Source organism: Excalfactoria chinensis, chromosome 9 (assembly GCF_039878825.1).
Source record: "Excalfactoria chinensis isolate bCotChi1 chromosome 9, bCotChi1.hap2, whole genome shotgun sequence".
Classification (NCBI taxonomy): domain Eukaryota; kingdom Metazoa; phylum Chordata; class Aves; order Galliformes; family Phasianidae; genus Excalfactoria; species Excalfactoria chinensis.
Genome location: NC_092833.1, coordinates 17,532,804 through 17,604,892, shown reverse-complemented (window position 1 = coordinate 17,604,892; position 72,089 = coordinate 17,532,804). Strand labels below are relative to the sequence as shown.

At 38.4% G+C, this 72,089-nt stretch overlaps 2 long non-coding RNA genes across 2 annotated transcripts; both read left to right on the top strand.

Annotated features, from left to right (window-relative positions):
• The first annotated feature begins 18,398 nt into the window (after positions 1-18,398).
• LOC140256354 (uncharacterized) lies at positions 18,399-23,412 on the top strand. The gene is made up of 5 exons (XR_011904683.1): positions 18,399-18,514; positions 20,493-20,586; positions 21,197-21,258; positions 21,989-22,054; positions 23,370-23,412. It is a non-coding gene; the product is annotated as an uncharacterized lncRNA (long non-coding RNA).
• A 7,667-nt stretch (positions 23,413-31,079) lies between these two features.
• LOC140256376 (uncharacterized) lies at positions 31,080-36,445 on the top strand. Its single transcript, XR_011904694.1, has 3 exons — positions 31,080-31,397; positions 34,901-35,299; positions 36,033-36,445. It is a non-coding gene; the product is annotated as an uncharacterized lncRNA (long non-coding RNA).
• The last annotated feature ends 35,644 nt before the right edge of the window (positions 36,446-72,089 follow it).

Genomic DNA, 72,089 nt, shown 5'->3' with positions numbered 1-72,089 from the left:
AAAGAAGAATAGAAATTTCTCATGCTTGCTATGTTTTATAATTCAGGAGTTGTGAGAGACCCAATCTGAACAGCAGCAAGAGTAAGATCAATTAAAGGATATTTTTTGCAATGACAGTGGGAGATGTAGCAGATTTAGGTCAGAGGCAGATTCATAATCCTACTGTCTGAAACCTGCTCTCATATCTAGGACAGGCAATCATTCTCAGGAGCACATGCAACATCACAGATGGTCAGTGAAAGGTTCTTTCCCTTTTGTAGACTCTGCCATCTCTTCCAGGTGTTGTCATGACCTCCATCCTTCAGCATATTTCTTCCTCCTGCACACCAGGTTCTTCTGGAATCTAGTCACAGAAGATGTTAGTTGGCTTCATCTTCTCAATGAAGATGTGAGATTATATGCTATTGTGAGTGTCCCTATTTCTTACAAGCATTGGTTTTAGACTTCCCCTAAAAAAGATATATTTTTTTTGTTTTGATGACAATATAATAATACCATGTTTCTTCAGCTGCAACAGATGCTCCTATTCTTTTGTCTTGTGATGGTAATACATACTGTGGTAAAATTGCTCCTCCAGTGAGCTGGTGAAAATAAAAAGAGGTAAAAAAATGTTGAGATTTCCGAAAACTTAGTAACAGCTATTGGGGTGAGTTTTGCTTTATGATCTTGCTCACCAGGCCCTTAGACTTAATAATCAATAAGAATCACGGCTCATGTCTTAGTATTTCTTGACTTTCTAGTATTTCACAACTGTAATTTCTCATGCTGCATCTAAATTTTATTTTTAAATTTGTGTATGGAATTGTTGGGGTGAACGTGGCTGTTTGAGATCACCCCTTGAAAAAACTGGGTTTAAATTCCATGTGAAAAAGGTTTTCCTGTGTCCAGCAACTTGAGCTCATCTAATATGTTCAGCTGCTATTTTCAGACTCTTCTCAAAGACTTTAGGATTCATCCTTGAACATCCAAAGAGATTTATAAAGCAAATAGACAAAATTCCAGTATATACTTTATAAACACAAAGTAGAAGAGTCCTTCAAACCAAAGAGTTAATCTGTCATTATCAGAACAAACTACATTTGATACGCTTGGGATAGCATTTTCATCCACAACTCTTGATCATTACTTACCTTTGCTATTAATTTTGATTGGGTTAATCTTTAGTTTTGGAAAAAGCTCTGTATGGCTTCATACACTTCCTAGCACTGTTCCTAAAGGGCCAGTCTTTCAAAATGTATTTGTCTGATTTGTTTTGTTGTGTCTTTCCCCCCATTCAGAGACATTCTGTGTTTCAGGAAGACTGTAAAGTTGCAGAATCAATTTTATTCCAATCTTTCTTGCCCGTTATTATTATTTGTAGCTAAGTCATCTCACCTCACTGTATTTAAGAGAATGCCATGCTTCTGAAATGGTAAAACAAATTTGTCTGGACTTTCACCAGTGCTCAGTAATGATGAAAAGAGTTGCCTTGAATGCACTGTTTTTTCTTTTCTACAGTACATTCTGTCTTTATAATCTCATGAAAGTTTCTATAAGTACAATTATACACAACATAATACAACTAGAGGAAAGCATAAAGTGTTTACATGTATTTTACAGTCATACACACATTGTTTTTAAAAACAAAGCAACATATTTAGAAATGTGGATTACCCATTGCATTTGTGTAAAATTCAAAAGGCAGAGAAGCAGAGACTACAAGAGACTGTCATTTAGATCCGGACTGTCACCAGTCTGAGACGAACCTAAAGGATGAAGACAAATATGCAGCTGCATAAAAATAAGTGTTTTGACCCCTTCATGTGTCAGTCATTCATCCTGTCTACAGTACAGCAGCACACCTGACAGAATGCTGAGTTCTGTTGTTCCATGAGGTTACTTTGAGGTGCTCCTAAATAACCCCTGTTGCTGAAGATGCCAAGTCTCACCTGATGGAATGTACTTGGACTCAGTTACATACCCCTTTCACAGGGGGTGTAAAAGGAAGGCAGCAGTTCATCTTCATGGAAAGATAGATAACAGAATGAAAATCCTCAGAGTTAGTTGTGTTCTATTACTGAAGGAACTGTGCCTTGCCTAATTCATATAAAATCTGAAATCAGTGAAGACAGGTCAAGTATTCTGGAATATCTACTAAACTATGCAGTCCTAGATCTACTCTGGAAATAAAAAATACATTCAAAATGGGATATGTGGGAAAATAGTCCTCTAGATATTCAGCCCTGTATTTTGACATTCTCATCTGTTAAAGTTAAGGAGTGCTTCATGCCTCCTGTGGGCAAAACTGTCTTGAAATCATAATAGAATAAAGGCATCTTGAATAGCTAAGTTTGGGCGCACAAATTAGAAATGTAAACAGAAGCTAATTATTTTTACTAGTATTATTTTTCCCTGTCTCCATCAAAGTTCCCTTTTGAGAGTTGTCCCCATTTAAAAAGTTTGTGTCCTGGTCTGTGTAACCGCGTTTGCCCTTTGAGGCCATTTCTCCTTGGCGGTTTTGATGTTTCAGGAATTTGACCTTTCTGAGTATAAGAACGCATCATCTGAATTAGATAAGGTTTTTTTAATCCTCTCAGGGAGGTTGCAGAAGCCTCTTCAATTGGCAGAAGAGATCAGAATGGACAAATTTTAGCTGGGGGTACTGGTGCAATTTCTGTAATGGTGATGAAGGGGGAAATAAATGACATCCTTGATTGTCCTCTGGCAACATCAACAAATGATGTTTGCATTTCCTATATCACAGAAGACTCAGAAGAAGAATTTTGATTAAGTAAGAACTGCTTATCACGTGAGACTCCTCATAGTTCTATAGAAACTTGTTTGAAACCTCTCAGGTTCTTTAGTCACTGAATTACATCTTCTCATAGGGAGGGAGTGTTTTTTTCCTAAATAGTACAAATATTATTTATTATTGCTTTTAAATTGTGCGCATTACTATTGCCACATATTTCTTTCAAGATCAGCTTGATTTTTTGCTTACACTTTTTTTTTATTTTTATTTTTATTTTTATTTTTATTTTTATTTTTATTTTTTTTGGGGGGGGGTGCAGTTTCACTGAAAAGATTCCCCAAACAATCATTTTGTAGGTAGGTAATGACAGTCAGAACTCCTGATTGAAAGCAGACCGGTTCTTTAGTTCCCACAGTTCTGAACACATTGGATGGCTGCCACCAGCCATAATGTCCCTGTTCAGATGTTCACTTTCAGTGTATGAACCTGCCATGTTTTCTCAAAACGTGCAACCTACAAACTCATTTCTTGTCTGTAGATTTCAAGGGATGTACAATACAAAAGGGTGTGAGTTATTTATGTGCATTTACCCTTATGTGATGGAGACCTGAGATTATAAACTCTTCTGAACAGCAGTTTAATTTTGTATTACTGCCAAAAAAACTTTTTCCATTCTTTAAAGTGTCCAGAAGAATGTAATGAAATCTTACAAGTGGCCTTGCAAGAGACAGCATTGTGCTGGAAAGAAATGAGGAAAAAAACCATTGGCCAACGACAGAATGGTGCCTCAAGGGCCTGTGCTGGGCTAGTTGTCATTTGCAATGATGTTTCCATACTTTTCTCAGTGTGAAAGGGAGCACTGAGAGTATTTTCATCCTTTCCTTTTCTGATCCCTGAGCACAAAGAAAGATATTACTACAATCCTTTAAAAGGCAGTGTTTTTCCTTGTGCTTTTGTGTGTTTACTGTTTACTCCCATGTAAAAAGCTTTTATATATTTTACAATAGATCTGAACAGTGCAGAAACAGAGCATTTAATTTGTTTCATTGAGCTGTTTTAAAGAACTGATGCTTTTATAGGACTTCTAGATGAGATGTACAAGCATAAATTAGAATACTTACCTGAAAGAATAAGGTATTGTCTATAAACTGTCTGTCTATTGGTTAGAGTTATATATTTGCATATATGGAGCATGAAAAATGACTGTTTAGCTGTTTTCCTCTCCACCTACTTGAATCAAAAAACCAGACTGAATTGCAACGTGTACCTGAATTTAAAAATTAAGATAATTAGAGCCATTGTTTTGAATGGATGGATAAACTGTTGTGACTATTGCATGGGTGTTCATACATAACAATATTAAAGTAATGATAGCCTGCTTTCTTATATAACGTTCTGTTTGTTGTTCCGGATCTGCCGCTATAAATCATGCAGGATCAGGATCTTCCTTCAGCTGAGCTTAGATACTCCGAAGTAACTTTTGCTAGGCTGCAAGTTTAGGAATTTGCTTTGCCAAAAAACAGCTGGTTTTTACTTGCTGACATTCACCAAGTCATTTGAGCTTGCAGAAACTTGTTGAAATGCGCGAAGCTCTCTTCTCAGGACGTTCATTGCAAAGTTTTACTATCTTTAGTTTACATCGTGAGCCATTCTTCGGAAAGCCATAAGAATGGCTACACTGCAACAAAACAGAAGAGCACTCAATTACCATAAATGGTCCTTTTGTCTCCTTTATGCTCCATAACAATGGCAAGCTTCCCTTTCTGGGATGGCATTAGGGTGATAGAAGATGTAACAGACTAGTTACAAAAGCATACACACTGAGAAAAAGGGCTGCAAAACTTAACGGGTGCTCCTCTTAGACCAAAAACTAGATTTTAGGCCAATTCACAAAGATTACCGCATACAATGGGTACATGGTCAACCGCAGAAAGAACAACCTTTACATGATGCATAAAGGGATTTTGCAATTAAGAAGATAAAAGGCTGAAATAATGGAACCAGGCAGATGTTAGTCATTGCTAAAATCCCTGGTTGTTGGGTGCTCCAGTGATGAGGATATAAAATATCAAAATACTGAAGCACTTAATAAAATGATTTCTAAGAAGAACTTTTAAATATAATCCTAAATCTGGACGCATGAGGGTTTAGAGGGAGCACAGAAGGAAAGGAGCCAGGAAGCTTCTTAAGCTGTTTGTTCCCATGTGAGTGATGAGCCGTTTTGAAAAGATCTTTCCAAAACAAAGCAGTGCTGCCTTGTGAATTTAGAATACAGCAAAGGTTTTGGAGTTCCTTCCTTCCTTTCCTTCCTTTCCTTCCTTTCCTTCCTTTCCTTCCTTTCCTTCCTTTCCTTCCTTTCCTTCCTTTCCTTCCTTTCCTTCCTTTCCTTCCTTTCCTTCCTTTCCTTCCTTTCCTTCTTTTCCTTCTTTTCCTTCTTTTCCTTCTTTTCCTTCTTTTCCTTCTTTTCCTTCTTTTCCTTCTTTTCCTTCTTTTCCTTCTTTTCCTTCTTTTCCTTCTTTTCCTTCTTCTCCTTCTTCTCCTTCTTTTCCTTCTTCTCCTTCCTCTCCTTCCTCTCCTTCCTCTCCTTCCTCTCCTTCCTCTCCTTCCTCTCCTTCCTCTCCTTCCTCTCCTTCCTCTCCTTCCTCTCCTTCCTCTCCTTCCTCTCCTTCCTCTCCTTCCTCTCCTTCCTCTCCTTCCTCTCCTTCCTTTCCTTCCTCCCTTTCTCTCTCTTTCTTTTTTTCTTTTTTTCTTTTTTTCTTTTTTTTTTTTTCTTTTTGTTCCCAGAGATTTCAACTCAAGCAAAATATCAGGGACAAAAATGTACCACTGAGGACTTCAGGTACAATGCACAATAAGAATTAACTTTCTTTATTGGAAATAATATGAGTAATGCATCACTGCTGACTAACACAGCCGAAGTTTATAGTGGTTTCATTTTCAGCCGTTAATAAGCTAGCTACTTATTAACAGTCATTACTGAGAAATGTATTGGATATTATATTATTGAGTTATTATTGCCTTATATTATTGAGTTGTTACTCTGAATACACAGCATGCTAAATGTGGTATTTAACTCTAAATTACTGCTTCATTCCTCCATGTTCTAAAGATGCAGTACAATATCTCATAGCTTGATTTTTGTTTTAATAGTTTATGCTTCAAGTTTTCCACAACATATTTCTGATAACTCTTTTTCCAGTGGGCCTGTGTTAACTGTTTCACTCCAAATTCCTGTTTTGAAGGCAAGTGTAAGAACTAAAAATGGGAAGGTGACAACTTGATGTTTCTCAAAATTATGAACCATGTTTTGTTCCTGTGCTGGGAACCATCATGAATGTGTCCAAAACAGTTAAAGATTTTAATATCTGTTTCTCTTCTGGGAGATGAGTGATATTAATGCACATTAGCTTTTTGTGGAATGACAACCTGATTACCTGTTCACTTGTAATAGCATGATTATAAGTCGTTACAAAATTTGCAGTTAATATTTTATTATTTGTATAAATATAGATCAACCAGTAATTATGTTATTTCCATTTCAGATTAAGTTAATGAAAAATTCTGGTTCACAGTCAGTGGGGTACTAAAAGTCATTAGGTTTCAGATTTTGGTTCAATTTGGGTGTAAGTAATCCTCAGTAAAGTGGGTCACAGAATGAATGCTTGGAACACAGGCTGCAAATTTCATCCATGCATTCTTTGCAACACAGGAAATTTACTCCAGCGTGGGGAGATATTAAAGTTTTGAGCTTATAAATTGATTACATATCTGCATGAGGGAATATTAAATTCAGTATACCATCTGAAGGCCAAGGCTCTCAGCAGATGTGAAACTCATTATAATATGACTGTTGTTCAGTTGCTTGTGTTAAATGCATTTATGGTCTTGGTCCAGTTCTTACGCTCTTGATGGGAGCATGGGTCACTAAACCAAATGTCATATCTGCAACTTTTATCTTGTTGTTCATTTCAGCAAAGAGGAATGGGTATGGAAAATGAGTTAAGGTGCTAACATAGGAAGCTGGTGTGATGAGCAACAAATCTGATACGCATCTGTTGTGATGTGTGGTTTAAATTGCCTTCCCTGGGGAGTCAAGTGGAGCGACTAATCTCACCCTAGTACACATGGAGAGTTTTCAAAGTCTAGGAAGCTAAGAGTTGACAGATAGATTTCATCTAAAAGTACTCTTAGACTGGCGATCCAAGCAGGAAGTGTTCTGGGGGCAGTGAGAGAATGGAGGTGGAGTTTGTGGAGCTCAGACCTCAGTAATCTTCATACTTCTGCTCCATTCTTATGTGACTACAAAGACGAAGTCACTGAACGAGAAGAAAGCAGTAAAAAGAAGGTGAAAAAGGAGATGTCTCTTGTCATAAAAGTTGCAGGAGAGAGATGACTTCTTTTGCTGATGTAAAATTCCCTGGGTGCCTGAGTGACTTCACTTCTTAGACAGAGAAATTTCAGGGATATTTGAAAGGGATATTTTAAAATAAGGCACCAAACTGTGAGATGCTAAAACTATGTTTCCTTTCCAGTTCCTTCTTTAAAATCAAGATTTATGGCTTTGCCTTTGGTAAATTAACTATGCTTGAGGTATTCTGTCTGGTCTTCTGCACCACCCCTGTGGGAGGTCTATTTCTTAAAAATATGAGAGATTCTGAGAACAAGAAAGATTTTGGTTGGCTTCTCTTTTTTTGCATGAGTGTATTTCTGCACTCCTGCAGCATTTCAGGGTCTGCTTCCCTTGCATACCAAGAACATGGATAGGGCAGTATGCTACGTATCTCTGCAAGGGAACTGGACTCTTATCATTGTAAAGCCTCTGGAGTTGTCACCCTGTTTACTGTACAGCCACAGTGGCAATCTGGGACAATTTGTGTCAAACCCTACAAAGGCCTGTCCCCAGGTGGTAAAGCCTAGCCCGAAGACAGGAAAGAAAACAGAATACCCCAAAGATGTTCAGGAATGTCTCAGCAATTTTTTGCCTTTCTCCAACCCCCTTTATGCTTTAGTATGCACTTCAATACATAAGCCAACACTGCTTTTCCCCTCCAGACAAACTGAGCTTCTTTTTTCCAAGGTAGGTTCTTAGAAGTTGCCTTGTTTTGATATTCTCGACATAATAAATATCCCTATATGCTAATAGCATAACACTTCAACGGAAATGAACTGCTGGTGCATGAAAGGCTGCTACTGGCAGTGTATTGCCACTCGCAGAAGCTCCTTTTCTTTTGAGAAGGCTCAATTACCTTCCTGAAACCACTGGGACATCACAGGCATAATACTCCCTTTCAGAAATCTCTCTCTTCAAGCCTCCTGCTGATGGAAGCCCTGTGTTGCTGAAAGGTGGCAATTAATCCTTAAACAAAGATATCTTGCTTGTCATAAGTTCCTGCTGGTCTCCAGTTACACAAGACACATTTCTATCTGCTCAAATCTGACTTTCTTATGTTATTGTCTACTCCTGTCTCAGAAACATCTGACATACATTTTCTTCCAAATAGGATTTTTTATTTTTTTTTCATTTTACCATTAAGGCAGCTGTAGGAGGTGTTTTTCATTTTATAACCACATCCCTGGAGATAAAGAGCTAATAGTGAGGCTAAATTCCCAAAGCAATTTTCTTTGATATCCACACCCTTTCCATGTTCTATTGGTATGATCAGAAGTAAGAGATGAGTGAAAGCTATTCACTGACAAGTTCATCTTATGTCAGTGCAAAAGTTGTTCTCTATAGCTTATTTCCAGTGTTTTGACCACTGTGTTATATCAAATTTTATTGTAGCTGTCTGTTAAGAGATTTTTTCTGCTGTTCTTCAGCCTAAATTTTTTTTGTCCTTTTTCTGTTTTATTGTTATTATTATTATATTATTAATATTTTTATTCTCACTCTATTTCCACTTTCCTGAAGCTTGAAAGTAGAGAATCAAGTGCCATTAATACAGAAATAAGATTTCCTGGACAGAAGATAACTAGCTGTGGAAGTCTCATGTAGCTAGTATGAAGTTTGAAAAATTTCATTTCTAAATCTTAAGACAAAACATTTTTTTTCCTAGATATGAAATGAAGACTGCTAGAACTGTAGACCTATGATCCTGCTGTGACTTGTGGAATCAAACTCTAAAGCAGGTATGTTTATTCCAGTGTTGCACAGCGCCGGGTGCAAGGGGGATAGCTCCTCCAAACTTGCACACCGACTTGTAAAATCGTGACACAGATATAGGTACATCTAATACATAGTGATTTCTCGGAATTCTGATACATATTCAATAGTTCTTTAGCATGCAGACCCCCCTCTTGTTATTGTCCATCTTATCAGGGAGATGCAACTCCTCTTCCGGTATTTACAACATCTAATCTCCTCCTCGCCTGATGTCTTCAGGGAGGTCTCACTCCTTATCTGCATCCTTCCTGCTCTCCCAGACCCATTGTTTCCATTACTTGTTATTCTAACTAACTAGATCATTCCTCTACAAACTACATTTAACTATCCCCTTTAGCCCCCCTTTATTCTAAATTCCAACAGAGCCTCTGCTTCTTGCTTCACTGTTCAGCTGGTCCTTAATCTAAGATAAGAAATGTGAGACAAATTAATTGGTTGAATGTTGTCTTCTTCATGGGTTTTGTGGAGTTTACTTTCTGTTTGTGGGTGATTATCGTTTGTGCTCCTCTCCTAGTTGGTACAAAAGTAGTATTACACTATAAAAATGAGAAGCGAAGGAGAAATTTAGGCTATTCTTTCCCCTTTCACTGGCATCTGTAAGATAAGTAGATCTTTATCCCATGTGTAAGACAGGATAGGTCCTTATCATGCTGAAAGCTTGTTGATGCTTTTGGAAAATAAAGTTGTGGAATAGAACCTCGGCCATGAGCCCTCCAGATGAGTCCTTCTGAGAAGGAGTAGAGCTTCCTTCAAGGATGAAGGGAAGAGGAGAAGTACTTTCAGGAAGCTGAAAGCCAAACCTTGTCTGTGGATAGAAATGTGGGTGAAATGAGAGGTGAAGAGGTTAATAAGGAATGAGAGATGAATGAATAAGACACCACAGCGTGAGGAAAAAAGTCTGTCTGTGCTTTTCAGTCCTTTGGTTCAGATTTGTTAGCTCTGGTTGGTCTACCGCTTATTATTTTATTTTATTTTATTTTTTGCAAATCTATTCATAGCAATTTACTTAACACTTCTGTTTGCTTTAAAAAATGAAAGTACATCAAGGCTAAATATAAGCATATCTCCGGGTCTTTTGTTCTCCTTTTCAAAGGCTGTAGCTAAGTTTGTTCACTACCTTACACGTTGAGATACTAATTACACATGTCTGATGAGGTGTGGATTGCCACCACCACCATCAGAGAAGAGCTTTGTTTGAAGCCTTACACCCTCCCTCTGCAGGCTGGAAAAACAATAGAGGTGCAAGACCCACCTATCTGCTGGTACATTTGAGAGCTTTCTAATTAAAACATGAGAGTGAAAAAATGCACTGGGAATGCTCTCTTTGCTTTTGATGTGGTGCTTTCATAAAGCTGGTCAACTCAATTAACGGCTCCTGTTCCAATCCACCCCCATGGAGTGAGGTGAGGTCAAGTACTCATACAGCATTCACTCAAGACATGTGCAGGCTCACCCCAATAACAGTTGTGATGCTCCTTTTTACCCTATCACAGGGTGTGGTAGAATGATGCTGGCCCACGCGTTCCTTTGCAAGGACCTTGTTTTTGAGAACTCTTTATGTCTTGCACTTCAGCATAAATAATAAATTATAACAACGATGATCCTGTATAAGTGCTCCCTTTGAACATAACTTGCAGCACTACAGAAGCAGAGAATAGCAAAAGTACACCATTGTACATAGAGAAAAGGAGCAAAATTTTGAGTCTTGAGAAAATACTGGGGCCATTTGTGTATGAATCCTTTACCAGGGATTGGGTTTAAGCCTTTGGGAAACGTGTTATAGTAAACAGGTTCAGTGGTGACGGTAGTTACAGAGCTGCAATGATTTCATCTTTGAGCAATGAATATTGTAAATTCAAATTGCCATTATAAGATGCAGTAATTGTGATTTCCAGGAGTTATTCATTCTTGTTTTGTCCCATTGTTTATACCCAACCAAGAACTGTAACAGTGTAAAAAATACACAGATCTTTCTTCTCCAGCACTCGGTAATACACTCAGTAATTCAAATTGTTTTTAAGTAGCTTTGTAAATTCAGTTTCATTTTGTTGTTTTTGGATTTATTGCTGCTTTAGTTCATAAAACTGCTGGATTCCAAAATCTGAATTGCGGTCCCTCTATTTTTCTTTACTACAATAAGTTGTACACAAGTATTCTTGATTACTTTCCTTAAGGACCTTGTGAAATAATAAAGTAATGGCTTTTTATGCTCTATTTAAATGTTGAGTGCCAGCCAAGATCCTTCTCTCCCTGTTTTAGCATCAATTTAAAGTGAGTTTTCTAATCAGCTCTGCCCTCCACATCATAAAGCCTCTCTTCACTATCTTTGCTGATAACTCCAGAGATTTTCAGGCTGGGAAATTATTGGTCATGCTTCCCTAGTTATGCTTCCCCCAAGAATCTAGCCCTTAGGAAATTCATGCTCTGAGTTCCTGCTCCCTCATCTCAAGAAATACTATAGATTTCCTGAGCAGATGGTTACATGTAATTTCAAAGGTCAGCATTTAAGAAGGTTAGAGAACTTTCTCTGCATACTTCGATATTCTACAACTTAAGTCACCTCTGTTTTTGGTGAATTTGTTTCTGAAACTCTTTGAATGTTGTCCCTTGATTTACAGAAAAAAGCCTGCAAGGACAGCATTCCATTTTAAATGCAAATGTTAGTTTGAAACAAGACTTCCAAGGGTTTTGGGTAAGCAGCCAACCTATGTGTTCAATATACAACAAGAAAGGTTTTATGCTTATGATGAGACTGCAGTCAGCAGATGTATTTTTGTATGCATGTGCACGTAGAAGCCTGTGCACATATATGTAGCCTGTGAACTTTTCCAGATGAATTTTTGCTCGTAACCAAGAGTGCTTCTACCCACAGCTCTGCAAAGCCCTTTTCACCCCTCCTGGGGCTCCTTGTGATCCCAGTGTTTGCTCCTCCGGCTGTACTCAATGGAAGCTATGCAGCGCAGCATCTCCAGTTCAAGTCATACGAGGTTAAAACAAGGCAGTGTGACTACGGAAGTCAGAACATGAGTGTGGTGGCTCAAAGGAAGGGGAAAGTAATGCAGAACTCAGAGTAACCCCTCTCGAAAGTGCGGTAAGTTGGGAAAATAGATTCACCCTCGAAAGCGTTTTCTCAAGATGAATTTCTGAGAAATTTAAATCAAGTAAATTGAAAGCTAAAATGCCCCTCCGTGCTGCATGTTTTTTATTATATTCCCTAGTGGGAACATAATCAGCAATGGACTGATGTTACAAATGAAAAATTTGGATTATAACTGCGAAAACACTCTGCAGAGAAAACATCGAGCTGCATTCAGAACCTGAAAATGGTGCTTAACTCCAGCTGTAAAATGAAAAGGCAGCGAACAGCTCAGAGAGCGCGTTGTTATGGGCTGCATTATTATGCTCATATCCGAACTTATCCAGTGTTCCAATTTAGATGCAATTTTTAAACGTATCCATAAGCCTGTGTTATCAGAGCTGGATTTACTGTTAGAAAACACTAAGACGGGTATGTGCCCACAGCAATTTGCTGGGTCTTCTTGATCATTTATCGTATATCCTGTGATTGTGCTTAAATACCATCAAGACCCTTATTCATAAGATTTATTTTTGTTTTGTTTTCTGAGATATGACAGAGATGTTTCTACGTTAAGTGTGGTATCAGCTGTAGTATTGGGGTTGGTATTTGTAGTTTATCATCTTTCTGAGAATCTCTGTTTCTTTCATAGAATGGCTAAAAGCTGTAATTGGAATTAGTCTGGTGATGCTATGGATGTGATTTTTCTCCAGCAGCACTTTAAGCAATCTTCTTTGATTCTTCACCTTTCAAGGTCAGTTTGTCCTGGGTTTAGAGAAGCAAACTTTGTGAAAACTCTCCTAACAGACCAGCAACTGTGTTTGTTTTGCTCCTTGTAGAGCTAATATCTTTATTTCAGCCCACTTTTGCTTGGACTTTGTAATACTTGAGTGTAAGCAATCTTTCTAACCTACAACAAGGAGAATGCTCTTCTCATTTCTGTTGCAGAGATGGGGTTAAAATGCTTTTTGTGCAGCGCATTTTGCTGTAACTTGCAGTTTCCACCGATACTCAGTCCTTGTGGCCTTTCGCTCTCCTTTGCTGTCTTGTACAACCGTTACTCTCACTTCAGCTGGTTTCATCCCTTCCCTTTTGTCTTTTGCGTTTGAAGGCAAGGTCAGCGAGCTGCCGGGCTCCCAGCAGAGCAGGAGGTGGCTTACAGGAAAGCCACCGTGCGGGGCACAGGGACATCTGAAAGCAAAGTTCTAACAGGAAGGAAGAAAGCTGGAAGGACCCAGAGGTTTCAGGCATAGCCCTTTGAAACAAGAGGTCAGGTAAAGGTTTGAAATTGTATATAGTTTTCTTCTGGCTTTGATGGAAAGTTCCTTTGGAGCCTGGCTGGAAGAAAGGATGCAAAGTGATGGGAGGGTTTGCCAGAGTTCTCGTTTTTCTGCCTTATCATCAGTATTGCACACTTTGCAGTAGCCCAAGTCTTTCCCTTTGCTGTTTGAGAGTCTGTGGAGAGAAGAGTAAATTATACTCTTCAATGACAAATTGACTGTGTGAGTAAAGTGCACACACAGAAAATTAATTATAGCAACATTAACTCTGAAGCAACTCTTCTTCCTTCTCTTTCACAGAGAAGACAGAGGCAGTGCTGCCTGCAGCAGCTGGTGGCACTACTCCTTCTCACTTGATGGAGCTACATGTTGGGCTTTGAACGCAGGTCATACAGTATGGAGAAGTGACTGAGCTGGGGATCAGGGAGGACTCCACAAGAGCCCAGGGGGCACTTTGCTGAATATTTAAGTAAAAAACTATGTAGTCATGTGAAACACATCAAGCAGTTCATTAACAAGTCAGAACTACAGCCTCTTTGCACCACAGAGTCTGCTTTGGCAACTTCTTTTCTGATTTTTTTTTTTTGTGTTTTTTTTTGTTTTTTTCTTTCTCTCTTTGTTTTTTCTCTTTTTTGCAACAGTGCTGCCAAGTAAAAGCAATGCTCTGACATTTTACAAAGGAATATAATCTGGTTTTCTAGTCCAAAATGAATTTTAGTTTCAAATATGACCCAACAAAGATAAAAAAAAATCTTAAACTTGTCAGATCCCAGGAAAAATATTTTGTTTTATACACGCTGACATTTTTAACCAAGATGTTTGATTTGTGGAAGTGTTCTTGATTTCCAGCCTTTTCTAATGGACCGCAAATACAAAGCTTTAGATATGCTATTGTCATAGAATCATAGAATGGCCTGGGTTGAAAAGGCCCACAGTGCTCATACAGTTCCAACCACCTGGTGTGTGCAGGGTCACCAACCACCAGACCAGGCTTCCTAGAGCCACATCCAGCCTGGCCTTGAATGCCTGCAGGGATGTGGGATCCACAGCCACCTTAGGCAACCAGTTCCAGTGCATCACCACCATCTGAGTGAAAAAGTACCTCCTTATATCTAACCTAAACCACCCCTGTCTCAGTTTATAACCATTCCCCCTTGTCCTACCCCTATCTAAGTAAACAAACATCACTTTACATGTGCAATATGTGACTTAATTAGATCATGTTGTTTTAACTGTTCATATTTTTTGAGGGTCAGACAAGATATTAATTACTGAAATTATACAAGCAGTGCAGACCACGTGAACAAATTCAGGCTGTGTACAGAGAAACCCCAAATAAGTGAAATCTGTGTGGTTGTGATCTATCCCATTTCCTGTTCACTTTATAAGTGAAATGCTATGGTCTGCTATGCTTATATCCACTGTGAGACTCTGTCACCATCTGTAATGCCTGACACGTTTTGCTGATAACTGTCAGCCAGTTTTTTCTTTGTTTGTTTTGTGTTGCTTTTGTGAGAATTGCCAATTAATAAGTTAGGTAGAAGTTTCTGGGATTCTCTTCTGAAGCGTTTTTTGAGAATGATGCATTTTTGTTTTTGGCTTCTCCACCAAAATATCTTACAGGATTTCAATCAATTGCAGGGAGGAAAAATTTAATGCATCCAAGCAGACAGCTTGATATACAATGCAACAAATTATTCCAACCCACTGCAAATGTTTGTAATAAAAATGACAACTGAACCTTAACTACACTGGAGCAATACAGGATGTGGAGGTTCCAATACAGTCTGATAGATCATATCTTATGAAAACAACGTGTATACAGGGCATAATTGTAATCATAGAATCATAGAATCACAAGGTTGGAAAGGACCTACAAGATCATATACTCCAACCATCCTTCCTTTACCATACCTACAGAAAAGCCACTAAACCATATCTCCTAGCTCCCTATCCAGACGCCATTTCACTTCCATGGGCAGTAATGTGATTGCTCCCAGACTACTTCAGAATGGCGATGTGAGGCAGGGAGCCCTCTGATTTCCCTTGGGCTGCAGGAGATAAGTGCAAGACAGCAGGGCTGTGTCTGTGTCATGCTCATGCCTATGCACAAAGTCAGTAAGTTAAGCTACTGTTAGTAGAGTGTTAATCTTGGTGCTTTCAGATAGTACTACTCAAATTGTTCTTGATAAATAAATTATTAGACAGATTGAACCTTAAATTTACATGTCATGTCCTATCTGAAGTTATGCATTCATTATTCACAAGAGTTTGATGAACTGTTTATGAAAAAACACCCAAACATTAACTATGCATTTTGTGGGATGACTGATTTACCATTGGTGAAAAAATTGCTGTTTTTTTTTTTTGTGTGATTGAATAGCTAACATAGCTAACATATTTAAACACAGTGGTGTTGAACCTTGTTATGCATAAGTGCTTTTGCTCAGATGACTGTAGATATTTATCCTAAGAAAAAGCCAGTTATCTAAGACTAGTTAAACAAATAGCTGTCATAATCAAATCTGTTGAATTTGGGATCTATGTGGCCATGTTCATGCTGAAGAGCAGCTTGGCAGTGAAATATGAGATTGGAGCCCGTCAAACCCTGTAAGTGAGCTGAGAAACTGCAAATAATCACAGCAAACTGGTTATGAACAACAGGGAGACCAAGCAGTGTTTGCTTTTGAAATGTGTTTCCATGGTGTGTCTTCATGCCCTGACGTCACAGGGTCCTCCAGCGCTGCTTGGTGTCCCTGTGGGTGTCCTTCTGGTGACAGGGTCCTCTGCATCACCTTTGGTCTCCTGTGTAGATAGAAAAGCTCTGTCTTGTGCTCATTTGGCAAGAGCTGAAAAAAACACTGCAGGTTGAAAGCAGAGATATGACTCTTGCCAGCATTCATCTTCTCGATTATCCCCTGAAATCCTGGAATTTGCTACACACTGCAGCTTTCTGGTGTTTTATCCAATCATATATTAAGTTATCTAAATTATAGGGTTGACACTTCTTCCCTTGAGAGACTCTCCTACAATCTAATATGTCTCACTGACAGGGAGATTTCTTCACATTACTTTAACCTATACCCCCTTAGGTTACCCTACATATTTTTTCCTACTTCAGCTCATTCATCTAGTATTACATTTATTTTGTGTACTTTCTAACTCATTACACAGCCAAATTTTGCATACTTAGCCCATCTTCCAGCCTTTGAGTATTTTTCCTGGGGGTTTATTTTAGCTCAGAATATGAGTTGATTGCTTTTGCAGGATTTTTTTCAGATTGATATTATCCTAAATTTGACAGGGCAATATCTGTACTTATTTATACCTTATGCGGTGTCAGTAAATTCAGGAGCATTAGATAATTACAGAAATTCGTCTGTAGGGCTTGTATTGCCATTTGAACTGTGCTTTGTAATATGAAGTGACATCCAGCTGAAAAATAGCAAAATGGCAGTGAGACATGTTTCCTTCTGTAGAGGTAGAAAAGTAAGGCTTGTCTGTGGTTGGCTGGGATAGAGTTAATTTTCTTCCTGGTGGCTGGTGTGGTGCTCTGATTCGAAGATAGGATGAGAATAATGTTGACAGCACCCTGATGTTGAGCCGTGCTGCACAGAGCCATGGATGCTTTAGGTCCTCATGCTGCCCTGCCAGACAGGGGTGGAGGGGGCACAGCCAGGATGGCTGTTCCCAGCTGAATAAGGGGATGTCCCATACCATACAGCATATTGCTGAGTGATGAAACTGGAGGAAGTTGTGTTGTCAACAGAATGAAGCGCACATGTTTGTATAGATGTATCTCTGTTCACAGTCATGGACACAGGGATGATACTGAGCAGTGGAGCTGCTTGCTGAGAGAGTGGGTCGAGCACAAAGCAGTGATTAGTAATAAGTGATCTTTTGCACACCTTTCCTTTAATGTATTTGCATTCCTTTTGCTGCAAATAGAAAGAGAAATGCATGCATTCTGCATTGTTTTCTTGTTTTCTAGTGATTAAAATGTGGTGTTGATACCAGTCCCGCTGACCTTTCTGTGCTCAGAGCATGGCAGCCTGGTTGCTGTGCTCCAGCCTATTCAGAACCTATTAGAGAAAATCTTTCTTATTGACTCCATTGGCATGTGAGCTGCATGCAGTGCTGTGCTGAGCAGTGCAAACTGCTGAAATGATGTCCTCAATCTGATGGGACCAAGTGTGGCTCTTTGGTGAAGGGGGTATGTATAGTTCTCAGGTCTAGAAGTCTTTTCTTTCATTAGAAAAATCAAGATAATATTCCTCTGGAATTCTGCAAATCTTAATTATTAGCTTTGAAACGAAGCCTTTTAATGAAATGGTGTGTAGATAATGTGCCTGGAGCAGAATGTGTGAGGGAAGCCAGGCCTGGGTGTCTTGGGATGAAGGGAATAAACTTCTGTCAGTTTCTCCTGATTCTAAATCAATTATTTCTTCAGACATACAGTAGTTTTAATATTTCTCCAAAAAATATCTTGTAGAAAGAACTGGAAAGCTCAGTTTTGGAGGCAAAACATCTTAATTTACCCAGCAAGGGGAGTTACCTCAAAGTTCGACTCTTTGCTGGGTCTCAGTGATGCTGTTTTCTTCTCCATCTTTGATCTCTCACATTTGGTTTCTTTTTCCCACAGCAGCAGCTATGTTGCCAAGTCTGTAGGTAATATCTTCACTTGACAGAATCAGTAAATAAAAATGAGAAAATGTTGGCAGTGTTGTCACTCCTGATCCATGTAAATTTTCTCTCTATGTCTAAAGAAAAATAAAGCAAACAAAGGAGCTACTGACCTTTAAGCTCACGATGGGGCCAGTGCTTCAGGGAGAGCTCTCTCCCTTGCACTTAACTGGAGATAGCAGTGGGTGCAGGGGCAGCCAGCACCCCAACCCATCAGCTTACCCTTATGTGTTGTGTTTTATGCTGAGTGTCATGTGCTTGGATAGCTCCATGAAAATATATATGTATGCAGTGCTATGATTATTATCTAGTGTTATATTTTCACCAATGGTTATGCATATTGATACCCAAGGTAAGAATTAGAATATGCTAATATAGGTGTAAGAACTGATGCAAATATAATTTCACATCATTTGTGTTGTTTTTTTTTCCTATTCCCCACAGAACGAATGATCAAGGAGAAGGGTGTGGGAAGGGAATAGGCTTCAGAAGAAACAGATGAAACAGGCTGTAGGATGTGGGCAAGAAACTGTTTTCTATCACCTTCTAAACAAATGAACAAAACACTACCAAGCTTTCAAAAGGTAGGTGAGAACAAATGGTAGCTATATTTTATTAATAAAAGAAAAAAAAAAGGGAAAAAAAAAAAAGGAGAAAAAAAAGAAAGAAATCCTTGACTTCATCTTCGTTTAGGGGAGACCACACAAGAAATAAATATAAATAAGTATGTTAACTCCTAAGGTTGTCATGGCAAATTGGTTCAAAGATTCCAAGACGACTGAGGTACTTTTCTATGCACGTACTTTTAATTCAGCTTTTTCTTATGTCTGAGTTGAAATAATCTTAAAGTATTTTCTCTAGTTACAAAGACTTTCATGCATCTTTAGATCAGTTCACCACCTTTTGAGGTGTTGATCGCCTGTAAAATATCAGCTATAAATGAAAAAATAGAGCCCTTTCAATTTTGGACTGGGTAGGCAACGTTTAAAATGCAACATAAAGCTTTTGAGAATGGTATTTCTAAAAAAAGAAAGATAAATAAAAGAGTTTGGGGGAAAATAAAAGAGTGAAGAGTTTTTAATGTCGGACTGCAGGAAAGCTGAACATATTCAATTTAGGGAAAAGGAATGACAAAAAAACCAACAGGCTGCAAATCCATAAAGTGATTTCATGGGGAGGAGAGGGACTAATTGCTCTCGTCAGTCTCCAATGTTAAACAAAGGTGTTGTGGGGCTAGGAGAGAGAGCACAAGATGGAATTCTGATGGTGTGCCAGCTCTCAGCAAAGCATGTGGGGAGCTGAGCTTCATGGAAAGGAGCTGCGGAAATGACACAGTGAGGTTCTCCAAAACGGGGCGATGCCAACAAGAGGCACTGGTGCTTCCTGCTGTCAGGCTGAGTTTTCAGTTATTAAGAGCTTTGCTGCATATTTGCACCGTGCTTTACATTATTTTCTGATAGTCTTGTATGGCTCAGGCCATTTAAAAAGCAAGTTTTGCTTGAAATAGCCCATTTTCAGTAATGATTGGGTAAAAAGTTAATGGAAAAAGAAACCATTTTTTACCAGCAGTGTTATGTTAAAATGTGGTGGATGCATGCCTTCAAATTAATTCTTGATATACTTGCTGTTTAATTAAGAAAGACCAAAAAAGAAAAGAAAAAGGCAGTTCTTCAGGGAAAAGCAAGAAGATAACTTTGCACGTTCTGAAAGTGCTCAGAAAGTTAGGAAGCAGGAATAAAGCAGAAAAAATAAATTCCCTCTTTCCCCCTTTCTCTTCTTTATCTTTCTCAATTTTTGGATCCTTCAAAGCTTCCAGGGCAACACATTGACAGTAAACATGCTTTTCTTCGTTACCTCCAGTGCCTCAGTGGTAATCCGTGGCCCCCTGGGGATCTGCAAATCGTGGATTGAAAGCAGCTATCTAGCTAATAAAAGCTGCAGGATAACTCATTTAAAAGTTACGCTGCAGAAATTATGATTACTGGGTCTTGCAGAAATATACATATGAATTGTCTCTCGACTTCGATGGAGTCAATTAAAGCCACTTAATTAGTGCTGTTAGTAATCATCTTCTAAAATTACAGACTTTCGTTTCTGTTATGATTAGTCTATTTTAATATAATTTTTTAAATGACCCTGTGTAGGCAAATTTAGTTAAGCATTTTCTTTACTTTGCAGCTTGGTTATGCACAGAATTACCATTTTAAGCATTCAGCAGCTCTCCTATTACTTAGATTTCTTACGGCAACATCACTTCTTGTGCAAGTCTCAATTTTTCCATTTGCTTATGCTTCCTGCTTTTATCCCTTGTTGTCACTCACACTTCAACCTTTTAAACAGCGAGACATGCATCCTCAGCTCCTTTTTTTTTTTCTTTTCTTTTTTTTTTTCTGATAAATTAATTAATCACGAAAGGCTAGAAGTCTTCCTCTATGCGGGGCTGTCCTTGGATGTGCCTGATTTAGACCCTAAGATGGCACTTAGAATGGTTTTATTCCAAAATCAGCCTTTCAAACAGATTTGGTGCAGGCATAATCTGCTATTTAATATATATGTATGCAGGGAGGAAAAGTGTGGTGGAAGAAGCAGACCCTGTAAATCCCCTCTCCCATCTCTGTGCTGGAAATGGGCCCACTTCTGCAAGGGGCAGCATGAGGTAGGTAGGGGGGCACTCTTGCTATGCTGGGAAAGAGAACTGTAGTTATGATGCTTCTGGATATTGATTCCTCTCCACTTTTATAGGCAGAGAGAATGTTTTCACACTTAGCAGGGATGCTGTTATTATACCCAATCTGAATGCTTATGTCTAATGTGTCACCTGTAGCATCCCCAAATGGGCAATTTTTCCCTGACTAGAAAATGGTTCTCCAGCGCACAGAGTGCTCCTGTCAGACTTGGCTTGTGTTCAGCTTCTGGGGTTGATTTTGTGATGACAAATCCCTTTAATTTTGACTTGTTCTGATTTGTCAAACAAGTGGGAATCCAAAATATTGCAAGAATTATTTTCAAGCAAAGCGTTTGTTTTGACAGTATTAAAAAAAAAGAAAAAGAAAAAAGATATTATCCTGTGACAATATATCGTTTTGTGCCTGAGAGGGACTGATTCACAGCAGAGGCATTTGCAGCTCTTCGCATGCAGTGTATGCCTCAAAGACTGTTCAGGAGAGCAACATGGACACTGAGAATGGATTGGGTTGGACTTAGTGATCTTAGAGGTCTTTTCCAACTGTTCTGATTCTGTGTTTCATTTTTTTTGTCTCTGTCAGTGCATGGCCCCCGTGGGAAATGCACCCAAATTTGGGCTCCATAAGTAATCACAACAAAACAGGTAATCTTTCACTATATCCATGTGATGGGACTGAATGGTAGGAATGGTTGCAATATAAATAATGTGTGGGAATGCTATTATCACATATAGCACTGCCTCAGTAAGTGAAAACCAGCATCAACTTTCTGTGATCCAGTGTTTTTAGAAGGAGATCAAGCCATAGTGCAAGATGATTAGACAAATTTTCCTATAGCTGAATAGAGGATTTTTTTTCCTACTATCTTGCATCCCACCTCTCAAGGAGAAAGCAAAGGAAATTGTGCTGCAGATACAAAGCGATTTTAAATGAAGTAGAGGAGTGCATAGCTTCAAGCAGTGAGTTTTGATTCAGAAGCCACTCTGCTCAAATATAGGTGCATCAGAAATTTTAAAACATGTTTCTTTCCTCTTGGGGATAATTCCTGCTTTAGAGAGGGCAGATGGGAAGGTTCATAAGTCCTTGTCTTCTGGCACATAAAAACTTCATAGCACTATCATACAATGGATTGATTTATTCTTCACAAAGAAAACTGTGTGCAGTAATCAGTGGAATAGTATGTATTTGTGTTAAATGCTATTTGGTAACAATATACTGATGTTTTTTATATAAATGAAATTTATAGAAATCTTAGTTATACTTGGAAAAGTATTAAATCATCTTCAAAAAGAGATCTGTTATTCCCTGGGAGCCTGCAGGTTGCTTTTTGGGGACCTCCAAAACCTATTGACAGTATGTTTGTGTTCCTTATAGAGTTCTTCCACTGGAAGGTATCTAAAGAGATGTCCAGAAGTAAAGGAACATTGTAAAACCCCAAAGGTGAGGACTTTTGAAAATTCAACTTTTTAAGATTTTGTAACTAAGATTGAGAAAAATAGCAGAGCTGCAAATATTTGATTGTCTGTTTCCAAAACATTTTTGAATATAATGTCCAGGTAGGAAGAAAATGGTGCACTGAGAGGAGAAGGACATGTGGCTTTTTAGTCTGATATATTCTACTAAGAGACAACCTAAAGGAGGAATAGCCTGAGGGAAAGAGATGTTAAAAAAACAAACAAATAAACAAAATCGAGTAGAAAACTCAGGGACGGGCTACTAAATAATACTTAGCAACACCATTAAAATCTCTAAAAAGTCTTTTCTGAAATATTGGTATACGCATATACGGTACTTCATACCCTGTGCATATGTTGACTGCATCTCCCTGTAAATCTGTTATCTCTATTTAGGAGTGCTCTCATTTTTTTCCCGTACTTATGACTGACAAGCAGAAGTAATATAATCTTGGAAGTTATAAAACATTACTTGATGGTTCAAGAAGTTGCTCCCAGCACATCCTGCACAAGGCAGCAGAGCTAGGTTGCCAGCCTTTTACTCTCTTATCTTCCTTGCCTTCAACTGATGTGAAATCATTTTAATAAAGACCATTGATTGGCTTTCAGCAAACGTGCATTGCAGCCGAAGATATCAGTGGAGAAAGTTTTTTGATGCTAACATCAAAGGATATTCATTCTTCTATTAGTTGATATTGAAATGGAAACTTATGCTTTGTTTTTACAAATTAACTGAAGGCATTTAGTCCTTTCCCCCACTGCCAGCTCTTTATGGACACAGGATGTTAATTTGTTGGTAGTTAACGATGTAACTGTAGCTGACCTTATCTGACTTCCCCAGTAAATTGAATTTAACATAACAGCACGTAACAGTAGTGTCATTTATGCAAAGGACTGAGGAGCATGAGCTGGAACAAAGCGAATGAAAGTGCTGCCAAACTCCTTCAGGATGAGTGCTCCACGGTGAGGGAGAATTTCCCAGGTCATTTATTGCAGCCATTGCCATGCAGAACACTTACCTCTGACCTTCTCTTTCTTTTGTGAATTTGGCTCTGGAGTGCAATGCAATCCAGAGGCCCAATGAGCTGCCTGCTCCCTCATTAGCAGTAATGAGGAGGCTGTCTGCAGCCTTTCTCTGTGCCCCCCCCAAATTAAAATAACACCCTGCCCCCACAGGCAGGAGCCATAATCTTTTGCCTGAATATATCCCTAGTGCTGATTCTGTACCATGGGGACAGATCACAGATTAATGTCAGTTGCTTACAAAATGATGGGACACTGTTGAGCATGCGTCATTGCAGGTCCTCTGATTGAGCTCCAAAATTGTCTGAGCTTTCTCCTCCCTCTCGTATATTGCTCCCAAGCTACCAAAGACTGGGGTTGCAGTTTGACGCCAGTGCAGATGCTTATCTTTGGTAAGTAAAGAAGCACTACATGTACAGTTAGCACGCTGTCAAGGTCTCTTGCTTAGTTCTGGCCTTTCATGGCAGTAGGGAGAGGGAAAGAATTTTGTCACTAAATATGTTATTATTATTCTTTTCCTTAGGCTGCATTTCATGTCTGTAGGGCTCATTTACTCCACTGCAATTTCACAGAATCAAAGCATTGTTAAGGTTGCAAAAGAGTTCTAGGATCATCTAGTCCAACTGTCAGCCTATCATCACCATGTCCACTGAGACATGTACCTAAGTGCCATATCTGCTCTTTTCTTGGAAACCTCCAGGGATGGTGACTCCATCACTTCCACAGGCAGCCCTTTCCACTGCATTATTAATTTCTTGCTCTGGCACCAAATGACCCAAAGTAATACTTCCCCCAGATTGCTTTATGTGATGCTTTCCATTAACCAAAAGAAAAAAGAAAGGAAGAGTTTCAGAGGTATAAACCTATCAAATACAACAGCTGCATAGTCCTGTGATACTTTCAAAGCATCTCCAGGATGCTGGACAACTTGAATTATTGTATCTCAACAATTAAAATAATAAGTCTTTCTAGTTGTGTTGCCATCATTGTAAATGAAGGTGATTGCATCTTCTCAAATACAGTGTGTTCTGTTAAAAGTTCTAGTATCCCACTGTCCATCAGCAATGGCTTTAGAAAATGCAATTACTTGTGTATATCTCTTGTTTTAAAGGTTGGTCATTTGTCATAGCTGTTTACATGTCAAATAGCACATCTGAAGTCCCCAGAGAGCACCAGATAACCACATGTAGTCAAAATATCTTTGAAAATGTAATATGTGCTACTAAGATATCTCCAGACTATGACAACAGATATAGTACAGAGAATAATTCTTCTATATGGTAAGTGTGTTATATAAGCAACCATGAAAAACTTCGAGACACAGGGTATTTGAAATCTCATTGGAGATAGTTCTTACTAAAGAAATTTCTCTCATACTGCATGGATCTAATTTGCCAACTATGATTTGAAATATACATACATATATACATACATATATATTTTATTTTTATATATGCTTTTTTTCTTCATATAGGATATAATATAATAAAATCTGACTGCTGCCAAAGGCTTCTGTAATAACCAGTCATTAGCTTCATTACAGATCCTTTTCAGACACTCTTGTAAAAGGTGAAAATAAGTTGTTAAGAAAAGAGCATCTTGGCTAATGTTTCATCATTCTTTTCTGTATAGGAAATATACTGTAGACCCCAGCATCCACATCTGCACAGCAAATTAACAAGAAGGATGGTGGTAGGGTGACATGCAGAGAGGATGTTCACTGAGAAGTGTCTGTGTGTCTTTCATTCAGGACTGTTAAGACTTATATTGGGTTAAAAATAGTATTAACATAAAGCACAGTGGTAATAAGTGAAAATAGGTGTGTATTAATAATTTATCTTTGGTATTCTCCAGTTGCCTGATAACTGAAGACAGGGAGACTTTCAGCGTGGTGATTCCCAGATTTTACCATGCGAAGCCACTGAAAGTAAAACCTGCATATGTTTGAAGTCCAAAGAAGCTGAATAACTAGAAGTGAGATTTCTCTCTTGTGTTGGAGTACAGTTCTCAAGCTTGAATTTTTAAGAAACTCTTCTGATCAGATACCATTCAGGGCAATGTGATGCTGAGCTTTGTCCTTTTAATCTGGTATTTTAATGACAGTACTTCAGAGCCTTGCAAGCTTTCCGTTGTCGCCAAGTCAAAGATATGAAAGATATGAAAGAGTAGGAACAGCAGGGAGATTAGTGGGGCTGGAAACCCATGGGAAATGTGTGGCTCTTTTGCTTGAAGGGCTTAACATTCATTTTGTATCTGGCCTCATGAAAGGAGCTGATGTTGTTTGCCTCAGATGATGATGCTTACTTTGCAATAATATACTAATAGGAAGGAAAGAAACTGCAAGGGTTTGTTAATCTTAATAACTCATATGTAAAACAAAGCACTTGGTATTATTTTTCTTGTCTATTTTATTTTCAATACTATTCCTTCTTCCAATGCAATGTCTATCATCTCCTGTGAAGTTCAGTGCCAAAAAGAGAAAAAATCCGCAGCTCTTCCTAGGAAATTCTCTTTCAAGTTTAAGCATTCTTTATCAAACTGTGTCTGTTACTCCAACAGTGTAAATACTCCACTTTGCCTTTGTTCACCTTGGATATTTAAGTCACAGCTTTCATATGTACACAAACAGTGGCTTTGTTGGAAAGCAACAAGATGAGAGTGCAATATTTGCATTATGAATCAAAATCAAGATGCATATATTTATTTATTTATTTTACATTCAAGCTCAGTGTTGTATTCTTAAGGAAGAGCTTCTTCACATTGTCAGGGCTTTGCAGAGGCCACCAGAGCCAAAACTGCTCTCTACGTTTGCAGTAGTAACTTCAGTGGCATCCCTTCCTTCTATTCTATCAACTGCCCCACACAGTCTTGGGTAAATATTTAAGCGCTTATATTGATCAGAACAAATTTTCCATAGCCATTTGCTTTTTGTGCTCTGCTCCTTATTTGTGACCTGCCAGCTGAGTCACCTTGCACTGCCTGATTGTACAAGCTGTAAAGCTTGTCCCTTGAAAATACTTGATGCACAAGTATGAATAATATGCATTCTTGGTTCTGGTTGCAGGAGAAAACTAAAGTCTTTAATCCACTGCTAACCCGAATCAAAAAGTTCAAGATCTTGCAAAGTCAAATTTATTGCCATTCAGAAGCATCTGTATCAGGGGAGCTGTTAACATGGCCCAAACTGTATTCCCTTAAGCTTGCCTGTGTCACTCAGCCTCAATTAGATAGGTGTGAGTGAGGAACAGGGCAAGGTTTTAAGTTGCCTTTTCCTGTTTACTAGCTATAAATCTAGAGCATGCACTTCAGCAGGAGGTCTGGCTGTCTGGGGGCAGTCTTCATGATTAGAGGCAGAATTGCACCTGGAAAGTCAGAGATGTGTTGTTTTGTATCTATTGAGGTATTTGCATTTCCAAATTCTGAGGCTTTCTGACCTTGCATTCGGCAGATTTGTGGCATCTGCTTTACACAGACAAATGAACAAAAGCATTGTTGTTGTGCTGTGAAAAGGCATGCCTGGATGGAAAGCTGGCATAAATTGTAATCAGCATGTAGAGTTGTGTCCCTGCATTAAAGCTGCTCATGATGAATTGCTACTGCAAACAGGAGTTTCCCAAGGTGGCAATGTTTTCTGCAGAAAACAGAAAAATATGGACTCATTTTGAATTACACTGGTTAAAAATGGCAAAAGCACGTGTGCTTTCAGACAGAGCTTGAGGGTGGATATGAAAAACTCTAGCACGACTTCTCTCTTTCTTTCTTTCTTCCTAATATCTAGCTCTGGTTTTCCCTGTGAAGGAACCACCTTGGGCTGTGTCCCACCTCAACTGCGTGGTCAAATGCATTGAGAGGACCCACTTGAAAGACTCATGCTTCCAGGTAAGGCAATCTAGGACTGTTTAATTGAGATGGGTACACAACAGGGTCTGAAATGGGCTGTCCAGGGAGCTGGTGGAGTCACTGTCCCTGGAGGTGTTCAAAAAGCGTTTAGATGTGCTAAGGGGAATGGTTTAGTGGGGAGATATTGATGGTAGGTGGGTGAAGAATAAATCCATCCATCCTTTCACAAAACCCCACCTGAAGGCAGGGCTGCAGTCAGCTCACTCTGCCTCCATTGCCAGACACTGGATGGATGTGGGAACTGCAATTTGTCTACCAAATGCAAATACTTAATAGTATTTGAGGATGAAAACCTCTAATCAAAGTGCTAATAATGGTGAGGTCTCTTTGAGAAGAACCAGTGGAAAAACATGAAGAGGCACAAAATTGTTGTCACACATCAGAAAGAGTAATTGAATTTTTATCACTTCTGACCCTCTGTAACCAGAATAAATATAGTGAAATTGCATGAGTGCAATTAAGATTTTTACTTGGGGCTAAAAATTAGCATCAGTAACGTAAAACTAATGCTTACAGTCATTTGACTGAGATGGGATATTTCAGAATGTACACTGGAGCATGAATATTTATTGAAGGCATTTATCCCTTGAATAAAACATCTGAGCATTGAGCACATGTAGATTTACACTTCCACATTTTTATAAATCTGGGCCAAGCACAAACAGTTAAATGTTTGGTTTAAACTCAGGGCTGTAATGAATAGCAGTTAGGGTTTACCTTTACCTTGGGAGGCAAGGCTTTGACTGCAGATCAGGCTCTTGGGCATCTGTGTGTGGATGGTGAGGGTATGTGAAGGCAGTATTTAAATAATGCAGAAAAGACCAGTTTCTTTAGCTGGTTCTTGTGTTGTCATCAGCTAAGAGGTGAAATGCAGCAGAAAGCAATGATGTCCTCCTGATGTGTGCACATGGTTGCCTGTGGGCTTTTCTGCAGAGGTTGATGCCACTGCTGCCACCTCATTAGCTGGGTGTCCTTCTGCCTTTCCTTTCTCTATAGAAAGATAAAGAAATAAATGTGCAATTCCCATTTCTGAATAGTGAGAGGGGGTGACAGAATTCCCCTGAGGACCACACACTTGTCACAGTCCTGAGGTGGTGCTGTTGTAATTGGCTGAGTTAAATCTCCTCGCTGGATCCCCTTCAACAGCTAGGGGAGAAATGGGCTGCTGCAGTCTGAGGGCAATAAGCTCCTGAAACACCCTGAATGTGGAACAGAAGTGAACTCAGGAGGCTGGATCACTGCAAAGCTTTAATTACATGTGAATATATTTAATCAACAGATCACACGTAGGTATGGTAGACAAGGACAGGGGTTTGTATTTTAAAGTTCTTGGTCAAACAATGGAAATGTAAGATTTAGTGACCCATCTGCTTGCGCATTAATTGGTGACTATATAGACTTCACATGATAAACCTGCAGACAATAGGAGCCAAGGGTTGTGTGGGAAAATGATGTTAATAAATCAGATTAAAGAATTAGAAAGTAACTTGGATAAGGAAGATGACTGATTTGGGAACTAAATGCCAGAAGCAAGGTAGCAATACTTAAAAGTTCCTCCATTAAGATCTCTAAATGTGTTGTTTTATTACAGCAACTCTAATTCCTGAAAATATTTATGCAATGCTTTCAGTTGTATTTTAAATGCTCTTGCCACTTAATGAGAATGCTGCTCATCAGCTCCCTTGTTTGGACCACATATGATCACATGGGTGGACAGAGCTCACCATATATATTCATATATATATATATATATATATTTCTTGAAAAGAGTCACTGTGGAAACAACAGTTACAAATACATTAATCTTAAAGCACTTTCTTTCTGTCTGTTCATTCTGGAGTATGTAATGCATTTATCTACCAGTCTCGTGGGTCTGATCTGAAGACTATTGAAATCAGTGGACCAATTCACTGTGCTTTCAGGGAATGTTGGAAACGCATTAAAATGATAGTGGGGCACATTCAAGTTGAACATGTTTCCTGAAAGGACAGTTGAGCAAAATGTCTGTGAATGAGCAAATCCACTGTCAAGGAATTTTAGGTTAGAAGTTAAAATTAAGGATGAAAACAGTATAAAAAGAAAAAAAGAATAAAAAGTTATTTCATATTCAGGCTTCAATTACATAGTGGAATTACATAGGAACTTTGCTTGCAAGACACCTTATTTTTCACGTCTGTAGTCCACAAACTGAGCTTGTGGCATTGTATTTAAACAGATTATAGGTAATCTGTCATATGTCCTTATATAATGTATTCTAATATACTTAAACTGGGGGAGCATTTTGTAAGTTATACATAGGAAACTCATCATCAAATTCTATTTGATTTTTGGATTTCTGTTCTAATTCCTATGAATCCCTTTGTAAATGTCCTTTTCTTCACTGAATAATGTCAAACAAATTTTCTGATTGCTGGGTATTGTTTCTCCTGGAACACAATGGATTTCTCTGAGGTAGGATTTGTCAACGTCTTTACATCTGCTTCTCTAATTGTGACTGACAGTAACAGAAATATCTGGAGTTTTGCATACTTTCTTTGTCCTTAGTTTCCTAAAATATTTCCTCATGTTAAACTCCTGAGGTTTTGTTAGTAAATTGTGAAGTAAGATATCTGATATCTTTATTTTCAGTCTACGTTGTGGAGACTGCCTAGACAGCAGGGCTGTAGCTATTGACAGTTTCCTTTCTTTATAATTGGGTACTTGGGTGATGCAGTAAGAATTGCCATACAATACCAACCACAGAACAGGTGCTGAAGAGTAGACATACTCTACCAATCGCTCTCTGAAAATCATCCCCACTAATCTGGTCAGCACTTATATGGTGCAAACTAGTGGACTCATTATCCCTGGAGGTGTTCAAGAACTGCGGGGATGTGGCACTGAGAGACAAGGTCATTGGGCATGATGGGATGGGTTGGGGTTGCACTTGATGGTTTCAGAGGTGTTGCCAACCTAATGATTCCATGATTCTAAAGCAGTATGAAATGCTGCCATGCAATGATAGTCCAGATGTCCTGTGATAGAAAGCATTCCCACTGCACTGTTATTTAGATCAGTCTGTTCTCTTACATGGTTGCAAAGCCTCAATAACCAATAAAGTTCCATATTGCTGTGATCTGTGGCACATGGGGCACATTGCAGAGCAATACTGGTATCTTGGTAGATGAACTATCTCATTGGATGGCCAGGATTGTTTTGAATTCAAACAAAGAATTGCTCTTTTAATAAATAGTTTATTACTAGTTCAGGACTCAGTACTGAAGTCACTATAATCCAAGTACTATGTACTATAATTTTCTTTCTACCTAATCTGAGCTTGCTGACTCAGGTCTCTGCCACTGTAGACGTTACCCAGTGGGGACATGGAATGTGACAGTGGGACTCATCTAAAAGATTATATCTTCCTTTATTCTTTGGAGTAAGCTGTGCCATAAGCCATCACTTTATCCTGGCATTTTATAATACCTTCAGGTATTTTTAATGTTTCCTTTAAATGCCCCAGTATTAGTCAGACCGCTACACTGTCTTACTTTGCAATTGTGATGACAATTCACAGAACCAAAGTCACAACCTACATTTTAGAGTTTATGCCTTTTCTCTCAGAAAACATGATTAAAACTATGCTTTCACTGTTCTGAAGCCTTGATTTATTTGTATTTCACAGACAGATTATTCAAAGTCCCTAATATTCAAATGTAAATATTCAAATATAAGTCCTATTTGCTGTAGATCTTAAAATGAAATCTTTGTTTCTTAAATCTTTGTTTACAATAGTGGAAAGTATCTTATGCTGAAAAGAAAAAAATAGCTTTTGGAGTTCATCATTTGGATAAGACTATTACAAAGCTATTTGAGGCAAAAATCCAACATAGAAAAATGCATATTTTATTGCCTTAGGTATATAAGGATGAATTACAGGATTTGAGTCTTAGTTATTTTCTGTAAGAGCTTAAGAATGTTAAAGAACAAGTTAAGAAGCAGTCACTTGTTTCTTTGTTGTTGAGGGGTTTGGGGGGTTTTGTCTGCTTAATTTTTTTCTTTTTTTTTTTTTTTTTTCAACTTTCTCTAACCAGAGCATGAAAGTAGGTCACTGCAGCACAGGAAGGGCCTTGTACAGCAGAAAACAACCACACAGTCACTGGGGATGGAGCTGCATGAGGAATGCAGAGTCATGCTGTGGTTTCGAAGCTGCCTCTGCATGAGCAACACGGTTCAGCAGATCCCAGCTCTAGAGGTTGAAATGTTACCCATGGAGATGCTGCGTAGGCATTTCTGAAGCCAGGCTCCTTGTCTGTTTCATGCAGGGCTGAGGAGGGCATTCTCATGAGATGGCATCAGCCCTTGGTCTGCTCTGCTGAGACAGGGCGCCAGGAGGGAGCAAGAGAGCTGCACTTGGGCAGGAGCAGGTAGGTGGTATCACTTTGTATCTGCTGGTTGTCAAAACGTGGTCCTACTAAGATCCAAGATGTTCTCTTCATTTTTAGATGCCTGATAAAGTGGATGAAAGCTCTCTGAGATTATTAGCATGAGGGAGAACTGGTTATCTCCATTTAACCTCAGGACCACATTTCACCTTTGCACACAGCCGCCTTGCCTCCAGTATCTGCAGCACTCTGGGGTTTGGTGATAAAATGAGTAGGAGGGACACTACAGAAGAACTTGTTCCTTTGATGGGTGCATCCATCAAGCAAAACCTTAGGGCGCTGTTTTAAATGCTGGGAACAAAGAGTGTAACCCTGAGATGGCTCGCTGCATTGTAGACTTCATCTGTGGAGTTCCCAGATCCCTGGAGGGTGAGTGACCTAAAAAAAAGAAATGCTCCCTTCAAATAAGCCTGTGGACCCAGACACTTCCATGTACATAGCATCCACAATGATGGATTCCTATAAAAAAATTTCACGTCCAGGATTTATAATAAAAGCAGTGAACCTGAGTGCCTACAGAAGAGGGATTCAAGTACTTCATGAGCCAGCCCCAAAACATTTATTTCTGCTTGTAAATTTGGTGTCCATCATTACAAAAAGAGATTAAAAAAGCAAAGTCTGAAGCTTTTTCAAACAATAGCTTCAAATCGGAGGCGTTCAGCTAGAGCCCATCCATAAACTGAGCAACAAGATGTTGGTGACATGTAAGTAAATGCATGTAACTCTTCAGATTTGCTCAGTGTCTGTATATAGGGTTAGTGCCCTTCTTGCTGGACTGGGAGGCTCACATACTTCTGTGTGGACCACATGATAAATTTTATTTGAAATCTTAATTTAACCTAGAAGTTTTAACAGTAATGCTAATGGTAACTATTAAATCAAATGGCTTACACCGAGGGCAAAAATTGCGGCAGCTCTATGAATTTTCTTTTCATCTAATGGAAAGACTTTTTTGGAAATATTCCTAGAAATTCCCTGTCCTGAAGTAGTTCCTGGTAGAGATAAATTAAAGGTCCAGTTCTGTTACATTTAACAAGCAGAGAAATATTTTATGAGTCTGAATAAATTATCAGCAAATGTTCTATGTTTTGTTTTAAAAGTGTGTAAGAGTGAGGAGAAATGAAAGAGCGGAATGACAACTTTCTTATATTAAATTTTAAAAATTCATTTTTGGAAGGAATCAGTTTACAAATTATATTTTCAGTTCCCAAAGTAAGACTGTTACTTTATGACCACTTGAATTGAATCATAATGAATGAGTTATTGGTAAACTCTACCCCAGTTTTACTGTTTGGGTTATGCCTGAAACTTGCCTTCAAATATTTGCATACTTTCAAATTAATTATTTCAGTCCATCCTCTGCCTTGTTTTCCTTGCTGACGTTGTCTATTACTGTGTGGATGCTTGTCCACCAGTCTCTGGACTGACAGCCCCAATTAATCTCATTTCTGCTGCTACCAGCTGCCAGCCTTGCATACCCAGCAGCCACGACTGGAGAAGGAATGATGGTTTCTTGCAAAGGGCTGCTGGAAGCACCAAGGTCTGGGACAGCAGTAAGATAGCAGAGGTGACTCCAAAAAAGGAAGAAGCACAAAATGTTCATCTGTGCATGTTAATAATATTTTCTTGTGTTTTTGGAGATCATTAGAAATATTCAAAACTTTCATCTGAAAAGAGGGATATTACTGTAAACTGTTCAAAAATGTATTTAAAAACACTGTAATATACTTTCAAAATATAGAATGAATTATTCTTCCTATCATGGGCCACTGACTAACACGCAAGTGAAAGACAAACATTAATATTTAAATAAAATTAAATGGCAGGCAGTGACTTCTGCCATCCATGGAAGTACTTCATGCACTAACAGCATGAGTGTTTGCCATGAAAGTATACAGAAATCCCCTTTGGGATCGTGTGGTGTGGAAACTGCAGGTTCAAAGGTGAGATGATTCCTTCTTGTAAAGACTTAGCACTGGGGGCATTGCTTTGTCCCTGAGTCTGCTGGTTATCTTTCTGACAAAGTCTCGCCCGTAATCTCTCAGCAGACTGTTGCAGCTAATCTCTCTATTGATTTTTGCTTAGAAACACCTGGAGCTATTCAATCACTAATAAAATCTGAAGAGTTCAGACTTTAACTTGTTTGGAGGCACGGCTTATTTATCGTCTGGTGGGCAATCGAAAAGCTCTGCTCGTTTCTAAGTAAGGGGATCATACAGACGACTGACAGCTGAATCAAAATCCACCCTACTACTCTGAGCTCCAGCCCAGCAACTCAACTCAGCTTGGCTCTTTAGTCTTCATGCATCTTTATTTTTCTTTCCTTGCTTTTCCATATCTTTTGGTTTATTTTACCAGTTTAACTAGGAAAAACACTCTACAAAAACCACTTGTTTCCCTACCAGTGATCATTGCTATTGTCAACACTGAATGGAGAATCTGTGTGGACCTGGTTTGGAAGTCTAATTTTCTGGTTGCCTTTTCATTTGCTTTAATAGAATGATAGTATGAAAGGGACTTTTAAGGGCCATCTGGTCCAACACCTTGCAATGAACAGGGACACCCACAGCTCAATTAGATGCTCAGAGCCACATCAAGACCCTTTGGTGTCTCCAAAGATGAGCACCCACCATCTCCCTGGGCAGCCTGTTCCAGTGCTTCATTACTTTTACTGAAAAAACTTTTTCTTTATATCCAATCTAAAACTCCCCTCTTGTAGTTTGAAACCATTTCCTTGCTTTCCCTTCTGTCATTTCCTCCTTCTGCCTTCAGTCTGCCCTGTCCTTCTGCCTGTCTCAGCCCCCCAGACTTCTTCTCATGTCCTTCAGCAATCACCAAGCACTGAAGGCAGAATCAGCAAGGAAACAAGCCCAAGGCACTCTGTCTGGAAGAAATGATTTCTGGCATAGTCAGCAGCTTTGATATGTAAACAGAAAGTATATGGGGAGACTTACTGCCTTCAGATATTTTTTCACCTTTAATTAAAACCCCTCTTCCCTCCCCCCTCCCCCCCCCCCCCCCCCCCTTTTTTTTTTTTTCTGTGTGTGTGTGAAAAATAATGTTTTATTCTGTGTGTGTGTGAAAAATAATGTTTTATTTAACTGGAAGTCCTCTGGGACACTGTAAGAAGTAGTAATATTTCATTGTATAAATGATACCTAAATCTATATTGGATAATGTGATGAAATGCATTAAATGATGAAAGATGGTTTATTATTCCTAAGGTAATTTTCTGACTTCTTTTTTTTTTCTTTTAAGGTTTCTTAACAGTGTTAACATTTAGACTAGGAATAAAATAAGACCAGCCAGCAATAAAAGATTTTATTGGTTAAATTTTAATGTTATTTTTAAGCAAATAATGAATTAACTTGGCTAATAACTGTACAGCCAGACATGATTTATTCTCATAATTAGGTTGACATTCACCATCAAATCCTGTCATTTCAGTTCACGTGGCTATTAAATTTTCTCCTTCTCCTATTCAGCTTCATACTCAACTGTGCCTGTGAAGTATGACTCACTTGTTGGGGCCTTGCCTTACTGTTCTGCTCTGCTGGTAGCATCCTCAGAACAACTTCTGCCTTGCCAAGCTGTAGCCACGGTGGATCAGCACCCATATCCTGCTGGAACCAAAGCTCAGGCACACTGACAAGCTGAAACAGCTTTCAGCCCTTGCAGATCATGGCTATTTTTGGAGAAGTGTCTCAAGCTGTCCAGACTTAGCTCAGATCAATGGCTCTCAGAGGAACTCAGCACAGCCAAAGCACTTGCACTTGTTGAGTGCCTGCCAGCAACCCTCATGGGGTTAAAGCAATGTTATGTGCCTTTTAATTACAGCACGTATGGCTGGAGGAAAGAAATCCATTATATTAAAGGTGGGACAGGTGGGTAATTTCTCAAGTGTTGGCCCTTATGACATTGAAACAAAGGATACACTGCAAAGCTTTGTTGTTTCTTCTTTTTCACAAAAGCTCTCCACCCAGCAATAATTTTCAATGTTTGAGGTAGACACAAGCCTTAGATTATTACGAAATTGATTTCATTTCAGTAACTTCCTTTATTAACTTGTGTTTTAGAAAAATAAATCATGCATAGCAAGATGCTGTTAATTCTGTAGCTAAAAATCTATTATGTGCCTTTGATCATGCTCACAGCAGCACTATGTTGCTTGAACCTTCCTGGGTGTTCCCATGTCAGCTTGCAAACTGTTTGTCATATCGATGTGTAGAAATAAGTACTCATTTACCATCAAACTGCATAGCTTGTATAGCTTTTTTTTTTTTTTTTTTAAGAATACAAGCTTGTTGGTGAGTGCTCACAGTATGTAAGTGTGTCACTTAATCACACACTGGTGCTGTGAGCCAACATTCATTGCTCCCATGGCAAGCAGCAGTGCTCCTCTTGCAACAACTGGGTCACCTTCTCAACTCAGTTATTATACTGTAGTTCACACTTTTGCCTGTTGACAGATTTAGAGCACTTTGTGAAAGCAATAATTGGCCTGGGAATATAGCTGGCATGCTTCCCCAGAAAAGAGCTTGAATTAGATTGCCTTAGGTCTTTCATTAACTGGTAAAACTAACGCAATGTGCTATTGCAATCGCCGTGCCGTTTCAGGAACGTGCCGAAGTCCTGCTGCAGGAGGATGGTGTGTACCATTCCACCAGGGGAATGTGACTGGAATTCCTGATCACTTGGAGCCTGTGGGTACACGCAAATGGCAGCAAGGTGGGGAATGTGCCACTGCCTTTCAGTGGACGTTGCGGTGCTGAATGGATGCTGATGGTGGGCAAGGAGGTCTCTTCCTGTGTAACGATCCCATTTCCTCATCTGGAAGGAAGGCAAAGAGACTTGGCCAGTGGTGAAGATGTTCAACTGGGTTTGGGGCTTTTTGTTTTGTTTAGTATGAGACTGGCTTTCTTTTTTTCATTTCTTTTTTCTTTTTTTTTTGTCTTTATCTCCAAAGGAGTAAAATTGCTTTTCCTGACTGTAGAAAGATGCTTCAGGAATTTAATGCAATAGGGTCATATTCTGGCTATCAATATTAATGCTTTAATCCTGGATTTGGAAGTGCCTTCTAGAATGAAACCAGAAAATTCTGCACTTTTGAAGAGTTATTAATAATACAGGAGGAGCAGAATGTATCACATTTGAGCTCTATATGTGGAAAGCTCCTATTGAAACAAGCGTGTCTGAGATGATTTAAAGCTCCTGAAAGAAATCCTGTATAGGTAATCCGTAGATTTATTGTTAATTGTTACCAAATAGGTACCTAAGGAGCTAAAGAGTTTTATTTGTGCAATTGCTTTATCTCTTCAAAATGATGATATATTGAAAGCAGTGAAAGATTAAAAATAGAAGTATTATGTAAAATTATTTTGGAAAGAAAATAGAGTGTTTTTTCCATCTCAGCATCCCACTTTGTTCCGTTCACTGTGATTCTCTTTCCTCTGGAAAAAAAAATCCCACTGATTATACACCTTATGCCTAGTTTCCTTCACGGAAGGTAATTTTAGGAAATTAATTTCCCTCATTAAGTTGTATAACTCAATATTAATTTACTGAAATGATCAAGGGAAGGGGAGGTAGAATCATCTTTAAATATTAACATATGCCAGTTAGAAACTTGGGATGTTTATTGTTTCTGTCAGTTGGGAGAATTTTGTTAAGTAGTCTTCTTTGAAGGATGGTCTACAAAGTCCCTAATAAATATCTTTATACTGGAACACTTAAATATGTTAAGGCTGCTTCAGTGTATTACACTCACAGGTATGTTACTGGATGAATTAAAACTAACTTGCTTTTAGGTTAAGACATGTCTCTAATTAAAAAAATATTTATATACATATATATATATATGTAAGAAATCCATTAAGTAGTAAATTAAAGCCAAAGTAATAAATTATATTCTGTCATAGGCAGTAAGACCCCATGTATAGCAGGTGTGCTATCCAAGCCTCTATGTGTACAATAAATATATGATATGTATTAAATTCTTCAACCCAACAACACTGAATCAGAGAGAATACATGAAATTCAAAGTCTTATGTGAGATAATAGGGGAGACTGTTTCTGAAAGTATGTCCCAGAAGCTTTATACTCATGTTTTTAGTTATCCTTCCACATAAATGAATAAATAAATACAACAGTAAAATAAATATTGCTGGCTAAGAAATTATCATGAGCTAGCTGTCTCTGAAAGTTATCTACTCATGAAATGAGTTTGATTTTAATAAGAGATTTACACAAGGATGTACGTTATTAAAATCTTCCTCAAGTCTTTTCAAAATACTTTTCTGACACAGCCCTTGTTGGGTGTATCAGCAAAGAGGTTATTAGTTATGTTTTGGGTGCTGGAGAAAGCCTTTGGTAGAAGTCTTTCAGAAGATGATATTGTAGAATCTACTGAGATGTGAAGCAGAGTTTCAACAATATAGAGTTTCAATCAATACAGGATCCTTGCTCAATGCACACCAGTTTTCAAACCAGTCATCAAAGTCTTGTGTGCACAAACATAAGCACTGCAGTGCAGCCCAGGGAATAGATGCAGCTCTGCTGATGAGGGCTAGATGCTCACCGAGAATATTATGTTAATTGCTGGTCAGTCTGTCAGAAAGAAATAATGTAGGAAAAGAAAAAAGTAGTAAAGCATTTGAGGCAGGCAATGCAGAGCACTGGGTTTCTTGGAAGGCTGCCGCAAGAGCTGAGTGAGGAGATTCAGGTAAGCTGTTCCAGGCAAGAAATAAATCAAAGGGATATGCTTATATTTATATATTCCAATAAATAATTAATGAGGCAATGAGAGTAAACTATCTGCTGATATTTACTCATTTAATAACACAATGAGAGCAATTGGTTGTCAGGCATGCAAGTCATTTACGGGAGAAATACCAATGTATTAAAAAAAAAAAAACACACCAGTAATACTGAAACTCTTTGCTGCAAATCTATGTGCACTGAGGCAAAAGATTTAATTGGGACAGAAAGCAATACCTCACTGCTTGGGTCTGGATCCACTCTTGGTTCCTTTGAAGATGTATGCATTCTTCCAGGCATATTTCACCCTCCAGCATTGGGTTAGAGGCTACTTTCCTCTAAGAGAAAAATTAAAAAGATGATCTTTTGACTGCTTTTGCCTGTAATTGAGTGCCTTACAATTTTATGTGATGGATTTGTTATTCTCCACTGGCAGGTCTAGTATGATGTGGCTGTGAGTCTGCTGTAGTTAAGAAGTTCTTTTCACTGTGATAAGTTTCTTAAAGAGGAACAGGGGGCTTGTTTATACACAAGCTAACTTACCAAATTTTACTGGTAACTAATAGAGACTGTAACAGAAGGAACACTGGTATGGTGGCTAACGTTATGCACACATTCAAATACCTTTTATTTCTTCCTTCCATTCACATTTAGACTTAAGTGTAAGGGGTAAGCTAGCCAAGTACAAAATTTTCCACAAAATTTGAATTTGGTGTTTCAGACTTGGATTAAAGACAAACCCTGATGGTAAGGAACTTCTTTCCATTAATGTGTTACCAGAACAGTGCTGAAGGACCTGCTGTTAAACCCTGCCATTAGCTCAGTGAGAAAATGGGAGAGATTTAGTTTTCCATGCTCCTGAATATGAATAAATCCCTTGCTAACTCCTTTCTGCTCAAGTGACTTCTCACTGGGACTCATAAGCATGCTTCACAAGAGTGTGGTTGCAGGCATTTTCCTTTGGAGAGAGCAGGCTGTTCTCTACAGAATATTTTCCCTTGATCCGAGCCCCAAGTCACAAGAGGACCACAGTGAGTCACACATGGTACGCAGAGGCCAAAATTTTCATTGCTGGATGTTGAAGGGTAACTACTGAGATCCAAAAGATCCAAATAAAAACCCACAAAACAACAGCAATTAAAAAAAAAACAACAATGCAACAGTTTTAGCCTAAATTCCCCCTAGCAAAATACAGGACCTTGATGCAGGTGGCAATGGGCTGGCATAGAAGCCAGGGATGCACTCACTTTTTGCAGTGGGTTTGAAAGCACTCATCTTTGAGAGATAAATCCATTCCCTTGCAAAACTGCTGCTTGAAATCTTGGTAAAGAACGGTTCTTCCATGACAGGAACACAGTCAGAAAACAAAAACAGATACTCAGCAGTAAAAGGAAGGGGAATGATGGAATCGAACTTGAGATCTAAAAGTCACTGCAGAAGGAGAAAGGCTGGTTAGTGAACTTAAATTACAGTAAACAATGACAGAGCTTCAGGAAAAAAAGATTTTGCTGAATATGCTTTTCAGTGTAAGAAGTGAAGCCACAAGTTGAGAGTAGAACATTAGGCATACATAAATGATGAGAACTGGGAATAAAATAAGAGTGAAAGACAAGTTTGTGTTTTACATAAAACATGAACAAACGGTTAGCAACATTTTACAGCTAAAAGGAGAAATTTTGTTAGGCCTGTGTTGGCCATCTATGTCCATCTCTCTTCAGTTTTGGAATCTGTGGCGTGAATGGTGACCTAATTCCTGCACATGCACACATACCCACAACCCAACCCAAGTGCAATACTGCAGAGTGGCATAAAAAGAACTTGTCAAACTGGGACGAGACACAAACACTGACATTCTGTCTCTTTCAAAATATCTGGCTGACTTTACCAAAGCTTTTATTAGTGCTAACTTGAAGGATTCGACATATCTTAAAGTATTCATACCATTATAGAATCATTAGGGTTGGAAAAATCCACTAAGATCATTAATGCCAACTGCTGAGCCATCACCACCACTCCCACTAACCATGTTCCTATAACACACATATATCTAAAATTACACAATCACCTTTGTGCTCAAACTTGAATGATTTTATCTCATAGCTTTAACAAAGAATATCTTTATGAGCTGTATATTCTACATCACTGTGATGTGAGAGTTTGACCACATGCAATGACAAACCTGAACGAATACGGATAAATAAGTGGTGTTTACTACACTTAATAATACTTAAATAAAATTGTTATAGTTTTTTTCCTATTTAATTTTAGACAGTTTTTAAATCTAAACTTACGCCATTGCTACTTTGCTCTTAGTCAGGCAGACTCTTAAACTATTACCCAGAATCTCAGTCTTCAATCTGGGATGAGAAATTTCCAGATAAAAATATTAATTTGTACATTTGCTACCTTGGGTAAAGGATTCAGGTTTCTCCTAAAGTAATGCCTTGATTTTGACCCTCATAAATACATAAAAGATTGCCTCTAACATTTCAGCAATAGTTAAAGCAGAAAAAGAGATAATGTTAAAGGACTTGTAAAGATTGAATGAAAGCATTTCCCAGCATTTCAATGACAATGTTTGACCATTACAAGAAATCAATTTGCAGCCATTGTGGACAGCCAGCTGAGACTGAGATGAAACACTTCCAATGGGAAATGTGCCACAAGTCAGCAGGAATCACAGTCCTTTATTTGTGTGAAGAGGGGATTTTTAGAGACCAGGAGAAATGCATTTTCTAGGGAAGTGGGAAGTGAAATGGGTGGGTGCAAAGGGATCACAGGTACTTTTGTTCTAAAACATTTCCAGTAATATTCTGAAAATATGATGATGATGATGATTTTGGAATTTAAAATGAAATCTATAAATTAGAAAATTGCATTTTTCTGATTACTCTAAAAAGAGCATTTAGAGATTGAACATGGCATTTTCTACATTGCTCCTCTGCATTTTACTTTGAAAGAGAATGTGAATTCTTAATATAGACTCAAAAATCCACAGATATCAGCCTCTACAAGTATTTCTTATTTACTGCTGCCCTCCTAATACCTCTGTCAGGCTAACTGGTTGGAAGGTGTAATCTAGATCACATTTGGTGTTCACAGAACAATCTCATATAAAGCAGACCCATATTTGTACACTGTTGTAGTGACTGAAGGAGCAGATTCTCTCTTTGGAAAGATACCTTGGAACACATTGAGGACTTAAAATCCCTTAGAAGTTCCCCTAGGATCTGTTTCTTTAGGTCGTGCCTTAATACAGAGCTTCTGTGGGCTTTCCAAGGTGCCTGGCCAATTTTAAAGTAACTTGTTTTAAAAGCTAGAAATTGTTCACCTGCTCTGTTTGCTGTCAGCGTTTTCTCTTAAGCCAACATCCTAGCAAAAAGTGTCTCCTTGGCAGGGTTAGACCCCAGCTGCAGGAACACACTTCGTCTCAGCTGCTGCTCCACCACTAGGGTACTTTACCCTTAAAACTTTGCTCTTTAGCAGGTGCTTGTTCTCTCATAGTAAATTCCTATAGCATAACTAGGAGTGTTATGAAAACACATTTGTAAATTCGCTGAGGGCTTTATAATTTGATTCAAAGAAAGGAAATTTTCCACATCCCCTCATTTCCATTTTATTTGCCAGGAATCCTTAAACAAATGCAGACATTCTGCATTGTTTCTTAGAGTCATTTGCTGCCCTTATTAAAATTTTGTCACATGAATGAAGAGTTTAATTCCCCCCTAATCATATATCAAATGGCAAGCTATTCCATCTCTGCAACCTTTACAGCGCTCTGCAATTAGATTAACCAGCAATTGTTGCTCCTCCTTGTGCAGCCTCAGCACCCTGCCAGGAAGGGAACGGCCACTCAATGAAAACAAAGCATTTGGAAAGGTTAGACTGGCCAGGGAGACCTGCTCAAATCAGACAGTGTGTTGCCTCTGTTGTTTTCTTGTCATGAATCAAACTCGGAAAAGAGCAGACTAAGGGAGAGCATGCATCAATTGACACAGCCATAGCTGTAACAAGAAGGAAAGAAAAGTGCCTTTTGTTTCCTCCTTTATATTTCAGGTGTGTGTTTGCTGCTAATTAAAGCCCATCCCCTAGGCTGCAGCAGGTGGCATTACAAATAGGAGGAAAGTGCCTGCAGCATAGCAGCTAATGTAATGTCTGTTTGAATTTGGAAATGTTTAACCTATCTCAATACTAGATGAAGTGTTTTATAGCATGTGGTCCATAGGAACACTTAAAATGAATTTCTGCATGCTGGAATGCTCTTTCAGTGCATTGAAAGAGGTGAAGGCAGTGATTAAAGCAAATTGGAAAGCCCTGGGCACTCCTACTGCTTCAGCCTCGGGGCTGTGCAGAAGATGACTTCTCAGCTGCTCAGCAACCAGGTATGGGGTCCTGATGCTCATTTGCTAGTAACTTTGGTGGTTCCTATACAGTTACAAGCTAGTGACTAAAGTTCCTTTAAGTAACAACACGTGGAAGTGATGATTTCTGTATGTATTCATGTTTTACAGCTACTATTTATAGGCTGTTTCTCCCATACACGTAGCATAGGAACTATTTTAACCTTGGTGCAGAGGGAGTTCTCTTGTTAAATCATTGTGCTCTCCCAGGGATGTGCACGTGCTGCTCATTTGGTGTCCTCTGGATCCTTGTCTGAAGGGTAGCAGCACAGAACAAAGGAGTAACAGCCTGAACAACAGTGCTGTTTCTAAAAACACGCTGAAACGTTCTGACTTCAGTTCCACAAGTATTTCCCTCCTGATCTGTACATGGAGTATATTAGTGACTGACTGGGAGTAAAACTCTGAATATTTATGTGCAGCCTCAAGCCCAGTAGTCACATTCAGTGAAATCATCTGCTTAACTGTGCACTGGTTGTGGTTGACTGTGTAATTAGAGGAGATGGTGAAATACTTAAGTGCTTCTAGTCATCTTTATCTTGGAGTTATTCTGGACTAAATTTGTCTTCAGTGTTCTGCACTGTGCTGTGGCAGACCAGGCTGAGTCCCTTTTTAGAGCACTGCTGATTTCCCCATGGATGAGCCACTATGTTTAATGTGTGTTAGGGTTGGTTGGTTTGTTTGATTTCTTAGCCTTATTGGGCAAAGAACTGCATCTTGAAAAACTGGAGGTTTTGAATGTTTCAAAATCATTTCTGGTATTTTTTTACTTCATCCTAACTCAACAGTAGCTTGACCTAAAAAACTCTTACCTCGCTGTGATGTGATGGCATTTCTCTGGGCAAATTTAGTATTGTTTACTTTACCTGCATCTGTTTCAGTTAATAAATAAAATCTTACATTTCCAGAATGAAAACCATCAACTATTGAAATAGGTGAAGCCTCTCCCTCTATTCGTGTTCCATGTGAAACTTAAAGTTCCAGTGAGGGCTGGAGTTGTGCAAAAAGGCAGTGATTCCATCTATTTGGGGCTAATTTAAGAAATAACTCAGCATGCTTTTTCCAAACATAGGTTTTCTTTTCCTTTAGATTTAGGAAATTGGATACTTTTAACTCTCAGTGAAATACTGTGTAGAGCAAAATGATTCCACCTGCACGAGTCTTATGGTCCTCTTGTAAATGTTACCATTGAAGGAGGAGTTGTTTACAATTTTTTATCAGGTGGGTTTACCGTGTGATAAAGGCGTGTGACTCTTATTTTTAGGTTCTGTCCTTTTCTTCCTTTCCCTCCAGCTCCCCCAATATTGGTGTTTCCTTAGAAACCCAGACTGTCAGATGGCATCATAAAAATATGAAATGACACTGAGCTGTCATTTGGAGGAGGTAATTACTGTTGAAGCAAAGCGTTTCCTACTGCTGCCAAAAATCTTACGCTCAGTCCTCTTCCTGAAAAACCATAATTTTAGTCAAAATTTAGGAGAGGGAGGAGCACATTCTGCTTCCCTTTGCATACCTCACTAAGAACATTACTTTGAGGAACAGGTCATTACTATGCAGAGTTATAACCTTCCTAAGTGCTGGGTTGTGCAACTCATGCTGGATAGATTTGTTGTCATGAAAGCCGTCTCCTGGAGTTGCATAACTCTTGTGAGGAGTTTATGTACAGGCTGTCCCAGGGGTGATGTTTTATCAAACCTTGTGACAAAAACTCTTTTCTCTATGAGCCATCAAACTCTTATTGAGCGATTAAAATTCACTATCGCACCCGGCCAAGGGTAAGCTGGGTCTCTTTTCATATTCATGTAAGTAAGAAATAGTACTTAGAAATTTCCAGAAGACTTTATGAGAGCAATTGGTATCCTGTGCAGTGAGCACCTCTGGGGTCCTGCATTAGTATGGTTGGTTTTTTTCCCCACGGAGTTTTTACTGCTTTCCATCACTCGTTTGAAATTACTCTGATTTGCCCTCTTTCCTCTATCTTACTTATATGTGGACCCCTCAACTCCTTCAGCAGACACAAGGTCCTCTAATCAGGTTGGGGAAAATGGACTGGGTTCGTTACTGAAACAGGCTGCCACTGCCAATAGTTTTGGAATAAATAAATGCTGACTGTTCTTTGTAGTTGTGACATGCTTACAGTCCCAAAGTGGTTTATATGTGGCACTGCATGGCCCTAAGCTGATGTTGCTCCTGATCGGGGTCCTCCCTGGGGTTAGGCTCAGCTTGTAAGGCTAAAAGAGGCTTCTTGTAAACCTGTAGCCACCCTCTGTGTTGATGATCACTCTCCCTGATTCAGGCTGTGATCTGTCAGCTGAGATGAAATGCACGGGAGTGGAACTGCTGTGGTTTGTTTTCCAAGTTATTTGTTGGGATATGCCCAGGGAATGGGGAACCAGTCCCAGATCTTCCACCCAGTTCTTGCTCTGCTAAATCCATCTCTGATGTGATTTGCAGATGAGTTAAGACATGAGTTGTGGTGGGATGACTGAAGTATTTCCACACCCCAGTAACTATTTTCACTGGGCATCTTCTCAGTGATGGGGCAGAATGTAGTTGCAATGCTGGGCCACAGTGAGGTGCAGACTGTGCTGGGTGGTTGTTGCAGCTGTGGGGCATCACTCTGCAGTCCAGGAATGCCTCAAAAGCCAGACAGGCAACTTCAGGCTGCATTTGATTTGTGTTTTATTTCATTTTCTGGAGTCCTCACCAAAATGAGAGATTGCATTCAAATCCCTTAAGCTCCCATTCAGTCATCTGAGTTGTATTTGTGAAAATGGTTATCAAATGGGAACAATTACTCCCTTTTGGTAAGGGTTTTTTCTGTTCTTTTCCTATTGATCCACGAATGCCACTTAGAATTTTAAATATATGTTAGAAATTTCACTCCTATATTTTTCATCTGTTTCCTCTGCTAGTTAATATTTAAAGGTTCACATCTATACCTGTTGGTTACTTCATCTTTTCCTAGAGATATATATGCCATTTAAAGGGTACACATACATGTTTTTGTCATTTATATATTGTAATAGCCCCTAAGGTGTTGGATTAAGATATTAGTTCGATTCCAAGTCTAAATGAGCCCACACACTGTCTCTGACCTGACATTTTATACTTGAGAGAATAATTTCTCACTGGAAATCATAGTACTGAATAAACCTGGAAATTCCTTGTACAAGTAAAAGCTGCTGGACCTGAATGCCTGTGCTCAGGGAAAAAGCACTAAATTTACATGAGAAGACAGACTGTGTGCTCTGATACTGTGTGCTCTGACACAAAAGCTGGGGAAACCAAGCCAGAAATTCAAGAAAGCTGAATTTTAAAGTGATGAGTTACATGTATGTAGCATCTTTGTAACCTATTGCCCAAGTAAGGAAGGGGAAAGAAAAGGGGACCGAGCAGTCCCAAGGGGTTTCCAGCTCTTGCAAATGTAAACCAAAGCTAATGGAAGAAGCATGATGTTGTAAATGTGCTACTGTGGCTGGAGCCAGATTTTGTTACCTTTACTTGTTCTGAATAACAAATTCTTTACAACTTCAAAACAAATTCTTATAGAGCAATTTGCCATAAGTGTGAATTAGGGTTTCGTAGCTTACCCTTAAGTGACGTAAGGATGTAGCTCTATTCCTCAGGACTTAAAAATCAATTCACTAAAAGAAGAATTATTTCTCATTTAATACCTCCATATATAGGTAAATCTCAGAAACCTCATGTGTTCAGATCTATATAACAATTGTGGAAGAGTTGGAGGGGAAAAAAGCCTGGATACCCTGATACCTACACAGGAATTGCTATGCTGAGCCAGGCTGGAAGTGCAGTGACTTCTATAGAAGGTGTGAGAAGCCCATCATGGACAATTGGGGAATGAATTTCTCACAGGGAAAAATGTTTTCTTCCTTCCCTGATCAGTTAGCAGCTGACCTCTGGCCTGAAGCATAAGGCTTTGTATCTTTGGTATGATTATATTCATTCCGGGTAATGCAAAATTCTCAGACCTTTCCAAAAGCCTAAGAAAACAGATGCACCTTGCAATGTTCTCACAGTACAAAGAGGAGAGTAAAGCATATTTCTTTCTCTTTCAGCTCTTCCTCTGTGGAAAATTCAGATCAGAAAGAATCTGAGAAAAATACTTGAGGATAGGTCAGTCTACCAAACTTCTTTGAAACTCAGATAAAAGAATAATGATAATTCTATTGTAGAGCAGTGATAGATGCTTTTATTCAGTCCTATAAAACAGTGTTTCTCCAGGGGACTTCTCAGCCTCAGACTACATAGACTTGCTCACCCACATCGAGCTGGTGGCGGTGATAACTTAAGCTGTCTGGGCCAACCTGTTATTACATGGTAAAGGAATGTGATTGGTTTGTTTCTGTTTGTTTGTTGTTTTTAATTTGATTTAAAATGCGTAAATTCCAGACTGGATACCGTAAGAACTCATCATAAAACCTTGGCTGTGCAAGCCATCCTCTTGGGGTGCAAAATTGGGCAGTTATGCAGTGTCAGCACTGTTGTGTGAGAATTTGGTGCCTCTGCTGCTGGCTGGATGGGAGGCACAGTGAGGGCTGTGTGTTTCTCATTTGGATAGTGAAACTCTGTATTTTTAAAAATTATAAATCTCAATTAACTTGAAGACCAGAATTTCAGTTCCTATAGCACAAAATCAGTGTCAGTGTTATTGGGTCAGATCCCATGTCCTCTATTTCTGTTTATTTTTTTTTAAATGAGCAATCAGGGTCAGTTTTGGTCTGTGACAAAGTTCATTTTTCTGCAAGTAGACGTTGATGGAATAAGATACAAAGGGCTTCAACCTTATCACTTTGAAAAGGTCTCTCTTATTATGGTGTGAGTATTAGGACTTCTTTCATTTTTTGCCTTCTTGAATTAGAAAACACCAAGAGCAGCTATCTTCTGGTTCTCTTGTTTGACATGGCTTTGCCAGTCTGTAAATTTCCTTTCAAATTAGTAGATAGTATTTTCTTATCAACCCTTAGCCAGCTGCAATTACTGTCACTCTTTTCAGCTGAGTTAATAGGTTTGTGCCAGCTGAACAGAATTTTTGTCATAAATTGGGATTTTACTGAGTGCCCTGAACTCTCTGATATTGTTTTAAGCATAAGAACTCTTTTAGAAGTAGAGGTGGCAGGTGCAGCTAAACTTTGATATTTGACTTCACAAATTGCACTGGACAATTCAACAAAGGCCGAGTGTATAAAGGATTATACTTCCTTTACTTTTGTGAGGAATAATATTTTTGTAGAGTAACAGTTTAAAGTAGAGTAAATGCAAGGAAATAGCACAAGATAGAGCTCTGAGAAGCATGCAGTTTAAATGTGTAGCCCATAGGGAATTAATCTGATGCCATCTGAAAGGGCACTGAGAGTTAGTGATCGCATATGTCTATGACCTGATAATATGTACATGTACTGGACAAAATATGAAGGCTTGATATTGCAGAACTATACAGAAATGTAAAGTCTCCAGCAAGGTTTCCATGGCTATGATGCAGTGCTAATATCTGTGGGGAGAGATCAAGGGAAAGGATGTTACATATGAATGTATGTGTATTTATTCATAGAGAAGAAGATTTAAAATATGAATACAGCATCCAACTCCACTAAGCATGCATCTCTTCCTAATGCTTCCTGCTGATTAACAGTTTAGTTTTTAGTTTAATGGTAAGCAAATGGAAGAAAACAAAAAGATGCTGTGTGTACAGGCACGGGGTGCTCTCTCCTGCCCTGCTAGTTTTTCACAGAGTAATCCAAGCTCTTAATTCAAAATGAGTCGGAGCAGTGAGGCCTCTCTCACCTGGTGCAGCATCCTGTGACAGGGAATGTGGTTTGGGAACAGCACTCAGGCCATGTCCCATCATGTCTTGCACCATTCTGATGGTGGCTGGAAGCAGGGACCTAGGGCTGTAATGTAAGAACCAGGCAAATACTGAGATGCAGTTCTTCTGGATATCCTCTCCTGGCTTCCAGTAATTCACAGCTTAAGGGCTTACTGACCTGGAAGTGGCAGCTACATTGCTGTGTCTAATAGCCCTCTGCAGACCTTCTGCTGCAGAGCTTTCCTCACCTTGCCCTTGCACAAAGAGATGCAATGAATTGAGCAAGCAGTCCTAAATCAGAAATGTCCTCACCTGCGGTGCTGTTATGCCACCACAGAAGCATTCTTCTAATATGATTTAAAATGTTTTATGTTATATTCTCACGCAGATGGTCATGCATGAAAATGCTGCTCACAGCCTCTCTGAAGTTAAAGTCAGTCTAGTGTTAATGGTGTGGATCGATAAATCAGATTTCTCTGCAAAATACCTTCATTCCTGGAATAGAAAGCTGTACCTGAAAAGTACTCATTTCCATAACACAGACTGCTGAATGGGCTCTCAGTTCTTCTGTTGTGTGGCAGTGTTGGATATGGCAGCAAGGAGGGGAAACGGTTAATGTTTGAAAGGCCAGTGGAGGTGTACTTTTTAACAAGAAATCCATGTTCTTCCTCTCTCTTACCTCTTATGAATCATGTGTAGATACAAAACATCTGTTTCTTTTGAAAAGATAAGAAGAGTATGTAGCGAGAGGGAGAAGCATAAAAATGTGAAGGGACTCCCTTGGCAGTAATAAGGTATATTTTGACATTGTTGTGTTCTTCACAGATGATTTTAGGCATATAGAATCTCATATAGGTTTTGTTGCCATAGTCACAGATTTAAAAGAAAATGCTGCTTTTCTCCCACACAAAGCTCAGTCTTTGTTCTCCAGTTTGCACTGAAGAGTGATGGGTTGATTCTGTCTGTGATGGACTTCGAGGGAAAGCACATTTCAATCTGAATCTGGAACTGATTTCTTACTTAGTTGTATCTACATTATAGGTATCTTGCTACATCTTAAGACAAGATCTCATTATCTGTTAGAAGAACACTAATCACTAATTCACTCAACAGAAGAGAGACAAAGCTAGCAGGACTGCAGTCACACCTGCTGTTACTGGTGTATTTCCAAATAGGTGTTGTAGTACTGGGCTCTTCGTCTTCAGAGCACTAAGGGCAAAAGTTACCAGAAAGAGAGACAGTCCAAAGTCCTAAAAATACATTGTTCAGGGGTTTTCAGTCACATCCTTGCTTCCAACAGAGAAATTAATTCGGTGGTCACTGACAGAGATTTTGCTCCCTGTGGATGTATCTACAGAACTGTTTCTTCAGGGGACAATTAAACTGGACAGTGCTGAGAAATAAGTATGGACATAGTACAATAAGAAAAAACAACAGATTGTGCCTAAAATGTTCATATTATTACTTGTCTTCATATCTCCTTCCTGGCTTCTCATTTGTGTGTTGGTTGGTTTTTGTTGTTTTTTCTTTTACATCAGCAGGATGTAAGGTCTTCATGAATATATTTCCCCAAGTAACCTCACCTGAAATAATCCACATTTGATCATACCAACTTGTATTCATAGGAACCAAAATCCAACTGTGAAGAACCTCAGATCCAGAGTATAAGAGACAAAAACAAAGCAAACAAACAAACAAAACAAACAAACAAAAAAAACCAACAACAACAAAAAAACCACTATCAAAATGACCGACTCCCATCTCAACTCAAGAATAAATGTTTCTGTTGATATCCTGCTTCTATCCTTTTTCTCTTCTTTGTCTCTTCTTCTACTTTTGGCTTCTAAATGCAAGGCAAGTGATATTACTTCAATTAATTTTGGATCAAGCTCCTACAGTTCCTATACAACCCTCAAGAATATCTCTGCTGAAATTTTCACAGGGTCATTCTAACTTTCTTGCAAGGAGATCCTATTTAGGCCTTCCAGGTCAGTAGTGAGGGCGTTTTGTAGCAAGGCAGTGAGATCTGACCCAGCCATGTCTGCACAACTGCTTCTTGAAACTGCTCTGAGACCCATGAAGAGCTACGTGGGCCTTGTAGCAACTTCAAAGCTGGGTATACAAGAGTGATTTTACTGAAGTTCTTAAATAGGATCAGATTATACTTAGTTGGAAGCACCCATAAGGGCTGTTGTATCCAACTCCTGGCTCCACTCAGGAATGTGACAATTGCCTTGGGGATTCTGTTCTACTCCCATGTATATGCATAGTTAGCTTAGAAGATATCTAAAACACGTTTTTGTTAAGAATAGCACACAGAACAAAGAGTCTTTGAAAACCTGAGAAACTTTGAAATCCCCATTCTATTCTCTCTTTAAATCCTGCTTTTATGACAGTTTAGCTTTCAGGGAAACACTGTTGGGAAGAAATGGAAAGAAAAGTCTAATTAACTTGATAGTTGAGAGCGATATTTGCATCCCTGTATGTTCCTCTGTGCTTTCATTATCATTACCATTTTCATTATCATTTCATTTATCATTAACAACTTGGTCATTTGGGTTATTCTTCAGAGCTTGGTGCCAGTGATTGCTCTGCACTGAGTGTTAGTCCCAAACATGGTTCAGCAGCTGTGAAGACTGTAAATTTATTATTTTTATGTTGTTTGAATTTATTTGCATTTGTGGGGTGTTGTTGTTGTTGCTTGGTTGTTTTTTTCCTTCCCTTTTTTTTTTTTTTTTGTGATAATTTTTTTCCTTTTTTAAAATTTTTTTTTATTTTTTAAATTGCCAAAATTCAAATGTTGTTGGCTACATAACATAAAACTGATTGAGTCTGGTGTAATATATTTGGCTTGCTATAGCATCTGCCTTCTAAAGGGAATATTCAACATGCAGATGGGCATAGAGAGAGGTTACCTAAGTTCAAGTGAGAATTTAAATGTAGATTCATAGATTTTTTTTTAAGGCCAGATGGCAGCACTATGATCATCTTGTCTGATCTCCTGCATAACACAGGCCAGAGAATTGCACCCATTAATTCCCACTTCAAACACAGTGCAGCAGAAATGTGCTTCCTGCAGATGTTTTACGTTGCCTCTCTCAGGCCAAAATTTGAACTGACCTTACATTAGCCTTGAAATTAGTACTGTTAGTAACTCAGCTCACCATAACACTAAATGAGAGCATCTTCAAGATCTTCACGGGAATCCTTCTATCTTGGTTGTAATATTTAGTATTTATCTGTTTATAAGGTAGATGGAACAGTGCAATTGTTGTGGAGTTGTTTTTTTTTTTTTTTTTTGTTTGTTTGTTTGTTTTTGTTGTTGTTGTTTTTTGTTTTGTTTTGTTTTTTTGGTGGTGTTCAGTGAAAAATACTTTAGAGAAAGAATCTGACAACTTTGCTCCATGGCATATCAGCATGTCAGAACAGCATATGGTGGAAGGAGGAAAAAGACAGGAGAGAAGCCCAAACCAGATCTTTTAGAAACATCTGAAAATTGGGTCAGTGACTAAGTGAAGCTTTCTTGCTACCAGAAGAAGAGCAATAATAAAATATTTGGTCTTGATACTATTTTCCCCTCTTGCATAAAGCCATCATCTTTTGCTTGTTGGCCAGTTTAGGAGCTTTTAATGGAAATTCTTAATTTTTTCATCTGAGTTTCTCACCTTCCTGAGGAAACAGTGAATCTGTAAAGCTTTTCCATGCAGTGGAAGCAGATTCGCTTTTTGATAAGCCCTAGCTAAACCCAAATGTTTCTGCATCAGTCATCCAGTACAAATATTGATGAAGCAATGTGAACTCAGTTCCCTGGTCTTTATTCACATGAAACAGAGTTTTTCTTTTGAATATTCTTATTTGGTGTGACAGAAGCTAGGCATGTGAATAAGACATCATGCGAGATGAATAGTGGTTGCAGAATTAGAAGTTAGGCATGTAAACCTTTATAAGTAGAAATTATAATAAGAAAAATATAGGTGATTATATTATTATTTTTATATGAAGTGAGTCTCTTTGGATCTGTCGCAGACCTGGTTGCTACAACCTTTGAAGCTTGACCTTGAGGTACTACAGCATGGTAATTGTGGATTGCCTTCATTTTTATATGGCTTTCAAAGAAGTACTGGAAAAAATGAACGTAGAAAAATAAAAACAAATACATTACACACACACAAAAGCTCAAACTTGAGATATTTCAGAGTGTTCTGGACAGGAATAATCTGTTGGTGAAGATCTTCAGAGACAAACAACTGAGCCTCAGTGCTCTTTGCTTTTTTCCAGGTCAAAAGGAAATAAATTTAATTCACAATATATTGAATAATCTGCACAGTCTATAAACAGTCTGAGCGGAAAGTACATGCCATACAAAGTAGGAAAACAATCTTTTGGTGTTAGTCTGCAGTATTTACAATTCCTGACAGAATGCCTTTTAGAAATGAGGGTTTCAACGTGGCTTAGCACACACATGCTGTAATTTGTCTGTCATTTCTCTGAAAGTTCATTGGCATTGTCAAGTCGTGTTTGACTCAGTAGGGAAATATGGATTTCATCCTTGGTGATTTCATGAAGCGTTTCGGTAGCCTTAAGGTTTCCTGCTAAAACTGTAACATTCAATCTCCTCCTCAACTGCTCCTGAATTACTGTTCTTCTTCGTATGACTTCATTATGCCAATGATCCAAAATGAATCATGAATGATTCTTTCAGTAGTGATTGTTGTTTGAAAGGATTAAACATCTGGTCATGTTGGAATAGCTGTGCACCTGGCACCTCTGTGCCACATGTTGCTGTCCTTAATGTTGTAGATGAGTTGCAGATGCTGGCAGAAACCAACTGTTGTGTTGGTACCATCATGGTGGATGATGACAGGATGGCATATGCCATGTACGCAGAATGTAACTTGTGGTATTGGAACACGTCAAGAAATGTGACAACAATATCTTGGCATTCTTCTTTTCTCCCTTTTCATTTTCATAGAAGAGTGGGAAATCCTCTTTGCGATACCACACTTTTTGGGCTTGGTCCACAGACAGCAAATCTCAAACACACATCTAGGAGACAAGGCCAGTAGCAGATCTGCCTTAGTGCTGATATTATACCAGACTTCAGATCAAGTCCGATAATCTTTGTGTGTCTGGAGAATTCCTACTCAGCTATTTAGTTAAACATGTTTGCAGACTTCATTAGCAAAAATAAAAGCTGACAGATAAAAACGAATTTCATTACCTTAGGAGTTGTGCTTCAAGTCAGAAAAATTCTTGGCACTGCTTCACCGAAGTTCAAATCTGAGATGAGCAAAGAACAGTCTGTGTGGTTGTGGTTGAGTACATTGCCATGTCAAAAAACCCACAGTTACCACAAAGCCTTCTTTATGCTCTATTTTTTTCAGACTTTGGTTCCAAGTTCTGTTCTTGCAGAAAAGTTATGTTGGTTACAACTTGAAGTAATCTTTTAATCATCAGAAACTGACAAGGTACCATGGTGTTACTGTTTAGTAACTGTTTACTAAACTCTGTAAGTAGACTATCATCACGTGTTTTTTGTGTTACTACTTAGGCTAGACAGAGCTGGCTGTGGGATATGAGAGGTGACAGAGTGTATTATTGTTAGCTTTGCATCTCAAGCACTGGTTTCATCTGGAACACAGAGAGCTCTTTAATAATGGTGTTTCGTACTTCAAAATGTACCCACTTCTGCTTTGATGCAGATTTGAGAGGATCCTGCACTGACATACTGTCAAAGCATCACTGAAGTGGAAGAACGGTGTGTGTTAATGTGACAGATCTGAGGAGAAGCAGGACTCCACAGGAAACTTGTAGGGGAAAACCAGATGCTATGGGTAGAATGCCATAATTTGAAGTTTCCACCATTATTTCTCCAATCTACCAGCAAAGCCTATTCTGGGAATAGATTTGTTTAGAGAAATGTTGTTAAAAAATTAATAATCTACATGTAAAACTGCGAAAACAGCAGTAGATCAGAAAGTCTTATTTAATGTGATACATCAACAAGGTGCAGTTTAGTCTGCTGATAGTAGTAAATCATTGTGCAGGACTTGCTAACAGATAGAGAGGAGCCTTCACATCTTCACTTTCTGCTTTTACTAATCACTCTTTCTGAATTCAGGAATGGGGAAACATTATCCGTACCAGTAACTCAGAATAGTCCCATAGTTATCTTGCTAATATCACTTGACTCCCACCCAGTTTATAAGCGTAAGCATTGGTGCATCACCTTTCACTCCTCTAGACTGAACAGTCCCAGTTCTTTCAGCCTTTCCTCATAAGGGAGATGCTTCAGGCCCCTGGTCTGGTCTAAAAGGACAACTTATGAGTTATGGCTTAAAGCAGAGATAGTATATTTCTGATAATAAACTCAACAGTTTTAAAAAGCTGTGCTTTTCTATTAAATCTATTTCCACCCCCCTTTGTTACTGCTACCTTTCCATTCTGCTTGTTGTGAAAGTACCTGAAGGTGTGTAGTACATTATTGCATTAGGAAGTTTCTCTCTCCTTTACGTTACATTGTATTCAACTCCCAAGGTATGTTCATGGATATACTGTATATATCTGATCCAATTTATTTCAAGAAGGGATACTGGTTGGAAGGAAGGATGTGATGTTCTCTCTCTCTTTTTAAGAATTGAAAAATGTGTTAAAAATTCAATTTTAAGATATAGGCTGATTAATTACTCTTAGAAGGAATTACATCAGTGAACTACAAGCCATAAAAAGTGACAGAATTTAGTAAGCTGGAAGGTCCTATGTTCCTAATATTTTTAATTATTTTGGGGGGATTTGCTATGAGTTACTTGATTATAGTGATAGTAACAATAATCCCACTGTCATTGCTTTGATATTCCCACAGCCAAGGTAAGTCTCTTCCATCTATTTCTACTCATGTCTCCAAGGACCCTGTCAATCTGTAGTCAATCTGCCTGCCAAGGTATAATTAATTTATGCTTTGTACCTTAAGGAGAAACAGCTGAATGTTCATCAGCTTGTGTGTTCTAACACTTCAGTAACTTACTAGCTGGGATCTTATTAGTCTTTATTTGAATATCCTTAATAAACAAAGTTGCATCCTTTGCCCTTCATTTCCTCTTGAATGCAATAAATCAAATTCAAGCACTAATCATATTACATCCACTTATTTTTATGGTAATTCTTACCAATAAAGGACCTGACCTTGATGCTCCCACTGCTGTTAGTTGGGAGGGAAGGTGGTCACCACACAAAATAGAAGAAATACCAGACATAATGTCTGAGTAGAAAGAATGGGCTGTGAGCATGTCTTGGCAGCCTGAACATTAGCACCTCATCTGAGAGCTCCAGTCTTTGTGGTCAGTAGCAAAGTGCTCATAGCCAGGAGCTCCTGTTCTAATTTCCAAGAATGAGTGTCCATTACATATTTGGCAACTCAGTGGGTTGGGGTAAGATTTTCATTTTAACTTAACTGAATGATTTTAATTTTTTTAATAAAACAGTGAATATTGGAATATTGGTACAGATTTCACATCAAGTTTTTAATTCATTTTATTCCCTTCTAAACTAGCATTTCAGTTTCTCTTCCAGCTCCAGACTGGGCTGTCATAAAGCTAACCTGTAGTATATAGGAAGTGTACAAAGAGAAGGAAAAAAAAGTCTCATTTTCTAAGTCCTTTTATCGCCTTAATATCATGAAAATTCAGTCTGTTCCAGGACTTGAACAGGGAGAAAATACAACTATAAAGCAGCATATGGGAAAACATAAACAGCTATTAAATGTATTATTCTATTGGATTAGCACATACATAAAGTAGTAACGATTCTCGAATTACATATATAGTCCTTCATATTTCATCAGAGATGTTCAGTAGCTGAGTGCTATTAAACAGTGACAAGGCCACAAAGGGGCTACAGAAATTCCCGATCCAAAGCTTGAGTGTAACTATCCCAGCATAAACAAGAAAATGTATGGACAGGTTGCTCTAATATGGAGAAAATATTCCACTTCTACTGAGGCAGAGAACAATCAGCACAGCAAGGTAAGGGGAGTTCTATGCTCCTCTTCAAGGACTGTCTGGGGCTGCTGTTTTCCTTGAACATTCTTGTCCTTTCCCAGTCATGTTTGCAAACTGCAAAGCCTAGGAGATCTCCTCTGAGGAGGATGGCTACTCAGCTCCTGAAGTCAATAGCATAAACTTGATATTTACCTTTCACAGTGAAATACTTAATTCACTTCTTGTGATTATCGAGGAGAATAGTTGTGTGTTTTAATTAGTAATACTTGGAGTGTTTTACTGAATATTGTATTGCATATATTTTTAGAACTTAATATCACAATAAGAATGCATACATATATTAAATCCCCAAGTCATGGTTCTTTTTCTTTCCTCTTCACATGCATTTAGTAAAAGAAACATTTCCAAAATTCCCATCTGTTCTGCATATAAATTTAGCTAATTATGCACTGATTGACAAGGCTATAAAAGGACACTTTTGTGAGATGATAGGTTTAGAGCCCTGCTGCACTAAAAATTGCCATGCGTAGGCATTCTGCAGTTTTTCCCATGGAAACTACATGTAGGAGTCACGGAGATACAAAAACATACATATAACAACATGTGCTCTGCCTATTGTCCAGATAGTATCTTAAAGGTTTGGAGTCTATTTACAAGAATTCAGCCATACTAGAGCAAATGTGCACTTTGGGAGGGATCAATAATCCAACAATCATGACATGGCATCAGTGGGAACAAACATCGGTCTTATCCACCTGAATCAGCAGGTTATAAATCTTCAGAACTCTGTTGGCTTGACTGAAAGCAGGAGATGGTCCAGGGTGCTGTACATGGGTACATAGGCATGTATGAGATGGACAGAGCAGATAAGCTGAATTTCTGGTCTCAGTGAAACCCTGAAGCCCAGCCGGGAAGGTTAAAAGAGCAGGCAGGGCTCTGCCTTCCGAGACGATATGGAAAGCCTGGAGCTTTCAACCAAAAAAAATGATGTCCCAGGTGCTTTGCTCTTTTTTTAAGTACACATGTAGTGGCAGTGGTAAGATAGAGGGAAGATGGAAAATACTGTGGTGCCTAGAGTAGTCCTTTATTCCTATGTATATTCTGACTGATAGTGATTTTATCTGATCCAATGGAACTACAGATTGAGCAGGCAAGAACCCTGCATGTACTACAGCACAGTACTTTGTCTGCAATAATACATTCTAGGTATAAGAAAACATCCTGGATTTGAATTTTAAATGCTAGACTTTTGTCCAAAAATAGCTGTGATGCAAGCCATGATACTCAGTGGATAACAAGCCATGTAACTTTAAAAATCATGCATTTACTAAGTTTCTTTGTCATTACTACTTGTCCTTTGCCTTTTCTTCATGAATTGGCATTCATGCAGATCATTTTCACTCTAGGCAAAGAACAGGAGATCCTGAATTAATATGTAACTGTCCTGGGGAGAAAACCTGGAACAGCCTGTTCTAGAACAGCAGGGATGATTATGGAAGAATCTGGGAGACACTGACAGAAAACTTTGAGAGAAATGGAGAGAAATCATATGCAGGAGGGGTCAAAGGGGAATCAGACAATTTCTTACTTGTTTTCTTAACAAGGACAATTAAGCATTGGAACAGATTACTAATGAATGCAGTTCATGCACCATCAATGAGACTCTTTAAAACAAGACTGAATCTCTTCCTAAAATATATCATCTAATTTCAGCATGAATTATTGTGATAGATGAAGGAATCAGGAAATAGAATCCTACTTTATGGCACAGAGGAAATGCCTGTAGTTCTTCTGGTTGCCTTGAAATTTCTGATTCTGGGAAAACCCATTAAGAGAAAATACAATTGTTCTACTAATGTGAAAGGATAGGATGAATGTGTTGTTTATAAAGGCTTTGATCATATCCATGATAAGAGGATACCTTAAAGTATTCGCTTTAGCCTGTTCACTTTATGTTACTGGGAGGGGAGTAAGAGCTAATTCTAGGAGGTAGCATGTTTAGGAGCAGCAGGGGCATTAGCAAGTTAGCATCTAGCAAGAAGTGCTAAGGTCTTGCTGTGAAGGGGACCAAAATAAGAGGTTTTGCTCACACAACATGGTTCAGTATTCACAGAGCTACATTCCTGAGCCACTGCCCTCATTAAAGTTTGAAAGTACACCTGGTTAATGTGTCTCACAATGCCTGTACGACCATAAATCTTCTTTGATAATGTTTTAGTCTAGACCACAGAGTAATACTGGTTTGGGATGGGTTTCTTTTCTGAGGATTATATGAAAAAGTATTCTGATATGTTTTAATATCTTCTGTTTTGTACACTGTATTAAAGTAATAATCACATCAGCAAGAAGGGTCATTTACTGAGAGTTTGGGGTCTATCCAATTATTATTTTTAAATAATAGCATTTAACAGGGTGGAGGGAGGAAGGGAAAGCTAAGCAAAAAGATTGGCTTGCTCCTCTTGCATCACCTTTCCTTTGGTGTAATTCAAGAGTGTACTTTAGCCCTTACGGTAATGGCCCTAGTCGGAAAATCTGAAGCTTGAAGTTATATAGAATCATACAATCATTGAGGTTGGAAAAGACCTCTAAAACCAACCCATCCATTTCTTCATCTATCACCAACGCTGCCTGCTGAACCATTTTTCTTAATAACCACATCTAAACAATTTTTGTACACCTCCAGGGCATCTTGTTCCAATGCCTGACCACTCTTCTGGATAAGTTTTTCCTAATATCCAACCTGAACCTCCCCTGGTGCAACTTGCAGCTGTTTTCATAAATGAGGTACCTTTTTATGAATCAAATAGCAGGAGCCAACTGAAAACTCTGCTCCAGATGGAGAATGTCAAGCTCCTCATTTTGTAATTAATCTAACACAAACTTCTAGCTAATTTAATGAGTTGTAGTTCAGAGAACAGTGTCAATAAAACCAAAACATTGGCTAGGATCTATAGGGAACCTTAAATCGGAGAAAACTAATACTATTAGCACCTTGACAGCACTTCTACAGCAAAGATCAACAGTAGCAAATGCTTAAAGCCAATTCAAATCTTCTAATACCTTCTCTGATCTCATGATTAATGTGACAGTATGTTGTGCTTTCTGCCTACAAATGTTGGTAATGTTCTCTTTGCAATTCCATCTGAAATCACTTCTCAGAGACTACATGTGTTGACATAGAGAAGAGCTTGAAGTACTGCACTAAGAGGGGGAAAAGGCATGAAATATCTGCAGGTACTTAATTGACTTTCTAAATAGTATATTTAAACTAGAGAGTGATATCATGTGCTGTATGGAGCAATGCAAATGATTACATAAGCAACTTCTCAGTTATGCTGTTGTCCACCTATTGCAAATAAACTTTCTTTTTTTAGGCAATACGTTTTAGCTGCTGTATTTCATTTAGTAAATAAGATAAACTTTAAGAAGGAGGTTTGGAGCACCTTTTCATTGAGGAAACTGCTGCTTTAGAGCTGTTAAGGCAGACAAAACCTGTGCACCAAGGAATGATTGGCACAAACAATAGTTGTCTCTTTAGCAACTGTCACTTCAATTTGTTGGTAGCAATTCATGCTGGTTCGGTGATAGTGATTTACAATAACTTCCCCATTCACAATTGAATACCTCTGTAAAATGATTCCGCAACAAATAAAGTATAATGGTTGTTTTTTTTATGGGGAGCTTGTTAGAATGTTGAACCATCCTACCATCAAAGAAGCATCCAAAGTATAGGGCACAGTCTAACCACACATTAGAGATAAAGCATTAAATATGTAACAAAACTGACAGTGTTGGGCACCGGAGACTGAGAAAGGAGAGACAGAGGTGAAAGGATTCCAAGTTTTTTTCTCTCTAATGTTTTATTATACTCATTTAAAGGATTATAAGGGGTCCTATCCTGCTTTTTACTGAGTTGCTTGGCAAGTTTTCCCTCTGGATGGACAGAATGCTTCCCGAAAAATGTTATAGTAGGGAGGGGCTTGGTGAGCTGTGACCCCAAAGCCCCATACCGCATACACAGGTTTGATGCAAAATTAGACCAAGTTGCTCAGCACCTTGTCATCCCCATCCTCTCCCTTCACAATGACCGTTTTTTGTGTACAGAGCCTCTTGTCCTTCTGTGGGCTAGAGCTGGACACAGATGGGCGTCTCATTGCTGCAGAGAGCAATAATTTCATTCCTTGATGTGCCTCCTGCATGCTTGCTGATGTACAACAAAAGGGAAACAATTCTTGCAAACCAAACAATGTCTCTGGGTAGAGGACTATCCTTCCAGTGCACTTTTCTGCAGCAAACAAAACCATAGGAGCATTTTTCTACTCCAGGAAACTGCAATTCGTATCTCCGTGGCATTGTTTCAGTGCTTTTTGCATTTGTTTCCAGGATCTCAGGGGATTATTATGGTTTTGTCATGTCTTATGATTTTATGCTCTGAAAGCATGTAATTCATAATTGCCTTTCAACCTGGACATTTACCATCTCATTCTGAATCCTGGGTCCCTATTGACTTCCATTTAGGTTTGGCCTGCTTATGACCAGGGTGCAAAATTGTTTTATTCCTTCTTCCTTTTAATTTACTTCAGAACCCTTAGTAAACTCTGTTTGGTCACCAGGAGGCTAAATTTATTTAAATCAATATCTAATTAGGTTCCTTAATGTATTGCCTTTCACTTCGGAAATTTAAGAAATCTAAGCAATTAAGTTTGTGCGCTGATATCCTGCTGTTTTCTTTTTGTTCCTGCTTGACTAAATTTTGCTTGTAATTGATCATTTCTAGACCCCAGCATCACATTGATTTCTTTAGACAATTGCTCTACTTGTGTATTTTTACAGAATAAAACAATTAAATTTTGGAATAGACAAATCTTTGATGTTAAGGTCCATTTTTCCAGAAAGCGAATCATAACATTAGAGGGTACGAGGCACGATATTATTAAGTGACAAGGCAGTGCACAGGTGTGATTTCCTCTTACTTTTCCCTTGACATTAATTTAATTAAGAGCAAAAACATCTTCTGTGGAAAGCATCTATAGAAATCCTTACTCATGGGCAAAATGGAACAGTTTGTGAATTACGTGCTGTGATGGGACCAGGTAAACCCACTGTATGTTACTCCATAGTACCACATTCAGTATAAAATGCAATCTCTCATTTTGATATTAAAACAATTTAAGAAGTTAAGAATGTTCTATCTTTTTCTCAAGAAGGATAGGTAGTAAATAGGAGCAATGGGTGCCATTGCCTTGGTATTTGATAAATGCTTTTATTAGCGTACAGCACCAATATTGACCTCTCTACCTCAATGTGATTGCAACTAAGAGAACTTATAAATATTAATTGTATGAAATAACAGAAGTAGGACATTACATGTAGATTAATTTGCTGTGTGTGGTCCTTTGTATCTCCCTCACAATCACAGCAATACTCTCATTTATCCATATGAAAAACAAGAAATGATTCTCAGCACAGTAATGCATATGAATTATAACTCATGCATGAAAAAATGAAAGTGTTATTTTTTTGAAATATGTGTACAAATGAGTAGCCATTTTGGGAAGAACAGAAAACTGATATATACTTGCTAGTCCGGTTTCTTTATATAAATGATTTATTTACACGTGTGCGTATGCATGCAAATCCTTGGCTTTGAAATACAGGGAAAGCAATGGAGCTTACAGTAAATAAAAAAGCCTTACAGCTGCCAAAGCATCTTTGCAGAAACAGGTACTTTCAGAAGGCCTGTGGATTAGAATTTGGGGGTTGTTTTGAGAGCTTTCATCTTTTGCTATTAAAAATTGAATAGAAGAAATGGGCAGTAATTTAAATATATTTATTCAGCAAAATGATATACCCAAACATTTTACCATAAAAATCACCATCATTTCTGCCAACAAACTTAACCTCTGTGTACTAGCTACCTAAAATCTTTATAGTTTGTGAGGAAGAAAACCAAATAAAAACTGTGGTTATCAGCTACTTGGATGTTACAAAAACAGCCTGAAAAATCAAAACATTTAGCAGAAATATCTTCAAAATCATCCAGTGAGTGAAATGAACACTTGGGTAAACCTGCCATCAGTCTGACACTATCTCAGACCTAATTTACAGTCTTACGTGTCTTAAGCTGTGCATCGATTTCGTACTGGTTCCTTTCACTGTCCAGGCTGAAATTCTGATGTCAGGGAATTCAAAGCCTCCTGATTCTCAGCCCCAATGAATGAGCTCTGACCTCCATAATTTAGTTCTGACTTAGTCCTCAGATACTGAAAGTGAAGGGATGATGATATACAGCTAATATTAATAATTATCTTATGGAAAGCAACATCATGCAACAAGTTCTTCTGCACTCTGATGCGTTCTGGATATATAATTGCCGGATGTACGGATGTAGTACTGACAATGCACAGATTTATCTGCTGTTGTCAGTAGATAATTTTTGCACATAATGCTGGTATGAAAATTGTTATGGAGAACTAATATCATTAGATTTTATCTTCATCCTTGACAGGAAAAGTGGCTCGCTATATTACAGGGCTGTTTCTGATTTAGACTTACCAGCCCCAAAGATACTTCTTGTTACTGCAGTGCTACTAACCTGGAATTACATTGTCTAGGACCCAGAAATCACACTCACATAGACATAGAGGTTGTAACAAATAATCTGGTTGGTTTTGGTTGTGGTTTTGTTGTGGTGTTTTGTTTTTTGTTTTTGTTTTATCTTATTTATTATAATAAGAAAAATAGGGGGGGAAAACCGCAAAATGGCCATGGTTTCTGGATAGTTATTTGTCACTTATGTCAAATCAATGAATAAAAAATGGTATTTTTTTTCTGTCTTTTACCCCCTTCAAAGTGTTGGGAAAAGCCTTCTGAATGGTCTGAAAGAAAGTTCCATCAGAGATGACATTTTAAAGGTACTACATAATGTTATTGTGCCTGTTTTCTAACTAGACTAAGCTTATTCATAGAAACAACAGGCCAGTAGTTGTCACTGCTTATGACGTTAATTAAGCAATGCTCTTTGAAGCTTTGATTTTGTAATCTTTTCTGCATATGAATAGTCCGAAGTTCAATGCAGGCTAATGATTAGGACCCACTTGAAGCATTTGGTTCATTTTGCACTGCAGTTTTCAGCTCCCTTTGACTCACAAGTGGCTGGAATGCTACAAATGGCAAATAGGAGTACCGCTAAAAATGGAAGGAGAAGTAAATAGACAAAAACATGAAGGAGTACTTGGATGCTTGCTGCTGCTATCACAACTGTGAGCACAAAATGGCATCATTTCATTATAAGAACTGGAAGGAAAAACGTAGGGGTTTCCAATGTACTCATGCTTTTTTTTGATTTCACACATTTGTACTACACAAATGCCAGTCGCTGCTGCCGTGGTTTTCACGTGCTCAGTGCTCAGCTCTTTTGGGTGTTTGATTCAGTCTGGCCCTGTTGTTCCCCAGTTTCATGCTTGGTTGTTGTGCACAATGCCATGAGCTGTGAAATGCCCTGCAAGAGCTGGGGGCTCCTTGCTGAGGGCTAGCAGAAAGAATGAAAAGCAAGTATGCCATTGATCAATTCTGCATATCGCTATTTCATTTTTTTCTCTGCTGTCCAGGCAAGGAAGCTTGGAAGTGTGTTTTAATGGCAATCTGCAGCACAAGCTTATCCTTTGAACATCTTTTTAGTAAGGGCATGCTGCAGTAAGCCAAATCAAATCAAAGCAACAATTTATTTATTTTTTAAGTCTTATATGCTTCAAGAGAAAAGGCATATTCATCTCTAACACTAATGAATGAGTCTTCTCCAGCCTCCCTGTTTTCTAACTGGATGCTGTAAGACAAATATATATATATATTATCACTGCATATGTCCTTTCTAGATATACATTTTCTGTCCTGTATGGGGCTGGAAGAATAGGATCTAATTGGACCAGTGTTCCAGTGGTTCCTAGTGAATTGCCATGATTTCTGGTTTTCTTTTTACTTGTATTTATGAATATTGCAGGTTGTTCTGTATCATACTAAGAAAAAAAGATTTGATAATGCCAAAAGCAGAGGGTTAAGATGGCAATAACTATCAGTGTTCTGTTGAATACAGTCTCTCTGCCAGGTTCATTTGGTTCAAGCCATCTAGGAGCTAATTATAGTTAGAGAAAGCACAAGCATTTCCTGGGGATGGAACTTCCTGGGACAGACACAAATCTCTTTGGGCCTAGGGGACACCAAGTCAAGAGTCTCAGATCATCTGAATGGCTTCAGTTCTGTCTGTTAATTTTTGTTTGCTTTATTTCGCTTAATGTGAGAGATGTTTTAACATCCCATTTGGATTGGTTTCATCTGTTATTTCCAAATTGATCTCCATCTCTTCCTGAATATGTTTTCTTCAAAATAATTCTGAATTGTCCTTTTTCATCTTGATTTTGAGATGAAAATAAATCTTAACATTCTGGAATTGTCCCTCAGGATGGAAAATCTATTTTTGAAACAGCTTTGTACACAACATCTGCAAAATAAGAGAGAGCACCATAGAGATCTCCTTCACTACCTGGAGGATAAAGCCCAGCTGTTATTCCATGGTTCAGAGCCATGAAGAATATCAAAATTAAAAGACACTGACAGGAGTATCTCAGGTGGCACAATAAATTCACTTGTAAGTTACCTCTATATTTAGCAAGTAGATTTTTATGAAAAGAGTGGTGAAAATTTATGATAATACAGGCAGCTCAAACTCCAGAAAGAATTATGTCCTATTTGCTCCTCAAATTCTCCCCTTTTGGCTGTCTTATCATTTACAGCTTTGCAAGTCAAGTACAAGATTCAGCTATTTTGTCTTTGTAGTATTTTATATCTAGCTTGAACGCTTGTACAAGGCCAATGCAAGGAAGCCCATTTCCTTCTTCTTCTCTTAATTCCATGATACAATCTAAAGTATTGTATCCATTTGGTCCCTGTAGGAGGGAAATGTTGGATCTGTTGCAGATTTATTTTCTGAATTTCAATCAAGTTTGATCTAATAACTGTCAGCTGACCTGATTAAAGTGTACCTTCCTTCTAGTTGGTTTAAATCAACTTGGCTACTACACAGGAGGCTGAAATATGTGCTATTTTAGACAGCCATCTGGTACCCTAAATTCAGTTATTGTAGAGAACTTTGCTTTAATTCACTTACCAGGACTGTATAAAGAACACTTTGGGAAGGGACTGGTTTTACAAACATAGTTTGTAAGAGCTGAAATAAATAACTGCCTTTACTAAGGAACTGTTTTTCACTTTCTTTTTGAAGGGGGGAGAGAGTTGTTTTGGATTGGAGTAGGTTCTGAGCAAACATTTAAAGTTTAAAGGAGCAAGTTCATATATGAATTATTTAAAATGAGCAAAATAAAGCCTCTGGCATGTTACTAACTTAGCAAATTGTCCCATGTATCCCTAGCTTCATTAGGAATGCCGGTTGTAGATGCCATTCTACCTTTTCATTCTAACATGCATTATGGATACTGAAAATGACAAAGATCCAAATAGAAGGAAAAGGTGTCAGATACCCCCATAGGATAATTCAGCCTTCAGTCAAGCACACAATTAAAAGGCATGACTTAATGCTTTAGCAGTACATTCTTCAGGAAGTGAACATTTTCAGAAACCAGATGGAAAACGTGAAGCTCCAATATGGCATCAACAAAGCAGTCTTGAGTAGAAGTTAAAAAGGAAAATAGATTTTCTTCCCCCCTGCCTCCCAGTTCCCCGTGGCAGACACAACTTCATAAAAAATGAAGGAAATTATTGATGAAAAATACTATTTGGCAGATTTATTTTTCATAATCCAACTCTTGTTGCAAATGTAGGAGTCTCTTTCAATGATTTGCATTGGATGTAGAACAGCAGCTCTGGTGATTGTTGTTCCCATCATCACACTCTCCAGCATATCAAGACCCAGGGAGACCATTCTTCACCATCGCCTTTTCTTTGCACTTCTGTGACTCTGTCACACCAGTGAGCTCTATAATGTACATCTGTGGGACACATATTTGATCAAATTAGGGGAAAAGTTTGAGAAGCTTGCTGTTCCGTAGGGGCCTGCTATAAGAAGAAGATACTGACTTGTCACACTGGTTGATGTAGGGCAATTGCAGGCTGCATTGTTTTCCAGCTTTTCTGTGCAGCAGTGACTCCCAACAATTGAAGCAGCTGTTTGGACCATTACAGGGAACGCAAAACGGAGCAGAGCAAAGCTCATTTTGCAATTTAAAAAATTTATCTTCACTAGTGATGCTACTTGTATGACACAATCTTTCCAGTTCATTAAATGCATTAACCAAGCACTTCCACTGCCAGGAATTGATGCTGTCCTGTGTGCAAGCTGGTGACCTGGGGCTTGAAATTAGAAATGACAACGGGTTCTGCCCCATGCCTCCAGTGAGCCTGATTTTGCTTCCTGGTTAAGCAACCAGGAGAAGGAGGAGATGAATTTGTGTCACACAGGACGTTATTAGTAATTCATAATGACATCTGAGTCGGCAAATTGGGCCTCTGTAATATATTGGGCCCTTGCTCAAAGGAGACATTGCAGCAGGGAGCATCTTGCACAGATATAAGGGACCAGGCTGTATGTCAGGTCTGAACGTGGGAGGCTGTGTAGGCAATGAGAACTGAGAGGAGGCTTTGAATAATATAAAGAGAGTAAGAAAGACTTCCCCTGAAAGCTCTAATTGCAGTTTTAAAGAAGGAAACTTAAACAGGCTTTAGAATAAGAAATATCTTAAAGAAATCAATGTGATTCTGTGGAATGTATTGTGACCTTTCAAATTACTGCTAGCGTTATGCACAATGTAAAATTATGATAGAAATTATATAAATACAAGAACTTGCTTAACATTTTAAATATCTGACTCAAAAATTATCATGAGAATGGTGCATATTTTAGGATCCGATGATGTCTTTACCCACTGCTTGACTTAAGCATGTAAATGTGTCAGAGCAAGCGTCAGAGACAGCTCACGGCTGGTGGTTCTGTGTGCTCACAGCTGGCAGTGGGCAGGAGCTGTGCATGATGGATGCATTGCATGGGGACCCACCAGGTGCGGGCTTGGCCTCTGCTATCACAAACATGCAGAGCAGGCAGATGAATAAAGCAAAAGTCAATTTTGGCCAATGTTCAGGTTTAAAATAAGCACTAAAAATAATTTAAAATCTTTTAAATGATATATTTATTTTTTGAAATGTGTTAACGTGTTCAGTGAGAAATTAGTCTTAGTTGGAAGCAAGTTCTGTTGTTGTTGTCATGTAATATAAGCATTATACGCTAATTAATGAAGACCCAGAATGGTCTTAATTGAATCAATATTTGGAAGGTAATAGAAGAAAATATCTTAGTTGGCTCAGTACAAACCCGTTTATTGATTATCAGTTGTCAAGAAATTGCTAGGTTTTTATTTTTAATACTAATTTGGGACACAAAGCATTTAGGACAACAAATATCAGCAGGAGAAATCTATTTCTTGCCCAGCTCTACTCACACTGCAGAGTAATTTCTCTATAAATAGGTTACCTTCTACTGAAAGGTCAAAATAGAAGTAGTCTTCTATTGCTGGACTAACACTCTTTAGAAAGTTCAAGTTGTTTTATTGTGTATGTGTAGAGAACTGTTGGTGTGGGAGGAGATGTGAGTGGACAGGACAATTCCACCAGCTTCCCCACCACCAATCCACATCCTGTCCACTTTGCTTAGATGTGTTCGTGGCAATAAACCAGACCATGCTTCTCACACATGGCCTTAGCTTTTCTTTTGTAAAGTGACTGTAATGTTTTTTACAGTCCCCTGGTTAGTGTGGATTTAATCTTCACCATTATGTTGCAGCACCATTCCATGCTGCCATGTTACCAACTTGATGCCAAAGAGAACCAGGAGGGACCAAGGGGTACACAAACTCCAAAAGGATCAGGTCACTGACACTGCACTGAGCATGGCAGCTACATGGCCACTGTGATAGACTGGGTTTTTAATGACTTTTGTTTCATTATGGCAATGCAATCAAGATTAAAGGAAGAGTTACTGCATGCTTTAAGACTATAATCAGAATTAATGGTTTTCATCTCTTAAAACCATTAGATAGCAAACCAGAACATATATAGTTAAAAAAATGTGATTGACAATGATTTACAGTGCTACCAAAATAGAAAAAAAAAAAAAGGATATTGGTGAGGTTCTGCATTTTTGCTACCCTTTGAGAATAAATGCTTTAGTAAGTATTCTATGTCTGGTTCCATCTGGTCTCATGTCTGTTCAACCACCCCACATTCTAGTAAAGAGAAGTTGCCAAATGCACTCATTTTTTTTTCATCCTTTATTCAGTTTTACTCAAGATTAAGTAGAGTGCAGTGGCTGAACTTCCTCCCTTTTTGTTCTTTTTCTCCTCCTAGATTTGTGTCTTCAACTGAAGCTGAAATATCCCAACCTCTGGGACTGTTGGGAGGAAGCAAATGCAGAAACTGACAAAATGTAAAAATGCACTAATTTTATGTTTTACAAAACAAATAAACAAGCAAACAAAAACAAAACAAAACAAAAAAACAAACGCAACAGCCCTGACCATGACTAAAGCATCAGACAACTCTGAATTGCATAAATACTATACATCTTCTTCTTATTAAAGTATCTCATATCTCTTGTGAAACTGTATGTGCTAGTAAAGCTATTCATGAATTCCAGGTAGCAAATAATAATTTGATTTTATACTGGAAAATGTGGTTTGGGACTGTTCGAGCCCACCTGTAGGTGTCAGTAGATAGCTATTAATGGACTGGAGTGAATAACATTTTCCTTCCTCCAAGCTGCTGTCAACCTACAGCATTGTTAAGCACGACTTCGGCCAGCCCATCTCCATTCTAGAGTTTAACAAACATTCACCTTACATCTGGTAAAATGACTGCATTGGTACTTGGAGTAAATTATATTAAAATGGAAATTTTCTACAGGCTAAAAGCCATTTTGCCATTGCAAAGTATTCACAAGCTTTCATTAAATATTTTCTCTTTTTAATTGCAAATGTCATTTTGGAATGGCTCTGTTTTACTGCAGATAGTAACATATTAGCTTTTTTTCCTCCAGGGGAAAAAAAAATGGAATCTTCCCCTCCAATCAAAGGCAATAGAGATCATTTAAATAATTTCTTTAACAAATACGCTTTTCTTCTGCCTATGAATGAAAACGTGGATTTGTCCTTTGTGAACTAATATTTTTTAAAATAAAAAATAAGTGATTTCTAAAAACAATTTTTTAAATTCCTATTTTCCAAGCAGGTTTCTGACTCATCTTTATTCATTTTTTTTTTAATTTTTTTATTTTTATCTGGAAGGGAGGAATATAGATCTGATGGAGGACATTAGCAATGATATGTATTCCACTTATTTCTGACTGATTGATATAATTGTAGCTCTCCAAGTCCCATTATGATTGCAGGATTAGATATATACTTTTATTTCAGTTTAGTATTTTGGAGCAATGCCTTCTGAGGAAGAAAGAAACTAATAATTTCTTGTCACTAGCAAGATGTAATTATGTGTATTTATATTTAACCTTTCCAGATACTACTCATTAACATTTACTTAGCACAGGCATAGTTTACATTTTGATATACTGATTTTGTGTAAAGGTTGTAATGACTATGGTAATCTTTGACTTGCCACTGTTCCCTTCCTGAAAATACTGGGGCTATGTCAAAATATTAACTTGGGAGAACAGGAGTATAGAATTTACTTTCTTCTGTTAAACAGTCCAATTTTGACAGTTATAGCAATAAAATAATGAAAAAAAAAAAAACACAACTGAAAATCATAAAGAAATATCTTAATGGAGTTGACATTATGAGCTGCTCATAGATTCACAGAATAGCTTCTGCTGGAAGGGACCTCTGGATGACATATGGCCAAATCTTTTGCTCAACCTTGGGCTGGCTTTGGCATTGGATATCACTATGAGGCTCTTGAGGGTCGCCATATTATTTTCTCTCAGAAAGCATGGGAAGGCGTTGCCAGAAAGATTGCCACCCATTTCCTACCCTGAATTCTCTGGCTCTTAGATCTTTCCCAGAGGCGTCCATAGAAAATAAAAATGACATGTATAATTTTAGGTTGCAATAAAAATAAATCCATAGTCATGATGATAACTATTCTAATTATGGCCTAATTACAATAAAAGCAAGGGGGATATTTTGAAAGACAGTGTTTCTTAGAAGTGAGAAATAATGTTTACTTGATTATGTTTACTAGATTTTTCCCTCTTCCCCAACTCCTCTGTTCACTGGAAAAAAAAAAGAAGAACAGCTTAGGAAAGAGGAAAGAACAGTGACTTGAATGCATATGTGTAGGCATTCATTTCTGACTTCTGTAGGGCTATTTTAGTCTTAATGAGGTATATTTTTTTCCAATGATATTACTTAGTGGGATTGCATTAAATTAATATTTCACCATGTATTGTGCACTTGGAACTATAAATATACAGAGTGCTCTATCTCATGGCATTTGTGCATAGGCTTTTATTTTATTTTATTTTATTTTATTTTATTTTATTTTATTTTATTTTATTTTATTTTATTTTATTTTATTTTATTTTATTTTATTTTTTGTATTTGTCCGAGAGGTAAGGAAGCTACTGACTTTAAAAATGCTTGGTAAATTTTCCTTTGCAGACTTATCTTTGCTCCCAACAAAGAATAAGCTGTGAAACTGATTATAGTGACTGAGAGTGAGATTTAGAGTTAATTCGTCAGCACCCTACTTTTGCATTTTAGAATTAATTGATGAGAAACTGGAGGAGAAATCACAGGAGCCGTCATGCCCGTGGCACCTGATGCTGTGGCAGAGCCTTCCTTTCCACCCAGCTTTCCTAAATCAGACTCTGCCATACCTGGCAGCCTCAAGCAATACTAGGAGACCCCAGATACTCAGCTGAGCAATGAAGCATTACAGAATATATATATTTGGTCATTCTTTTGAGAGTTCTTGAAATATCTTACAATAAAATCTAATATCACATTTGCATTAAAAATGGCAGATACTCATGATCCTACCGGATCATGCCATGGGGAAACCTTTCCTTTCAGATTTTAAGCAGCAGTACTTAGAGAAAACTGGAAACAATCCATAGAAACATCAGTTCACAAGTCGTCATACCCATATCTGCCACCATCTGACCGTGGAAGTTTGGGTCAGGCACTATGCTGTAAAGGCTGCTTTTGAGTAGAAGTATCATATGACATTGTGTAGGGTAGCTCCAGCCCAAACTTATAAATTCTGGAGGGTTCATGTTTAAAGAAATGCTTTGCTGTCAGCAAACAACAAAATAATTGCTCTCTAGGGGATGAAAAACACTGGTTAAGATGCAAACACACATAAAATCCCACATCTTTTAGAGAATACTAACAGTTTGGTACACTGGGAGTTGGCAAATTGATCTGTGAATCTGTAGGTAGTACAACAAATTTCTGGCTATTTCTGCATCTATACAATTTGAAACAAAGCTTTTAGATTATTATCATTCAGGGTATGAAAGCATTACATCTTGCCCCTGTCTTAAAGCTTCATTTTGTGCTGAAAATACTCAGAGCCCTTACAAGATTTCCATCTTTAGCTGTGTGCAAGTAACTTCATGGAGGCTCATGATGTCCATAGCTGGGCTGAAGGTTTCATTTTCAAAGCTTCTAGCAGA